The 56642-nt window shown below is 40.8% G+C and overlaps 5 protein-coding genes and 1 pseudogene across 9 annotated transcripts; 3 read left to right on the top strand and 3 right to left on the bottom strand.

The window, feature by feature from the left end:
- Window positions 1-282: 282 nt before the first annotated feature.
- On the bottom strand, window positions 283-4399 carry LOC115052092 (complement component C9-like). Its single transcript, XM_029516008.1, has 11 exons — window positions 4332-4399; window positions 4137-4224; window positions 3496-3646; window positions 3269-3410; window positions 2808-2946; window positions 2452-2673; window positions 2063-2303; window positions 1863-1979; window positions 1607-1782; window positions 539-773; window positions 283-440 (listed from the first exon to the last, which is right to left on the bottom strand). Exons 1-11 carry the CDS (start codon window positions 4397-4399, stop codon window positions 283-285), a joined length of 1737 nt encoding a protein of 578 aa, XP_029371868.1.
- Window positions 4400-6034: 1635 nt separating this feature from the next.
- LOC115052387 (complement component C9-like) lies at window positions 6035-10038 on the bottom strand (annotated as a pseudogene).
- Window positions 10039-11927: 1889 nt separating this feature from the next.
- dab2 (DAB adaptor protein 2) lies at window positions 11928-24347 on the top strand. Of its 3 annotated transcripts, none has more exons than XM_029516367.1 (15): window positions 11928-12042; window positions 18544-18844; window positions 18965-19104; window positions 19363-19461; window positions 19549-19680; window positions 19778-19861; window positions 20152-20178; window positions 20267-20317; window positions 20428-20490; window positions 21300-21920; window positions 22455-22584; window positions 22711-23346; window positions 23456-23649; window positions 23735-23818; window positions 23911-24347. In XM_029516367.1, exons 2-14 carry the CDS (start codon window positions 18712-18714, stop codon window positions 23798-23800), a joined length of 2376 nt encoding a protein of 791 aa, XP_029372227.1. In that variant the 5' UTR covers window positions 11928-12042; window positions 18544-18711; the 3' UTR covers window positions 23801-23818; window positions 23911-24347. The 3 variants fall into 3 exon arrangements, with proteins under 3 accessions (XP_029372227.1, XP_029372226.1, XP_029372229.1); XM_029516366.1 differs by lacking the exon at window positions 11928-12042 and adding an exon at window positions 15692-15917; XM_029516369.1 differs by lacking the exons at window positions 11928-12042; window positions 21300-21920 and adding an exon at window positions 15696-15917.
- A 451-nt stretch (window positions 24348-24798) lies between these two features.
- zgc:162472 (transcription factor TFIIIB component B'' homolog) lies at window positions 24799-37759 on the top strand. Of its 3 annotated transcripts, none has more exons than XM_029516311.1 (29): window positions 24799-24907; window positions 25891-26093; window positions 26183-26831; window positions 26937-27040; window positions 27184-27249; window positions 27337-27489; window positions 27645-27778; window positions 27892-27986; window positions 28081-28135; window positions 28265-28399; window positions 28514-28732; window positions 29007-29070; window positions 29152-29353; window positions 29437-29546; window positions 29687-30065; window positions 30242-30376; window positions 30720-30756; window positions 30981-31094; window positions 31190-33728; window positions 33853-33989; window positions 34085-34323; window positions 34802-34865; window positions 34986-35139; window positions 35254-35356; window positions 35449-35482; window positions 35579-35683; window positions 35792-36065; window positions 36330-36552; window positions 36647-37759. In XM_029516311.1, the coding sequence occupies exons 2-29, from the start codon at window positions 25897-25899 to the stop codon at window positions 36758-36760; spliced, it is 6834 nt and encodes a 2277-aa protein (XP_029372171.1). In that variant the 5' UTR covers window positions 24799-24907; window positions 25891-25896; the 3' UTR covers window positions 36761-37759. The 3 variants fall into 3 exon arrangements, with proteins under 3 accessions (XP_029372171.1, XP_029372170.1, XP_029372172.1); XM_029516310.1 differs by having other exon boundaries at window positions 28514-28753; XM_029516312.1 differs by lacking the exon at window positions 30242-30376 and having other exon boundaries at window positions 28514-28753.
- A 1554-nt stretch (window positions 37760-39313) lies between these two features.
- Window positions 39314-42997, top strand: LOC115052384 (rhotekin-like). Its single transcript, XM_029516455.1, has 9 exons — window positions 39314-39519; window positions 39891-39937; window positions 40023-40076; window positions 40233-40350; window positions 40442-40678; window positions 40778-40872; window positions 40983-41089; window positions 41175-41303; window positions 42821-42997. The coding sequence occupies exons 1-9, from the start codon at window positions 39341-39343 to the stop codon at window positions 42995-42997; spliced, it is 1143 nt and encodes a 380-aa protein (XP_029372315.1). The 5' UTR covers window positions 39314-39340.
- Window positions 42998-52531: 9534 nt separating this feature from the next.
- On the bottom strand, window positions 52532-56174 carry arid6 (AT-rich interaction domain 6). The gene is made up of 6 exons (XM_029516021.1): window positions 56036-56174; window positions 55243-55408; window positions 54728-54780; window positions 54511-54608; window positions 54265-54421; window positions 52532-54140 (listed from the first exon to the last, which is right to left on the bottom strand). Exons 1-6 carry the CDS (start codon window positions 56045-56047, stop codon window positions 52863-52865), a joined length of 1764 nt encoding a protein of 587 aa, XP_029371881.1. The 5' UTR covers window positions 56048-56174; the 3' UTR covers window positions 52532-52862.
- Window positions 56175-56642: the final 468 nt, after the last annotated feature.

Raw genomic sequence — 56642 nt, 5'->3', positions numbered from 1 at the left:
TTTCTCTCTCTGTGTCTCACTTATTTTGGCTATCCAGATGTAGGCCCCCCTAAAATACAAAAGGTATAACACATTAAAAAAGGATTTTATATACATGCATATGTATTTTTATTTATATTGTAAAGCATTATCTCTTATCCTCAAGATGACATTGTTGTTCTAATTAAACAAGTAAAGACATGAATGTTCATGACTTTAAATAATTTGGCCTTTTATTGTGTTGACATAGTTGTTTGGGACAGTCTAACAGAGGTTATGTTTGTTCCATGGTCCTCTCTCAGATTAACAGTATTGGTCATTGATGGTGTCACCGCTGCATTCGGCTCCTGGAAGCCCGCCTCTGTTGCAGAAACGTGCCCTGCTGCGTTTCCCTCCAGAGCAGCTACTCCAGCCGCCCCAGCATGACCAGTTACCCTGGACCCTAACTTCTTCTCTGGCATCTTCGAAAGATATTCAAACATTAGCACGGAAACAAACTGTTGGGATACTGCGCATGTTTCTATCGCTCTTCTTCATCTGCCCAGCTGTTCAGCCTTACCTGGGTGTTTGGCCTTGTCAGGTTTGTAAGTCTGGCAGGCCAGGCCTTCATACAGCTGAGGGCACAGACATATACACTTCCCGTCCACCAGAGCAACCGTGCCTCCATTCTGACAAGGCTTGCACTTGCAAACGTTATACTCTGCTATATAATCGTCTGTGGCACGTTGCAAGTTGGCCACCAGGGTGTTAACATTCGGCATATCCAGTGGAATCAGCATATGGACCGGCTCTGGCTGCCAGGAAGAACACGGTTTGTGCATCAGTTCAGAATATGGTAACAGAAAAACGATGTATTATCAGAGATTTACAAATGACAGCGATGCTAGCAGGTCTGTGAGGCTTATTTAGCTGAATTTTGAACTAAATGCTAACACCATGCTGACATTTCCTAGAATTTTACCCTCCTCACCACCTTTAGCATGCTAACATTTGGTAATTGAGGCAGTTTGACATGTCTTTTCATGGCTCACCTCCCTCAGCAGTTTTCTACCCGTGGACTCTGGGCCCTCTCACTAATCACCTGATCCATTCACCTGTCTGCCACCTGCAATCAGCCCGGTATACAACCCAGCTGATGCCAATCACTTGTTGCCAGATTGTTCTGCTGCAATATGCCTCACCCTGCGGCCTTGTTCCCCATACTGTCTGCCTGGCCAGGTAAACCTGCCTGCCTTCTGTCCTCGACTGCAAATGTTGCCTCTGCCCTTCCTGATTCCCAGCTGCCTGTCCCCAGGGCTGCACTGAGTATGTCTGACTGCCATTGTGGGGGATCCTGAGATCTCTTTGTGTTGCCCCATGAAAAGAATCTTTACGGTTTCTCAATCATGGGCCCCTAGAATCCTTCTCCTTTTTCTCCCCTTTTCGGCGCCTCATCCAGGGTGTACCCCATCCTTGCCCGGAGTGAGCTTTACTGGGAACTGCAGAATCCGTAGTAACCCAGGAAGTGTAAATATTTCCCTTTGAACCAAAATGAATGACTGACAAGATGGACATTTGCATTCCCAAAGAATTTTTCATCATTGCTTGACAGCTTTGATGATGCCGTCCACTTTCACTTCATTCCTACCTCACTGTTGATAAGTGCAGGGGCATTGCTGAGGGTCCGTGCCCAGTTCTCATACGTAGTAACGTCCATCAACCCGTCCTTGTTTAACTTAGCCCTCATTGCAGTAGCAGCGACGGCAGTACCTCCTTTGACTGATGTCAAGACCTGGTCCACCACGGCCTTTCCTTCAACACTCCCTGTGTCCCAACAGCAGAACAACATTTAGTGACGTGATGACACAGCTGGTTCGAGATCAGGAAAAGCAGGAAACACAAACCTCCGTCCTTTGATGTGACGCTGTCACAATTGTTGGGTCGAACGTGTCCTGAGACGGGACCAATATTTCCACCGATGCCTATTTTGACACACTCTTGAACTGTTCTCTCCGTCAGATCTGCCGAAAGAATAAAGGATAAAATGTTGTTACTTCTCAAAAATGTCTTTAAAAATGCGCCCCTTAGAGTGAGGCACACATACTTTTTGCCCTGATGGTGTCCTGGTTGAGAACGTAGATCAGCTCATATTCGCCCCCAGATTTCCCATTTTTGGTGTAGTGGGTTCCATAGTCCTCCAGGAAGGCAAAATATTCACCCTTCTCATACGCCAAAGGCAAAGATCTAACATGATTCAGGAATTCTTCTGCCACTTGGAGTTCACGAGAGCGCATCCTGTAGGTGCTCAGCTGTACTCTGCCCTTCACCCGCATGTAGCTCTTGTTCTGTGTGTATGGGACAGGCGTTATCAATATGGGTTTAGCTCTTATGTTTATTTCTGAGACAAAACTTTGTCTTTTTGCAGTTTAGTTGATGTTGAGTGCTTCATGAATTGCCTTTAAGTTGCCATGAAAACGATTTGGGGATGTTTACCTTAATTTTGGTGTGTTCTGTGATATTTTTGATCATCGATTTCTTATCGAAACCTGCGTCGAAATCAAGACCTCCAGAGATTTTGGACTTGGATTCCTCACTTGGGGTGAATTTGACGGAAAGTCCAACCTCGACATTGGAAGTAACCTCTTTAAGCAATTCCCTCACAAGGCTGTGTGAGTTCTCATACATTTCTCTCGAGACAGTTTCCTCCACCAGAGTCTGGAAGACAGTGAACCAAATGGAAGGGATCGGGTGATGTTTTGTTTTTGTTTTTGTTTTTTACAGAAAATGAGTGTAGTGTAATGTAGTAAATGCTTCCATGGGATAAAACAGGAATAATGGTTGTGGCTAACCTCGTAGTTGAGCACACCAACGTTCCAAGGAAGCCTGTCATTCCGTCCAGTGTTTGGATTCATCACTCGCTCACATCGTCCGTTGAAGTAGTCATTGTTGAACGGGTTTATTCGAGGATCTGCCCCCAAGATGTTGATTCTGGTGCATGAACGTAAAGGTTAATTTCAGGCTTCATACACTACGATGCAGACTTGTAAGCTTGAAGAGTACCCTTAGGTACCAATACTCAATTCAAAAGTATTTCTTGCACCTAAAAATGACCCCTGATAATAATAATAATAAAATGGTTTTGTTGCCAGGTGTGAGTGCTGCTTATGGTCACTGGTCCCATGAATGAGCTGATGTGCTGTCCTGATGTCGGTGCTCTCAACTGCTGTGACAAAACCTCCATTTTACTCATCTGTGCTGGCTCTTTGACACACACTGAGGCCGAGTCAGATCTTAAATGATTTACTCGTACCCATATCCTGCAGTTCTGCCCTGCTCATTAGTGTCCAGGAAAACGGTGCCACAAGGTTTACGCCCTGGCTCACAGTCCTCATCTGATCCGTCTTCGCAGTCATAGTCCCCATTGCAGATCAATCTCTTCTTGACACAAGAACCTGTGCAAAGCTGAGGGTTAAACTAACAGGGCCTAACGCAATTAAAACAGAAGTACTCAAGGAGATTTAAAACACTTTGAGGTACCTGACTCGCATATGAACTCAGAGTCTGAGCACACACGGGGTTGTGGAGCTTCACATGTACTGCCATTTACACAGGCCTCAGCAGCTCCAAGTGATCCCTGACAGCCTTTGCCTCCAAACTGCCCGAAGACTTCTACACCTCGAGACCGTCTCTGCAGATCAGAAAGGATTCATGATTCAGGAATATTCATTTTTCGCATGCCAATGTAAAGCACACTGGGAGTAAAATTAATAGCAACGGCCTGATTGTGCAAGGAAAGAATAAACGTAAAGATAAGAATATAAAATGCATGTCCATATGTCCATATGTGATATTAACTTATATACAGAGGTATAAATATATTCACTTTGTTAAGCTTCTACTCTTCCTCATGAAGACACAGACAAACGTTACAGAAACTGTTTTGGTTTTGAAATTTGACCGTTATTTGACAGTTCTTTGACAAACTGTAAAATAGAAGAGAATTTTGTGTAGATTTAAGTTGATTTTCACAGAAAAAAGAGGGAGAGAATCATGTTCTGGTTCTAATTGACCGTTTTTTTGTTGTGCACTTTTGTTCTTTTAGTCTATCTTCTATTTCTCTCTCTGTGTCTCACTTATTTTGGCTATCCAAATAAATGTCTCACGATGACCTGACTCACTCTGCTTTTGGTGCAAGGATTACAAGGAGTCCACTCAGACCAGCGACTCCAAACGCAGTCCACAGGTGATGGATCAGAAGGCGCTGCCCTGAAATAAAAACATTATACACGTTAACTTTATCCATAGTGAGTGGTTGAACACTAACATCCTCACTTTGTTAAGGCCTGAGTGAATATAATGAAAACAAAACAAACCTTCCTTCTCCAAGAAGAGTCAGAGTTAGACACAGGCCACAGAAGCCCAGCTGGAGCGCAGCCCTCATGATGAAGCTGCGAGAAGCCTGAGACTGAAAGACTGAAAATGTAGTTGCTCTCCTGTCCTAATTAAGTCTTTTGGGCCACATCTCTGTTAATAATTATCCAGCTACAACAGAGGCAAAAGCAAAGTCAATAGTTATTGCATCAAATGTTTTTTATCTATGATGATATTGATTCAGTAGTTGGGAAATCAAAAAAACAGGCTTCAGGATTAATTTAAAGTAATATTTTATCCTTTCAGACTCTTATTATTGAAAAATAAAATATTCAGAGAGAAAAATATAACAATTCATACATTAACTGCAAAATATTACCAATGATGAATAAACCAGATTCACTTCCAAAGAAGGCATTGAACACATATTCACAAAACACTTGTATTTGTATAAAATATGACAGTCCACACAAACTACTAAAGGTTTCCTGAATGTACACTCTGGGTGTCTCTGGGTTTCTTTTCCAGCTTTATATTTAGTTTGATCCACTTTATAATACAATTAGAAGAGAAATAAGCACTTATGCTAATATACAAAGTAAAACTTGGCAGCATGAGTTGTAAACTGCACTGGTGAGATTATAGATGCTTTTCTATCTTTTATGTGGCCTATTATAAGTTTTTGAGATCCATTTAATCCTCAGAGTTGTAGAAAGCTCCAAATGCCCTGCAGGGCGACCCCTTGGCAAAAAGCTGAAAAGCCCTCCAAATCCCTGCATGTCAAAATTATTTTAAGAAGCATGCACCTTTAATTCCTGATGTTTTTCATTTTTAGGATTGCTTCTCCTTTTTCTTTGGTTAGTTTTTTTTTGATTGCAAAGGACTTTGTTTCCGGGACTCCAGCAGTCAGAAAGATTTACAGGAAAGCACAGCAAATATTGAAAGACAGTGTTGACTTTTGGAATGAAGTGGAGACTTTTGATGAGATTGCGTTACTCTGTACTTTGAAAAGTAGGAAGAGAAACACGTGAATCAAAAGATTGATTATTATTATTATTATTTCTCAGTGTAATGAGATGAAAAGAACACAGAATTGAAATCATTCAGTGTCAGGTGAATGATTACTCACTGATAATCTGATAATCTGATCGCATCGGCTGCCAAAGGTCTGTTTTTAAAGTAATGTCACATGGCAGAATATTGAACAAATATCTTTCTACTGATTTAAATACAGTCGGAGTATTCCCTGAAGAAAAAAACTTTTTTTTTTTATAAATTCCTTTTGATTTGACTCAATACAAAGCACCAACTCATGACAGAAGCTGAGCTGACGATTAATCCCATTTGTACTACAGTAATAATTATATCATTTTGGGTTCATCATGTTTTTCAACCAAATTTCTCTAGATAACTATTTACAATCTAGGTAACCTCAGGCCCCCCGAAATAAAAAAGGTATAACACATTAGTAACACAACAGACAACTAACATATTAAAAATTGATTTTATGTAAATTTATATTTATTTAAAATTCTGAATTATCTAATTATCTTGTGCCAACCTAAAGATGACACTGTTGTTCTAATTAAACAAGTAAAGACATGAATGTTCATGACTTTAAATAATTTGGCCTTTTATTGTGTTGACATAGTTGTTTAGGAACAGTCTAACAGAGGTTGTGTTTGTTCTATGGTCCTCTCTCAGATTAACAGTATTGGTCATTGACAGTGTTTCTGCTGCATTCGGCTCCTGGAAGCCCGCCTCTGTTGCAGAAACGTGCCCTGCTGCGTTTCCCTCCAGAGCAGCTACTCCAGCCGCCCCAGCATGACCAGTTACCCTGGACCCTAACTTCTTCTCTGGCATCTTCGAAAGATATTCAAACATTAGCACGGAAACAAACTGTCATGTTGGGATACTGCGCATGTTTCCATCTCTCTTCTTCATCTGCCCAGCTGTTCAGCCTTACCTGGGCATTAAGCTTTGTGAGTCTGGCAGGCCAGGCCTTCATACAGCGGAGAGCACAAACACACACACTTCCCGTCCACCTGAATAACCGTGCCTCCATTCTGACAAGGCTTACACTTGGACACATTATACTCTGCTATATACTCGTCTGTGGCACGTTGCAAGTTGACTATCCTGTTGGTAGCGTGAAGCATATCCAGTGGAATCAGCCTATGGATCGGCTCTGGCTGCCAGGAAGAACACAATTTACACATCAGCTCAGAATACAGTAACATAAAACACTACTGAGTTCAGCTGTCATACATCATTCTGAGGAGGAAAATAAATATGTGTACCATAGACCGAATGTTGCAGAGCCTGCTTTCTACCTAAACACCACCAGGAGGCGATTCCTTGGTTGTAAAAACAAGTCATATTGTATTGAAACTGATCTGAAAACTGATCTACTTCTCTTCACCTGATTGATAAGCTGAGAAATGTTTCTCTATTATACATGGTGTTAACTGATCATCTGAAGTCTGCCTCCAAACAACACAAAGTGAAATTCTTTAAATTGTGCTCCCATTTATGGGAACATAGATGATAAAAGATGGTATGAATTAGAGCAAATATGCTTTATTTTGATTAAAAAAACAACATGGTGAAGGTTAATGTGCAAGTGTCCTACCTTACTGTAAATATGTGTAGGGGACACGTTGATGGTCTGTTTCCAGTTCTCATAGCTTGCGGCATCTATCACGCCAGTCTTTTGCAGCTGAGCATATATAGACGCTGAGAGACTGAGAGACCCTCCTTTGATTGTGGTTAAGATCTGGTCCACCACTGTTTTTCCATCATCACCCAAACGCCAACAGCAGAAAAACATTTAGTCACCGGCTTCAATGATGTCAATTTAAATCTATTGTGTCTCCAAAGAAAACAGGGGTTAGGTTTGGATTTTTACGTCAATCTTAATACAAGTTTCCAAAGTTGCTTTCTTTTGAATCCTAGATTCTCTCTTTGTGTCTGTATCCAATTATCGTTTGTCTTCAAAATTCACAGCTTGGTATCTGATGAATAGACCGTATGCTAGCTTTGGCTAACTGAAGTTTCTGAAACTTCATTCAGACTCCACTTCCGAATGTCCAGGTCATGGAGTGAGAGCTCCTGTGTTGGCAGATATGTTTCAGCAGGAGTCTTCAAATGTTCATCTTGTTTGCATTGTTTTAAGAAAGGCTTAAAAAAATCCAAAGCTATATTTTTAATAACTAATTGGCTTGTGAAAACCAAGAAAAGCAAACCTCCATTCGTGTTTGTCACATCATTACATCTGTTGATTGAAGTTGCTTCTTGTCGGATGCCATTTTTGAGACACTCTTGAACCATGCTCTCTGTCAGACCTGCCAAAGGGATAAAGGATAAAATCTCGTTACTTCTCAAAAATGTCTTTAAAAATGCGCCCCTTAGAGTGAGGCACACATACCTTTGGCCCTGATGGCGTCCTGGTTGAGAACGTAGATCAGCTCATATTCGCCCCCATATTTCCCACTTTTGGTGTAGTGGGTTCCATAGTCCTCCAGGAAGGCAAAATATTCACCCTTCTCATACGCCAAAGGCAAAGCTCTAACATCATTCAGGAATTCTTCTGCCACTTTGAGTTCACTAGAGCGCATTGTGTAGGTGATCAGCTGTAGACGGACCTTCACCCACATGTAGCTCCTGTTCTGCATGAATGGGACAGGCATTATTAGGAATCATCAATATGGACTTAGACGTTGCATTCATTTTTGAGAGATTGTAGATGACAAATTTCAGTTTTTGTGTTTGGGTTTTTTTTTTGTTTTGTTTTGTTTTGTTTAGCTGATGTCATGTGCCTTTAGATTGTCCTGTTTGCTGGTCTTTACCTGACTGTTTCTGCGTCCTAAGAAGTCTCTGATCTTGCCGAGCCGTACTGCCTGGGAAAAAGTTTCGTCAAAACCTGGAAAGGGGTCCTCACTTCGGATGAATTTGTAGGAAAGTCCAGCCTCAACATTGGAAGGTAGCTCGTTCACCAATTTCCTCATAAAGCTTTGTGCATTTGCATAGATTTCTGTCAAGACAGTTTCCTCAATTGGAATCTGAAAGATGGTGAAGGAATGGAGAGACAGAAGTGACATATTCATCATAATTTTACTTAAAATCACATGTGCAGTGAATGAATCCTTGGCATAAAATAAGAAAAAAATGTTGAGGCGGACCTCATAGTTGAGAAAACCAACGTTCCAAGGAAGCCTTTCCTTTATTTTGGTGTTTGGATTCATCACTTCTGCACATTCTCCGTTGAAGTAGTCATTGTTGAATGCGAATTTTGTAGGTGTTTGCCCCAAGATGTTGATTCTGGTGCATGGACATAAAGGTTCGTTTCAGACTAGAGACTAGATTTAATGTATTTTTCGCAACTAAAAGCAACCCAAGATAAAATAAAAGTGCTTCCAGCTGTGTTTGCTGTGATCACTTCCCCATGAACGCACCAATTTGCTGGCCTGATGTCATCACAGTTGAAATCATCTGCTCTTACCCTTGTCCGGCATATCTGCCAGGGTCATTAGTGTTCAAGACACGTGAGCCACAAGGATTATGATTCAGCGGGTCACACTCCTCATCAGATCCATCTTCACAGTCAAAGTCCCCATTGCACTTCAAACTCTTACTGATGCAAAAACCTGTGCAAAGCGGAGGGGTTAAAGTTTTGGGTTCGGATGAATTTAAAAGAGAGGTACTCAAGGAGATGTAAAACACTTTGAGGTACCTGACTCGCATGTGAACTCAGAGTTGGAGCACAGACGGGTCGATGGAGGGGCACATGTCGTGGTGCTTGTACAAGTTTCCACAGCTCCAATGGATCCCAAGCAGGCCTGGCCTCCAAACTGGCCAAACACTTCTATAGACCGAGACTTTCTCTGACGATCAGAAATAATAGGCTCCGTTAAATTCAGCAAAATTAACACTCAAATTGCTCCTTTTCTCTCATGTGTCCTTTTTTTTGTTTGCAACTTTGACAATATAAAATGACACATCCTATTGTTTGTCTTTCCAACAGTGTTCACATTTTCTGTATTGTGTCTATGTGTTATTAAAGGTGAGCTGATAGGTCCAGCGTGCTCAAATCTGAGGACTCGATATCAGACTCTCATCTCCTCTGTTCCTTCTTGAACATTTTATTTCCTTTGAATTCTATAGAGCCACTGTGCTCTGCTTTCTTGTTCGCATTGTTTCTGCTGTCTTTTTGCCAGTTACTGCAGTTTTATAGCAAAAAAATTGTAGTCTCAATTTTCAAGGGCCCAAACCCCCCCAGAACAATGAATCATTTTGAACTAGATCAATCACAAAACATGTCCATGAGATCATGCAGAAACTTCTCAGTCTATTCTGTATTTCTCTCTTAAAATAAATGTCTCACGATGACCTGACTCACTCTGGTTTTGGTACAAGGATTACAAGGAGTCCACTCAGACCAGCGACTCCAAGCGCAGTCCACAGGTGATGGATCAGAAGGCGCTGCCCTGAAATAAAAACATTATACACGTTAACTTTATCCATAGTGAGTGGTTGAACACTAACATCCTCACTTTGTTAAGGCCTGAGTGAATATAATGAAAACAAAACAAACCTTCCTTCTCCAAGAAGAGTCAGAGTTAGACACAGGCCACAGAAGCCCAGCTGGAGCGCAGCCCTCATGATGAAGCTGCGAGAAGCCTGAGACTGAAAGACTGAAAATGTAGTTGCTCTCATGTCCTAATTAAGTCTTTTGGGCCACATCTCTGTTAATAATTATCCAGCTACAACAGAGGCAAAAGCAAAGTCAATAGTTATTGCATCAAATGTTTTTACTTATAATGATATTGATTAATTCATAACACACAATGAGGAGAAATAAGCAGTTGTGCTAATTTACAAAGTAAAACTTGGCAGCATGAGTTGTAAACTGTACTGGTGAGATTATAGATGCTTTTCTATCTTTTATAAGTTTTTGAAATCCATTTAATCCTCAGAGTCATAGAAAGCTCCAAATGCCCTGCAGGGCGTGTCCAATGTCAAAGTTACTTTAAGAAACATGCACCTTTAATGATGTTTTCATTTTTAGGATTGCTTTTTCTTTTTTCTTTTTTTTTTTTTTTGATAGATTTGTTTGGTATCAAAGGACTTTGTTTTGATGGACTCCTGCACTCTGTAAAACATACAGTGAGGCACAGCAAATATTTCAAAATAGTGTTGACTTTTGGAAGAACATGGAGAGCTGTGTCTGTGTTTGTCACTTTTATTTAAAAAGTTGATGATATCACATAATATCACATTGATAATAGACACACACGCTCACCTGCGTTGACTGGCCTATGAACTTGATATCCCATTCTTCACCCACAGGGTTTAAGATGTCAGTCCACCCTTAGCAGTGTGTTCATGGGGATTTGTTAGCCGTTCTTCCAGAAGCACATTTGTGAGGTCACACGCTGATGACGGATGAGAAGGCCTGGCTCTCAGTCTCTCCTCTAATTCATCCCAAAGGTGTTCTGTCGGGTTGAGGTCAGGAATGTGTGCAGGCCAGTCAAGTTCATCCACACCAAACTCTTTGTGGACCTTACTTTGTGCACTGGTGCAAGCAAGGTATGTTGGAACAGGAAGGGGCCATTTCCAAACTGCTCCGACAAAGTTGGGAGCATGTAATTGTCCAAAATGTCTTGGTATGTCACCATGCCATGGTACAGTACGTACAGTACATATCCAAGCACGTTATATGACAGTCCACACACGTAAACGTACAAATCGTGTGTTTGGCCGTTTACCTTTCAAACATGATGTTAGTTTTCATTTTCAGGACTACCTCTTTTACTTGGTTTGGTTTGTTTGGCTGTGAAGCACTGTGTTTCCTGGACTCCTGCACTCAGGAAGGCTTACAGAAAGGCAGAGCAAATATTTCAGGAAGCTTTTGGTATTAAGTGCTGGAACTCATCACATGGGAAGTGAAATGCAGCTTCTTCTCCACAAGATGGAGACATTGAATAGAAATTGCATTATTTAAATTTGCTTGGACAAGTCTTGTTCTCATACGTTGAATATGTATTTATGTTGACTTAACAAATATAGACTCCAACAACATGTGCTGCATATATTTAACTTATCTAATGTGCTTCTGCACCAAAGCAAACACTGTTTCCTTCTATAAACAGATCAAAAGTAACCTTGCACAATGTACAGGAAGTTTTCAACTGTTGCATCTAATGATCTGTCATGTGATCTTGGTGGCTTTTGCTGAGATTGCGTTACTCTGTTCTTCAAAAAGGAGGCAGAGCAGCCTGTATGAACTCAAAAAAAGAGAGCGAAAAGAGATAATTTTTAATTGTAATGAGATGAAAGCGTTTCTGAGTTTGAAAGTAGAAAGGATTTATGAAGCCACTCGTTCATCATCAGGTGAATCAATATCAAGAGAATTAGAAATCTGGTAGCACTGGATGGCAATGTCTGCTTTTAAACTAATGTCACATTACAGAGTTATCAGTATTTTGGCAAAACTATCTTTCTGCTGACTTAAATAAACACAGTCAGACAATTCCCCGATGGCTCCAAAGTCAATGTGGGGGCTGCCCAGTCCCGGTTCCTTCCCTCTATCTGCAAGCAGAGCTGGGGTAGTCGAAGGGCTATGTGGTCATGCTCCGCTGGAGAGGCACAAATATGTGCTGAAGTCACCGCTTTTATGAAGTTCGGCAGTTCTCTCAGGAAACCAGAGGGCAGGTAAGGTGCCTGGCCAATATTTCTCCTGAATAGAAAAACTTCCTGTTTTTTTTGAGGCGGGTGCAGAGAAGTGTACGTTTCACTGTAATTTCCACTCTACACCACATTGGATCTTGCTGTAACGTGCAACAGAACATGTTGACGTCGATTCCTGCGCTGTCACTTGTTCTAAAGTCCCAGCTGCAATGGTAACTGAGACTTAAAAGAACCAACAGGATAAAATCTAAGACTACCTCAATTATGGACTGTAGATAAGTGGCTATCTTAGGTTCTGGCTGCGGTGGAAACTGGTTCCAGGATTCACGCCCTCAAATGCTTGATGTTTGGATTGTGGCCTTCCTGTCATAAACTGACTAAAGGACACTTCCCATTAGATTGTCTCTGTCAGCAGTCTATCATAAAAATAAATCCTCTAATGTCTCACTCTCTGTGCTGACCTATGCCTTCTGTACTCTGTTTCTTGAAAAGGGTTTCCCAAACCTTTCCCTTTCCTGACAGAATCCCTACAGCTCCCATGAGCTTAAATTCCACAAGAGTAAGTAGATAGATGTCCTACATGTACTGTATTGTGTGGTTGCACTGGGTGTGCCACCAAAGAACAAGGAACCGACGTCTGTACCCAACATCTTCACCCAGTGAGGCTGGAGCAGAGAAACATACCGCTAAAAAGAAGTTTAACAATCACAATATGTTTCCTAAATCCTGCTGTTATTGCACTGACTGTATTAATAAAAAGATGGAGGTGAAATTCCAAATAACTTGAGATATTCACATTTCTTTCTCCCTCAGTTGGAGGCTAAAGGAGAAAACAGACACTCATCGAGTAAATTATCTGGTTTCTGTGGGGCTCATCTCCAGAAAACTGGCCTCTGTCAGCAGAATGCAGGATACAAAGCCAGGAAGGACGTCCTTCCTCTGTTCTTTTTCTCTCTCATTTCTTGTCTCTAAACCTTCAACATCGAGTACACTGTACACGTCCTCAACAGTTTTCTTTTGCCGCCCCAAAAAAATAAAATAAATAGAAATCAAATGATCACAGTTTTTCAAAGTAGGTGCAGATGCGATTGTTGCATCTGGCTCTTCTCCTGCTGTGGTTGGAGGGCTTCGTGATAGTTTTGGGCTTTTTTTTATGGCACCAAAAGGTTGGCAAAGAGGTGGCAAAAAAGTAGTTTCCATCTGTGAAACCAAAAAGTCCTCAAACAAACTTTAATCCAACAAAAAAATAAAAAAAAAAAATAAAAAATATGAAAAAAAAAGGCTGCTGATGCACAAAGGGGGTTGAAGTTTATGCAGAAAAAAGAATCAACTGTAACAAAGTAAGTAAACCACCCAGAACAAAAACAAAAAAAAACAAAGGGATCATATCATGTCTCCTGTTGGTAAAAATACCCAACCCCACAAAAGCAGCCTTCACCTCAATAACCTCATGTGACCATAATGTTAGCCAAATAAACAAATTACTAGGTGGCCAGAACTGACCTTGATGAATACATAACGAAACAAGGAAAATTATGACCAATAATAATAAAATATCAGCAAACACTCCCACAGAAGAGAAAAAATAAAATAAAGCAAAATTAAAAATAATAAGGCTCTATATAAGGATCGTGTTGCTCCTTGAAGTCAGTGAAAACATCATGTGGTAGTGTCTGACCAGACAAACATGCAAAACGCAGGTTGAATATAAAAATAATACAGACATGAACGGCTGCCTAAGACCTTCTCAGACACCCGAAGAGATGGAAAACAGCGCAGCGCCCACTGCCACATTTTTGCACACCAATATTGTTGAGTTTTCACCAAACTGAGCTGAGTCGACACCACAGTATCAGCTGTTCCACGTTTTCCACGGGGTTTAAGTTACCATCAGTCTTTTAAAAATTGTAACATGTACTTTCACTGGGAGGCCATGGCTCCCCATAGTAATAAAAACAAATTTAAAGAAGTGAAAGCGACCGGCTCACAGAAGAAAGCCACATTGACTTGACTCACTACTCATGTTAGTGCAGATCACAGTGTTTATTTTTACTCTAGTTTCAAAACTATTACAGATTCCTCTATCTCCACTTTATTTGTATTGCTTTTCATTTTTCTTTCTTTGAATTGCAACCCCCCCCACTCCCGCTGCTTATACTAACTGCCCGGCTCTTCCCTTAATTATCCTAAACAAACAGCCATTGAATGCTCCTGCAAACACGACACAAAACACTTCCTATGTGACGCGAGGATTTCATCCCTGGGAACAGCATTAATTGGCACTGGCAGCAAATATAAAAACTGTCATTACAAGCCTCAATCACTATATGGTATGAAATGCAAAACAGACATTTTCTGAGGAAGTAGATGACCCAGTTTCAGCCATCAGTTTACTGTAATTGCTCTAAGACTGCCTGCTCTTTCAAAAAGAAAAAAGTGCTGCGTCAGCAACAGTGGAGCTTTCCTCCCCAGCTTTGGCTCCTCTTTCCTCTCACTCTGTCTACATGTCACACCACGATGCTCATTGTACATAAATTACACTGATATTTTTCATTATTATCATTATTATTTAAGGAGCAGTGGAGTCACAGTGCTGGTAGAGGAAGTTGGGTTGCCTTTGTGCTTTTCAGATTGCTATTGTTCAAAGAAGGCGAAATGTTGCCACAAATGTTCAGTCAAGCTTTTGTCATTTTCCTACAACTGCAAAAGTAAAATGGATGTTTCCAACTGACATATGCTGCTTTCAGTGGCAGCTAACTGCACTTACATTTCCGTGTACCTATCTTAACTAATACAGTCAAATAATAAATTAACCACAGTTTTGGCCGCTTTGGCCCAAACAACACAACACAGACATGTTTTGTTTTGTTTTTTTCCCACCTGATGTGGCAGCGTTTAACCAGTTCTATTTACACACCAAGCAGATAGCATTCATTGGGCCTAATAATCAGTCTGGAGCTAGCTGAAAGTGATACCATGCCATTAAAGCTGCAGGCCGATGAAACCAAAACAGAAAGCTTTAAGGAGCTACTTCCAAGTTTGACAATTACCACACTGCTAACGTTAGCAGTGACAGTGTCTTCTCTTCGACCAAAGTTAGGATGCTAGCCAGCTGGCAAAGTTTACAAAAGAAGCAATCATACATCTGGAAGGGCAGGTAGCTCCGACCTGCTCTGGGTTTATTAAATGGGACCATAATTTAAAAAAACAAATAACACCATGTGGTATTAAATAAAGCTTTAGACTAATTTGGATGACTTCTACAGAAACAAACTTCTCTCTGCACCCTGATGGTCAATAGATAGAATGCAGGCTTCACTTTTCACAAAAACTCATCGCTTTCTTCAGAGAGTCTTCATGAGTGTCTCCCTGTCGTGGAACCCAAAGCTGTGATTTGAATGCTTCTGATGTTGTTGTTGTTGTTGTTGTTGTTTTGGTGTGTGTGTGTGTGTATGTGTGTCTGGGGGGGGGGGGGGTAAACAAAAACACCTGTTGAACACCTCAGTGACATTGAAGGCATCACCTTTTTTTTTTTTTTGATGAGCCATTTAAAGACACGTGAAGAGCCCGCCCCCTGAGCGGAGAGCTGCGGTGTCGGTCGGTGAAGGGTTAAACTGGGAGTCCGCAGCAGGCTCTCCTTTTCTGTCCGCAGCTTTTTTAGCGGAAAACGTCTCACTTCGACTTTTGCTTCGCTTTTTTTTTTTCCCCCCGCAGCCGTGTTTGATTTCTTACTCACATTTTCAGCACCGGAGCATCGGATGCATCACGGGAGCAGAATATAATAATATTAATAATAATAACAATAATTAAATAAAAACACAGACGAGAAACAGGATTTCTTACTTTACTTTTTTTTTTTGTGTTGTTGTTGTGAGGGGGTCTGCGCCTTTTCCACACAGGTAAGCGGGGTTTGTGTTGTTCAACTTGATTTTTCCATCTGTGCGTTTTGTCCTCCAAACGCTTTGCAGGAAAAGTTAAAGTAAGTTGAAGCGCAGTTTAAGAAAAAGAAAACCAAAACTGAGCATGTAGTCTGTCATTCCACTCTTCAAATTCAAAATTAAAAGCTAGTTTGTGAAAGTGGAGTCTCAAACTCCACCGATGGCGCATCATAGAAGGAGGTAAAACTTCATCCAGTGGTTAGTTTCATTTGTGACTCACTTTGTGGTCCTTTCCTTCCTCACAGATGGAAAAACAAACCGTTTTGTGTCCATGTTAGTTGTCTCCTTTTGGCTTCAACCTCAGTAACACAACAAACTTTTTAATCTTGGCAAAGCTCTGCAATTCATTAATTCATAGTTTTTGATTTGCATCTACCATCCACACACACATCCTGTTTTTTTTTTTTAAACCAGTTTCCATTCTGTATGAAAGTGTTTGCATGCTCTCTGTTCACAGTGGGCCTGTGGTATTTCACCATCTCATTCACTTGCAGACTGAGTCATTCCCTGATTTCCTCCAGATGTGCAGTAGTTTACGTTTCCTGACGGCCTAGGATTGTGACATTTCTCCCTCTGCGCTGCATTTATTCTGCTGACCAATATGAATTTCTCATTCGTGTTTTGCGGCCTAGGGCTCTTTGTGTATTGTGACACTTGTTGGATGCTGTGAAAAGGTTTTTCCTTCTCCCTCATCAGGTAGTTGTGACTGCCCGTTGAGTCACTTGTTAAAATGTAAACCTTTAACTGAAATCTGCAATGAGCAGCTGACATCTTGCCCTTTTTATTAGGCTCTCCTCCATGCAGTGGGACTCTTGACACCAGCGCAGTTACTGGACAAGTGCAATCATGTGTCATGCTTTGTGAGCATCAACGAGTGTTTAGGATCTTGTTTTTCTTCCCATACTTCCTTGCACAGTGGTGAAAACAAGCTCCTTAACCTTACAGGAACTTAAATGCCACAATGGCATAAAGGATTATTGTGTATGTCCCCTTGACTTAAAAGTACAGGCAGAAAAGGTGAAGCTTTTATTGTTTTACAGCTGTATAGTAGCTCCAGTCAAACAGCAGCGAAAAGAAACACTCTCCAGCTCTGAAAAATGAACATCCAGAACCTCAGACATGGTCTGATGTGAATCACACAGAGCTAACTTTTGGCACTAAGGTGGAACGCACTCAGTGACCAAAAAGTTTATGTCTCTTATCTCAGCTCTCATTTCCGTTATAAATCAAACTAATTGCCTGTCTGATTTGTTTCATCATGAGCACTAACTCAGGGCTGGACTGCAATAATCTGAACCAGTCTAAATTTACACGACTGCACAAGTACATTTTGAGTTATTTGTTTAGTTTTTTTTTTAATCCTGTGTTGTTTTTTTTTTTTTTTTTTTTTTTTTTTTTTTGCCTGATAACACACCACCATTTTATCAAGTGTAGTAATGACAGCTTTTATAGTCCACTTGAGAGCATCAGGAGTAAATGATCATTTAAAGGCTCTATTTTCCATTTATAGTTGCTTAGCTGGGCATCACGAGATATTTTGCTTCGCTGGCGTAAGTTTAACTCCAGGTAATTGCTCAACCTTTGCCCACATTCAACCTTTGGCCGGTCCTACTGCACTCACAACTTCTTTACAGTGGTAGTATAGTCAGAGCAGGCTCTGGAAGTGGTCCTAGCGGTATGTATGTCCCTCACAGAGCTGTGTGTGTGCTCGTTGTATTCTACCGGCTGTGCGGCGAAGGAAAACTTTATGGCTTTTTTTTAATTATTATTATTATTATTATTATTATTGGCTGGATGAATGCATGTAATTGTTTTATTCATGATAAAAGGCTAAAGGCTGTGACATTGATGTATTTACAGATGAATGTCACGTTTCCTATGATCCACTGTGATGCCACAGTGCCTTGTGTTTTCTGCACAGTGATTGCCGAGGTGTTCGTGCTCTGATGTCTGCGTGTTGGCACTTAAAATGATGATGATGGTATCATTGATAAGCAGATGTGTATGACAAGTACGCTGTTCGTCTGGTGCACAGCTTGCACAGCTCACTGAATTTTTATGGGCTGGGAGGGGGGTAGAAAATCACATGATGTGACAGCATGATCACAAAATGTGCTTTTCTTTGTTCATGAGCAGATTTACAGAAATATTGAGTCATTCCATCCTGAATAAACAAAAAAGGTCAGTGGCTGTGGTAAATTTTTTAAAAGTGACTGTGAGCAACTGCCTTTCTTTACCTTCAGGACAACTGACCTTTCTGCAGAGCTGGGTTAAAGTTTGTGAGTTTTCTGTGCTCTTATCCATATGAGGCCATGATGTTTTTATGGGTCATGTGTCTCATTACACTTCTCCTTCTGTAGTTGTAAATGTTGACTGTGGACTGTTAAAAGAATATTCTTGTTTATGAGGCACAAAAATTCTTTCAGGTGCTACTTCAGAAGCCTCTGTAGAAGTCGCAGAGCATTTTCATTGTAGCCATTTGCTGTCTCGTATCTTGTTAACATTTTAATCTGGACTGAGTGAGGATTAACTACTCATCTTCCTCTTTTTGTGTCTCCCCACACACACACACACACACACACACCAGACACACTGCCACACTTCACTTCTCCAGACAAATAACGAGAGAAGCATGTGTGGGTGTTAAGAGTCATCTGCTCGGTTGACCTCGCTGCCCCCGAACACGGAGCTGCGCGTCTGCTTTAGCCCCCCCTCCCCCAAGTGTCTGCTTGTCCAGTGAGGCTCGCTCCACACCATGTCTGCAGAGGTGGAGAACAGTGTCCCCGTCCATGCCGATCCCAGCGTTGCTTCCCCAACCACCAACAGTCCTCCGGCCTCCCCTGCAACAGCCACGTCCAAGGTTCCATTCAAGAGAGAGAAGAAGAAAGGTAAACAACAGAAACAGATGCGCTCATGATCGTGCCTATCCCAAAGTCTTTCCATTAGCTATTTATTTTTAAGGTATTTTTCAAAATGAAATGGGCTTTTTTTTTTTTTCCTCTTCACAGTTGCAGAGAAGACAGATGAGTACCTGCTGGGCAGGTTTCAAGGCGATGGCGTGAGGTACAAGGCTAAACTGATCGGCATCGACGATGTCCCAGAGGCCCGGGGAGACAAGATGTGCCAGGACTCCATGATGAAACTCAAGGTACAGCATGAGACCTGAGACTTTGCTCAGTTTGCTTTGTGATCCATGAATGATTGTAGGAGAAATGGCATGCTACAGAGAGAATCTTGAACAAATAGAGCTCATCTGCAATTGGAAAAAAATGGATGTCGTGGATTGTTTGGCGCTATATTTTCCGAAGACAGAGGACGACAGAGACTTCACAGACATTGGCTTTAAATGGCTTCTCATGTTTTGTTTACTTGGATATATATTAAAAAACACGTCTTCCCACTCTAGGGCATGGCGGTAGCCGCTCGGTCCCAGGGCAAGCACAAGCAGAGGATCTGGGTCAACATTTCCATGTCAGGAATCAAGATCATTGATGAGAAATCAGGAGTGAGTTCTGCTGTTTTCGTCTGTTACTGTCGGACCAAAATGGAGTTTTATCTGCGATTCTAGTAAACCTTTGTCCTGTTCACTCAGGTGATCGAACATGAGCATGTGGTGAATAAGATCTCCTTCATCGCCCGAGATGTGACTGATAACAGGGCGTTTGGATATGTATGTGGAGCAGAGGGTCAGCACCAGTTTTTCGCCATTAAGACTGCACAACAGGTAATGGCTAACAAACACACACACTCTGTTGATGCTGACAACAACAAAAGTAATATGAACAATAATGACAATGTGCTGTCTCTATGCCTCCATACAGGCAGAGCCCCTGGTCATTGATCTGAAAGATCTCTTCCAGGTCATCTTCAACATGAGGAAGAAAGAGTGTGAGGCTTCACAGAAGGTAACTGACTCAGAGGTGTATGACTGGAAAAAGCTTTTTTTTTTTTTCCTCCCCCCTTATAAAAAGTCAAACAGTGGGAAAATTTTCTTTCTGAAAGAAAAGCATTTGGTCATCTGGGATATTTGACAGGGTACACACTGTACGTGCCTCATGAATGTCAACACTGCCTCTCTGTGCTCTTTAAAGGAATCGCATCTTAGAGACATTCCATTGAAATGATGCGAAATGAAACGTGCCTCAGGAAATTGAGAAAATAAGTATAATCATTAACAGTCTCCGTCTGTTTACAGGCTGAAAATGGAACAGCCGTAGTTGAGGTAAGCACTTGGAAGCACTTGTTTTCTTCAAATAGTTTCACCTCAGCCTTTCTTCAACCTTTCTTCTTTCTTTTTGTTCTGTTTTCAGAATGGAAACGACGCCTTGCTAAATATGGACAGTGAAGTAAAAACTGCTCAAGTAAGAACTCCTGCTCTGTTTGGAGCCCAACCTTGATAAGTATCCCCTGTTTTAGTTGTTATAGTATCTGCATAAATACAGTATGTTTCTCTTTCTTTTTTGACATCCAGCCAGTGGAACAGCTTGACCTTTTTGGAGACATGTCGACCCCCCCAGACATTCAGTCTCCAAATGTAAGTGTGGTGCCATAGTGTCAAATGCTCCCTTCTTCTGAAGCACATAGAGTAATTATACTTAGTCAATGAAGTGAAGCTGGCTAGTGACACAAAAAATACACAATTTACAGCATAAACATTATTCCTTCATTTAAGTGATGGTAATCTGACTTCCTACATCCTCCCGCTATCAAAAACGTATGCCTAAAATACGATTCTGTGTGTTAATCAGAAAAAAAAAACTTGCTCCTATGAATAACCCCAGAACCTCCCAGATCATTGTTATGTTTGTGTGAACTCAATTCTAAAAGGACTATTGTGTTGTGTTTAATCAAAGTTTATTTGAGCATCAAATATTAGAATTTGTCAATTTTCCTGATAATGTTGAAGAATCTTTTAAGAATTGAGTTCATGCTGTGTGTTTACCAATCCTATTGTTCATCAAACAATTAAAGCTGCTACAAGTAGACTCTGAGAAAGAGAATTTCTTTCTTGTTGACTTTGATGACACCTGGAGGTCAATACTAGGAATGGTCAATGTCAGCTAGGCTGAGATGACCATCAGCTGCAAATGTAGTCTACCTTGCTGTGTTTGAAGGCAAGTGAGAAAGGGTTAGCCCCTAACCGCAACCCTTTTCTTTAATGGGACCATCAACTTTCACATGGTAGATAGTTTGAGGTAAATATTCTACAGGTAGCAGCTTTAAATCTCCATGTCTTTTTGCACCATGTGATTCATTTTGTCTAAACACATGTGTTTATCTCCTGTTGCAGAAGTGATTCATACATCTTTTCTTCTCTCCCACTGTCCCTCTCATGTTAACCAGGACTCTAATGATATTCTCTTGCTGGACTTTTCTGCTGAAGTTGACAGCAATCAGAATTGCATAAAGGGAAACTCTTTTGAAACTTCCTGTGCCCCTGACCGTAGGGCATCTCCCCAGACAGAGAATCCCTTTGCTTCACCATTTGGCTACTTTCCAACACCAGACAGTGACCCTTTCAGGGACGACCCCCTTTCTAAATCTCCCGATCTGTCAACATCCGATAACTCGCAGCTCTTCATCACCACCAGTCACTTAAACAGCACTGTTGGCAGCACTAATGAGACACTCACTAATGGTGGTTTGAATGGAAACTCTGAACACCTTAGACAGCAGATAAACGGGTTAACCAGTCAGACCATGATTCTTGCGCTCAGTAATGGACAATGGCCACTAGGGGGCAAAATTACTCAGGGCAGCACAACGACCATGATGGATGGAAATGAATCTGGACCAGTTCTCTCAAACAAAAACCCATTTTTTGACTCATCTCTGACAACTTCCCCCGTCATGAATGGAGTAAGTCAACATCCACAAGCCCCTGTGACTCATAGCAAGGATTCAGTTGTCATAAACCCGCCTCCGCAGAGCTCTAAGACTGGACGGGGTCGAAGGAGTGCAAAGGTGAAATTCCCAAGCCAGATAACCCGGTGTATAGAGGTGCATGTGTGATGCATAAAAATGGGGTTTTCTGCACATTTTCCGGGGTGGAACTAGTTGCTAATATCTCACTCTCTGAGCATTTGGAATATTCATTGGTGCCTGACAGGATATGCTAGAGGATACACGTGGTTTTCCATAAGATGCACGACCTGTGAATGTGACAAGCATTTAACGGGCTTGTTTTTCTGGATTCACTCTTTCTTTATGCATGCCCATGCTTCTCTAACTGGCTTTGTAAAAGGCACTTTGACTTTGCTGCAGAACAATCAACTTTGTCATCTCTGCTCATAACCAATTTTCTAACATTCATGCTACAGTGATAACAGCACTGGTAAGTGGAGATGCACGCTTCAGTTGTATCAGTGTTCAGATGTTTGATTCTGACATCGATAAGTCTTGTAAATAATTTGTTGCTGTACTTTATTAGTCACGCTGTACAAAATGATGCCAATGTTTGCAAGTTTCTTCACATTATTTATTTATTTCTGTGAATAGTCCACATCAAGTGATCTGTTTGGAGCAGAGCTATTTGCTTCTCCTGGTCAAACTGAAGGATCAGCTGCACCAAATGACTTTTTCAACAGTACCCCTGCCAGCTCTGCTCCCTCCTCCTTAACAGCTTTGGGTAATGCACAAGAGGGAAACATTGTCTACAAGGCACATGCAGGCTTTTTCTTTTTTTGAGTTTTTGTTTCATCCCCTTTAAACTTCCATGCTCTTTTTTTTTATATATATATATATATATATTCAGGGAATCTACAGTTAGGTCCTACCACAAGCATCCCTGCAGCAGGCATGTGGGGAGCCTCCACCACTGCACCCTCCATGTTTCCTATGCCAGGAGCAACAGCTCCAGGCCCTCAGCCCAGGTTTCCACAGCCATCTGCCTTTGGCGGGTTACCCATACCTCCGACAGCTTGGGGCCAGCAGATGCCAGCTCAGTTTGGCGTGCCACCCAACACCTGGGGCCAGCCACCACCAGTTGTGCCAGTTGCTGCTCCAGGTTGGGGTCAGCCTGCAATGACCAATCCTTTCCACGCCAGTGCGTTCCCTGTAATGGGTGATCCACAAGGTCCATCACGACCCCCACCAAGGCCACCTGCTAAAGAGGCCCCTCCAAAGGTAGAGAACAATGCCTTCACCGCTTTAGACCCTCTTGGAGATAAGGAGAAGAAGACTGGAAAGGACATGTTCAAGGACTTCCAGATTGCCAAGCCTCCAGCCATCCCAGCAAGGAAAGGCGAGCTTATGTCCAACTCTACTCCAGCCTCCAGCAACAGCGAAGGGGGAGCATTTGATCAGTACTTTAACAATAAAGTGGGCCTGGCTCAGGATGCCGCAGATCATGATGATTTTGACATCGGTCAAATTTCAACAGTTGCTACCGGTAAACCAGCCGCATTAATCAGTGAGATAAACTTCACAAGTGGGTGTGTATTTTGTATCTCTTGAGATTTTTCCCTCATTTTGTCCTCTGTTGTAATGTGGATGTTTAGATGCCTGCAAACCTGCCCCTGCTCCAGCTGCAGCCCCAGCTCCAAGCTTCAACTCTGACCTCTTTGACGCCGCTTTCTCTTCTGCTCCCATTGCAAACAATTCTTCCCAGGGGGAAGGCCTCAACCAGGACAAGTTTGATGAAGCTTTTGGGTCCCCGGATTCCAGTCTGTTTGGAGTGCCACCTGTAACTATGGTACAGATGTTCATACAAGGACAGAAAGTCCCACCATATCAGTCACTATACACAGTCGTGATTGTAATTTTTATTTTTTTGGTAGACTGCACCTGTTGGTCAGACCTCAACAGCTGCGTTTGGGGATCCTTTTGGAAATCCCTTTGCTTGAACACAACCTTGTCTATATGTAAGTGTTTAATATATTTATTTCTGAACATACCTCTGCACCTTTCACATAAAATGTAATTTCTTTTTTTTCTTTCTCACATTTCTTTGCAGTGGAAATAGTCAGTGGAGAAAATGGAGATCTTCACATCGAATATCATCTTTGGGACAATCTGCTCCAAGAAGTGCAAGACAATCCAAAATCCTCAAGCTCTTATGTTGTACCTGATCCATCTGTCTTTCACACCTCCCATTTGTGATGTTTTTTTTGTTTTTTTTGTCTAATCAGTAGTTTCCTTATTTCTGAAGACCACTGATCGAAGAAGTAAATGTTATGTCATGATCTGCTGAAGCAAGAAACATGGTATGTGAGAGAAGGAACGCCCAAAGAGGTTCTCTGATGATACTTTGTGTATTGAAGAAATAAAAAATAATTCAATCATTCTGCAAAGTGTTGGATAACGTCTAAAAGGAAAAAAAAAAAAAATATATATATATACAATTGAAGTATGACTCTTAAATTTATGGGTTGTTCCGTTGGAAGTCCTCATGTAAGCTCATCATTGATTTAGCATCAACAAAGTAAACTATTTGTCAGATAGAATTTATGGAGCAAAAACTGGAATATCTGCCTTTGACATGTTGTGAAATACACGTATGAATGTGAAATAAACGTGACAAGCACAAGTGTATCAGAATAGTATCAACAATCCCGACACACCTGAATTTACAACATGGATTAAAAGATAAAGTCCATGCATGTATACATTATGAATAAAAAAGTAAAACTTACCAGTTTTTCAGTATTATTTTTATGCACCACTTTACCAACCAGCTATTTATTAAATACTTTTTTTTTTTATTAAAGAGAACACATCTTAAATATGAACGGAGGGCTTTATCTTTTGTATTGATATGACTACCACTCCCCTGTGTCGTTCACTAACTGTGACTACATTTCCCGTCAAGCCTTTCGAACCTCACGAAAAATGCGTCACCAAAAAAAAACATGGCGGAGTAACGTGTGCATGGAGTCCGCTACTTACCCCCCCGTCTTCGGCCGTCGACAGCCAGTTTCTTCCCCTGAAAACCGAAATATCAGGAAAAAGAGGTACGTTGTTTCACAAACAAAAACACGCAGAAGTACTTGCACGACAAAAGGAGCCACAGCGGGACGTTTCCAGCTCTCAGACTGGCAGACTTGTCGTGGGAGGATTGTGTGCTAATCTTTTGGCTAGTTTTCGTCTTGTTGAGTGAATGGAGGGTCGTTTTTCTACGTCTGTAGCTGATTTTTGTGAGGCGTGTCGGTTGCTGCCGTTTTTATGTGATTATTTATTAATTTATTTTAGATTTTCAATCCAAGACCAGACTCAGCGGGTGCCGGTCTGACAGTGTCACTACGGGTCCTGTCAGCTGAGGTCTGCAAAAACAGGACGTTGATCAGTGTGTTCATGTCAATGTAATGTCAGACTTATGGAGAGAAAAGAGTCAGTATGAGGACGAACAGACTGAAAAATAATGTCTCTCCATCAGGATTCAAAACAGCCTGCTGCTGAATACTTCACCACTTCTTGTGCAACATGCACATAAATGTTGTAATTTTAACTGACACTCTTAATTTCGTCGTGTAGTTTCTTGTATGTTGCATGGAGGATTTTTGATTTGATTTGATATTTTGGTGCTAAAATCTCCTTGTATCTTTGAGCTTCCACCTTAAGATGGGCAATATTTGTGTCCGGTAAGGATATGAAACACTGGTGGAAATTTTAGATTCTTACCAATGCCATTATGGATCCCAAATTCAATCCGCTGCATATAAACCATCACAAACACACAGGATTGTGAAGAACAAGCTCAATGATTATCTTGGGGTCAGTCTTGAATTACATGAAGAGCCACAGAGAACTAAATCTGTAGAATAAGAGTGGTGGCATCTTTTCTTCATAAGATCCTTCAAACTGCACCGTTAGAATAGATTTTTTTATTGTGTCATCTTACTTCCCATAATTTATGCATAAGTGCAAATGCATGTGTATTGTATCAGATTTTACCATTGCAATGTTGACGCAGCTTTGACTTTCTGCATGATTTCAGGGGAAAATGTTTCGCCGATCAAGATTTAGCGTTCGGCCGAATGTAGGTACGACAGGGAGAACAGCAGCAGCAACACCTCAGGAAGCTACCTCAGCAAATCAAGAGGCCAGTGAGACCCCCAGAGATGTCAGTGAGAACAGCATTCCTCCTGTGACAGATACCAACTCTGCTGTGACTCCATCAGAAAAACCTTCAGATCCTGGGTGCGTAACACGCAATACATAGCTTGTAAACTACTATTTATTGTATGAAAGCAAAAACTAATATAGCTACTCTTAACTACTGTTTTCAGGGACTGCAATGACCAAAATGGGGAAGGTACCAGTTCTTCAGCTGCAGTCCAGAGAAGGAAACGTTTTTCTGTCAAGCCCAAAGTGGCTCCGGGTCGTCCCTCCACACTTTCTCGGACGCCAAAGTCCCTGGTCAAGGCAGCCTCTGAAACTCCTGTTGAAGTCCCAGGGTCAGACCTTGACAAGCCAACAACATCAAGCCATCCTCGGATTACAGCTACCCCCCTAGGACTCCAGTCCCCAAAGAGAGGAAGGCCTTCATTAGAGAGCAGGCGGCCCAATGTACAATCTCCACCCACCTCCATTTCTTCTGACTCCCTTGGACCTTCAGCTGTCCCTCTATCCAAGGCCTCACCACAGCTACCTGATATTCCAAAAGACAGTGTCAAGCAATTAGAAAGCAAGAAAGATGGTCAAGTAAAAGACATTCCTCCCAGACCGCCAGATAAAGTGCCACTCTCCCTACCTGACAGAGAGTCTGTTGAATTATCAGAAAAGGCCAAGACGCTGGTGTCATTAAAGAGTGGACATTCCCTGTCACGATCAGCGTTCTGCCTGAGTAGACTTCTGAATGACCCATCAGACTTACAGAGGCTGGCAAAGGCCCAAAAGCTCAGAGACTTGCTCAGACAGGAGAGACACAAAGAAAAGGTGAGCTTGGATTATTCCTAATTCTGAATGCTTTCAGTGTAATACCAAACAAGTTAAATGTATCCCATTTGTTCAGTGAAGGAGTCATATATTTTGACATTGCAGAAACTCAAGAAAGCAAAGGCACGTCCCAAGGAAATTACTTTAGATCCTTCAAAAATGACCATGAGGGACCTTATCCGTTATCTGCCGGAGTCCAACCCCATGTCGTAAGTGGATCTTCAGCAGTTTTGTCAAGATTTTGCAACACTTAAAACTCTACCTACACAGAAAATGTTTTCTGCTGACTCAAGTCCATTTTTTCCAGTTTGAGTTTTTTTGTCTTACGTCGCTGTAATTTGCACATTTCCAGAACTAGTTTAGAAGAGTCAGCACAGGAGAATGAGACTGTGGTTCCACCTTCACCAACAAGAGAAGAGTAAGTTTATCACATCATCAAATTAAAATCTCAGTTCAATTAACTTCATATCCGTATTGCTGGATGTTTGCAATGCAATCCCGACAGATCTCCGGAGAGAGCAACAGAACCTGAAGTTCACCCTAAACCGGTGACCGGTGGGGAGGATGAGGAGGCGGCTGAAGAAGAGGAGGAAGAATCACTCATGGTTCCTCAGGTCAAGGTAGCAGAGGATGGCTCGCTGATCATTGATGAAGAGAGGTCAGTGGGTTTTTTCATTGTATTTTGATTGACAATGTCTCCAAGAACCATCTAACTGATGCAGTTTTTTCCCTCTGAAAATAAAATTAAATGTGATATTGAAGGTGATGGAACCAGCTGGTAGTTTAATAACATTTTTCCAACTTGCGTCTCAGCTTGACAGTGGAAGTCCAGCGAGCGAAAGGGCCAAACCCTGCCCAGGATCGAGACCCTATCTTTGAGCGTGGGTCCACTACAACGTATTCAAGCTTCAGGAAAGGGAACCGTGCTAAACCCTGGTCTAGTGAAGGTTTGCTAACTAGATTCTGAATTACAATATCTTTATAAAAAAAGGCTCTACTTTGCTCTGATGCTTGTTGATAGTCAACTTCAATTCCTTGGTTGTTTGCTGGTCTTCATCAGAGACGGACATGTTCTTCTTGGCAATCAGCATGGTGGGGACGGACTTTTCCATGATCTGTCAACTCTTTCCTCACAGAGCTCGATCAGAGATAAAGGCAAGTGGTTACGACATATATATAGTCTTTATAGTACTTGAATAAAAATGTCAAAATATCTACTTGTGTTTATTGCATTGATTTAAACTTCTAGAACAAATTCAAAAAAGAAGAACGAGAGAATTCCTGGAGGATTGATAAAGCTTTCAGTAAGTATTTAGTGGGCCTGTTTAGCTGGTTAAATATTCACACTTTATTTGTTTGAATGCATATATATACAGTACATATAATCATAAATATGTATTTTGTCATAACACTAACTGGTGATTCTTTTGTAGGAGAGAGACGCAAGCTTGACATAGAGTATTTTTCTAAGCTGTTAGAAAAAGTTCTTGAATTTCAGAAGAACAGGAAGAAACTAAAAAAACTTTCTGCAGAGAATGCCCCTAAGAAGCAAAAGAAAAAGTCAAAGGGTAACTATCTTACATACTCAATTGGAAGAGTGTATGAATTCTTTATAATTTCAGGTCTGCAATAAATGTTTATATGAACTCAGTATTCCCTATGTGTTCTTGTTCCCCCCACAGGCAAAAAAGCTGCAAAGAAACTGAGTGACGTGGAGGAGGAAGATGAGGAAGATGACAATGAAGTCCTTGACTTGGCAGATGAAAATGAGGGAGAGAAAGAGAACGAGGATCTCTGTAACGAAGGAGGAATCCTTGTTTCAAAGCCCAAGCAACAATGCAAAAAGAAGACGAGACAGGCTGCTCCGATAGATGAACCAAATGGGAAGAAAAATCAAACAGGTGAACAGAGCAGTGAACAAGGTACAGGAGCGTTCATTTATGTCATTAAAAGTTTCTTTACTGTTAAAAAATATGGTCGATTTAGCCTGTGTAGGTATGTAGATCCATGTGAGTTGTGGTTTTCCTAATTTCATAAAATTCCTAGAAAAATAACAGACAACAATTACAGTTTTTAAGATTGTTCATTTTGTCTCTTACCACTCTTTGTCCATATGTAGTGTGTCCTTGTTTATTGTTGCTTGCATTTTAAATTTGCTTTGCTTTTTATGCTCAGGTGAGGCCTGTACACCTGAAGAGACTGAGGCAGCACTTCCTGAAGTCCATACAAGTTCAGACATGTGAGAAAACGCTTGTTTAAAAAAATAGTGCATATTACATCGCACATTGGAATTATTTTAATTTTATTTTTTTATAATTAGGTCTACAAAGACTGAGAATGCAAAAGAATTAACGGACACCGCAATCAAGCCAGCCAAGCTCTCACGAGGCAGAGCACCAAAACCTTTACTGCCTTTGGGCAGGAAATGGGGTAAAAAGGCTCCAGCACCCTCCACACAGGCAAAAGACACTGCATCAGATAAAGGGGATGAGAATATGAGTGATGGAGCCACTAAGGAACAGGTCATTTATTTAGTCTTAGTTTAGAATAATCAAAGCTTTCTATGCATTATTATTTTACCTTGGTAAAACTGCTAACATTTTAGGTGAATGAAGATTCATCACCAACAAGGCAAGGCAATAAGAGGAAGTCACCAATTGCAGATTCTTCCTCTGAAGAAGAGGATGCTGCTGTTCAACCTCCGAAACCAACAAGGTGCAAACAATTTCTTCATTAAAAGGCTCCCATTGTGACATTTTAATTAGAAACATTCTCAATTCCCAGAAACTACATTATGGAGAATACTATGTGATCATTTATGACTGTTTCATCAGTGTGTGATTTCTCTTTTGTAGGTATGGGAGAATGCCCAAACCTACCAATCCCCTGAATTACCCAGCAAAAGAGGATCCACACACCACTGCCTCTGACCGCACTCCTACTTCACCAATGAGCTCCACTCTCTCTGATGCCAAGCCTAAACCAAAAAGCTCCACTAAGAGGGGAAGATCATCTAAGCAAAAATCAACCCAAGAGCCAAAAAAGCCCAAACTGGTGACCCTGAGGGCCACAGAATACACTGATGAGGAAGATGAACAGGATCATGAAGAGATTGAGGAGGAGGAGATCCCTGCATGTAGCCCCAGTAAGGATGGTGTTGCTCCTGTGTTTGTGCCTGCCAGCTTGCGCTCTCCACAGCCTGTGATTTCAGAGGTCGAAGAGACTATGGAGGAGGTATGAGAAACAGTCTGTCGGCATGTCTTGCCCACACGCACAAAATCCATTAACATTTATTTTTACTTGATTTGTATAACGTGCGTTGTTTCCGTTCGTTTTTTCTTTCGTGCATGGTTTTCCATTCCATAATTCACACCCTCCATTCTGACGCCCCCTACCCTCCAAACCCTTAGCTTGATATCTTGGCCAATATGCCTGATGTGTTGGGCATTTCCCAAGATGCACTGTGTCCTGATGCCTCTTGCGAGCAGGCACTAAATGAGAGAGGCACAGCTGAACCATGTGAACACCAATTGGACCTGCTGGTAGTAAGTGTCCTATTTTTAAAATGTAGCAGCAGTGACATTAAAATGCTAGCTCTAGTTACACAATTAATATGATCTCAGATCTTAACAACAATGATCCTCAAAGCTTCAATCTTGATCAATATAATAGTCCAACATGTCGTTCTTATAGAGTCTCCTTTCATCAGTTTTAGTGCATGCATTTTTTTTATGGTTGGATTGCAGCGTAGAAAGCAAACTACTAATGAAGTGTAACTGGGACGACTATGATACACGTTTTCCATTTACATCGCATCTTTTCACCTCTAGTCTGGCTTATCTGTAGAGTTGTTAATGTGAGTAAGAATGATATGTGTTTCCCTTCCAGGATGTCATAGACTTTCTCTCTTCAGAACACACAGAAGGTATGTTGAAGAGGTAGTTTGAGTAACCCGTAGCAGATTTTTCATATTTAGGGTTAGTTTCATTTCATGTGTATATATATATATATATATATATATATATATATATATATATATATATATATATATATATATATATATATATATATATATATATATATATATATATATATATATATATTTTTTTTTTTTTTTTTTTATTTTTTTTTTTTATATTTTTGTTTCAGTATCTGAGGACAAGAGCTACAATGAGGCTGCTCAAACCCTGTTGGCCATCGGCAATCCAACTCATCTCCCTCAGTCTGTACAGAATCAAATAGAAACACAAGATTACGTTACAGGTTAGAGGCACACTAAAAGAAGTTTAATGGCATTTGTCTCGTGTTTCAGATTAAATTACACTCAATTTAAAATGCGATATTTGGTTAAATTGCAGGAACAACATCAGTCAGTGTGATAGAAATCGCACAACACTTAGAGGAAGAATGTGAACCAAAACCTGCTGAGCAAGAGGAAAACACTGCTAATGGGGTCACAGAAACACCACAGACCATTTCTACTATGGAGCCACAAAGCACCACAACAGACCATATGTGTGGTGAGCAGAAGAATATTTCTGATGTGGGCCCTAATCCTCCATTACAGCCAGAATACCAGAGCCACTGCTCTTATGATGCCCAGTTTGAACCCTGTGGTGAACAAGCCAGCAGAGACGCACAATCAAAATCTGAGTCTTCTGCTGAAAAAGTGATCTGTCACACGGAAATAATTACAAGTTGCTCTAATAATTCAACCAAATCTGGCACATTTATCACAGAGGCCCAAGTTGAACAAGTGTTAAACACGGATTCAGTCCCAGATGTTGGTGTTTCTGCTTCTTTTGTAACAACTGTAGATTTACCTGTCAGTCAGAAAGCAGCAAGCAAGGTTACAGCTACCTGCCAGCCTAGAAGGAGTCGATTACAGAAAGTCAAACCCAAACCAAACCTGTCACAGACCTCCAGAACTGCTCGGTCAACAGCTCAGACCATGAAAGACTCTGTAGAGATATGCCAGGACCATGAAAAATCAGTTACAGAGGTTGAATCAGAAGCGACTTGTAGTACTTATCTTCCAAGAACAAGTGAAAACATCAGTGCTGCTTCAGTTTTAGGCTCTGCTCTTGGACCCACGGCTGAACCCTCTACAGCTGAGGAGAAAAGGACAGGTGTTGACCTTGGGCAGGTGTACGCAGCATCCAAAGATAACATCCATTTTGAACCTTCAAGCAGAGGAACAGGGTCATTATCTGAGTCCACAGATGAAAAGGAGACAGCTAGTGATGCAATCATTGAAAGTCATCCTAACCTTGTGACCTCTGACACAGCTGCAGTCAGAGAGAGCAGTGGCCGACCTGCTCTGTGTGTCAACCCTGTAGATATAGCTGTCAGTCAGGAAGAAGAGAGTGAAGCTGCATCTATAAGCAGGTCTAGAAGGAGTCGATTGCCAAAAGTCAAACCCAAGCCCAACATATCACAGACATCAAGAGCTGCTCGGTCAACAACTCAAAACATAAAAGACTCTGTAGAGAAAGACTGTAGCTCAACCCCAGTCTCCCAAGAGAATGAAAAACCAATTACAGCAGTTGAACCAGAAGCAACTTGTTGTACATCTCCTCAAAAAACAAGTGAAAACATTTGTGCTGCTTCAGCTTTCATGATTGGATCCGCTCTGACACCCACAAGGGAACCATCTGCAACTGAGGAGAAAAAAACAGATGTAGGATTTGTTGGTGAGGTTAACTCCATTACAGCAACATCAGATCAGAGTGCCTCAGAAAATCAGAGCCTCTCCAAAGACCTTTTCGAACGGTGTAACAGAGACACAGAGTCGATATCTGAGTCCAGAGATGAAAAAGAGACAGCTAATAATGGAACCACTGACAGAAGAAATAACCTGGTGGCATCTGATTCAGCTGTCACAGTTTCACAGGCTGGACAAACCACTGCTGTAATCCACGAGAGTGGCAACCAACCTGCTACATGTGGGCAGAAAACGGAGAGCAAAGCAGCATCTGCTCATCAGGTGAAAAGAGGGAGGTTACAAAAAGTCAAACCTAAACCAAACCTGGCACAGACATCAAGAGGTGCACAGTCTAAACCTCAAACCGCAAATACCTCAAGCCCCAAATCAAAGCCCCAATCCACGGACAATAGAACTGCAGAGGCTGAGCCAATTTACAGTGTCATCCTTCCTACAAAATCGGGTCAAAGTACTGGCACTGTTTCAGGTTTTCCATCATTGGAAACTTGCACTTCTGAATCCACAGCAGAATTGCCCTCATCTGTAGAGCAGAAGACCGATGCTGGACTAGATTCAAGCTCACAGAGTTCAGAACCAACTGTACCGAAATTAAGACGCAGTTTTTCCAAGGTCAAGCCTAACTTAGGGTCATCCACCAGAACAGCACAGACAAAATTACAGCTGAAGAGTAAACCCTCGAACATGCACATGAACCCTTCACATGTAACTTCAGAACCACAACCTATTGAAGATTCGCAAACAGAACTGAAACTTGCAGAGGAAGACGGTGAGCATTCAACAGCAACACACTGTGAGAACAGAAGCAATGAAGAGTCCACAGTTGTGATGGATTCTTCAGTGGACAAAATGTCAAATAACGACACTGTGGAGGCTGAACCTTCTTCACAAGAGGATTTAAAGCTGGATATGCCCACCAAAGAGGCAAATACCCTATCACCAGATGGCCACACTTCAGTTTCAGATGTTCTGTCTGCAGAAGAGGGCTCCACAGAGTCAAAGATCAATCCTGCATTGGCTGCTGATGCTGACTCAATATCAGATCCAAAGGGAAGCAGCCCCACACTAGGTTCCGAAACTGGCTCAGAGTTAAAAAGCAAGGATGCAGCTCAACAATGTTCAGAAACCAGGGAAATGGATCAAACATCAAAAACCAAAGCTCAATCTGACCAAAGGTAAGGCGTTTCCCTCAAGTTTTGGGAGCATGTGATGATGAATACTCTGTCTTATTTAAGACCTTATGCCTGAAAGGCATTATTATTAGGACATTCTTGTAACTGCTCATTTGCTGTCTTAAAGCTCTGATGACGGAGACCTGTCTTCAAAAAAAGCCCCTCAAACTCGTAGAGGAAGGCTCATTAAACCCAAGCCCAACCTGGGACGCAGCAGTCGACCTCCTCAAACCCAACAAGCCCAGAAGACAAAAGTAGAAACAGGTGTGACATCTTAAAGTGAGAATTACTTTATTGCCTTTAAAAAAAAAATGCCACTAATGGTACTTATTTTTGCACCATTTCTGGTGGCCACTCAGGAGATGGGAATGAACCAGCTTCCCACAAACCTAAGACTGAACGCCGACCTGGCAATCTGGAGCCAGCAGAGGGAGCTATTGAACCACATAGCAGCCAAGAAGCTTCTCTACATGAAGATGGATCCTTGCTGGGCTGTTTGACAGAAATTATTGAACATCTGAGTCAACCTGACTCTTCAACAAATGATGCTGGATCCTCTCTGGGTTGTGTGAAACAAGTACAGGATGATTCCTTTCAGGTAATATGTTAATTATATTAATCAGTACAGGCAGGAGCTATATAAATATGAATGTGTGTCTTAATGGAGTACATTTTGGCCAAATATGTAAGAGCAAACTATTATCATGGAGCAATATATCTTTATAATGGGTCCACAAACTCGGCCAATTTTCTGTTGTACGACTCTGATTTGTGACCAGGCTAACTTGTGCACTCCATATTGTACCTCTGCAGTTGAGGTAGTTAGATGTAATTGAGTGAAAGTGTCATCATCAGCCAACAACATCCACTCGCACAATTAATAAGCATCTAGTTCATACTGACTCATACTTATACATACTTTACTCATTACATTATGGGGCGTGTAACAGGGTAGGGTGCTTATCTAAAGGCATTGCACTGATTAATACAATTTTGAACAACCATAAATGTAACCTTTGTCAAGAGCCTTTTACCACAAGAATTAATCTGCTTTTCTCCGATTCCTTGAATCCTAGAATATGTCAACATTAAGTACAGAGGGGACCCAAACTCATCCGACTCTTGCAATGTTTCCAGGCAGTAAGTCAAATAAACATCGCATTCTACTTTCATCAGATCATTTTCATTATGAGTGATACTCATAATAGACATCATGGCTTTTGTTCTCTCTCTCTCTCTCTCTCTCTCTCTCTCTCTCAGTGCTCTCGGAGCAGGTGCCTTCAGATCCAGATGAGCCATTTTTCATCCTCTCACTGACGGAGATCCCAGTCTGCTCATCAGGGCAGGTGGTGGACAGTGCGGCTGAGCCCCTCCCTTATCTTCATGCAGCAGATGCATCAATACAGCAACACAGGTTTGTGCCTGCTTATATCAGCTCATCGTACCAGAGCAGCACAGTGCTGCTTTTATTTTTTATTTTTATTTTTTTTTTTAAACTCATTCTGGAACCTTTTTTTCCCATCCGCAGTGAGAGTTTGACGTCGGCGGGAGATGGGTCTCCTCTTCATGTCTCTGTGCCCGTGTCCATGGAGGAGAGGGGCGACACTGGGCTGGACCCAGCTGCACATACAGTGAGTAAAGTTGTAAAGAGCCACTCGTCTCTGCAGTGGGATAAAAATATTTTCAGTTCTCACACCCATTTCATTTTTTCAACCCACACCAGGATTCAGTCATGGCCAATCCAGTAGATCCACATGGTAGGGTGATGATTACGTTATTTTTTACTTTTTAAACTATTGGTTCATGTTGTATAACTAATAATTAATGTTGATTTTTGTGGGCCTGTGGAACAGAGGGTACATCAGTCCAGCCACCCAAATTTCCAGAGACCTTAGAGAAAAATGATGAGACTGAAATTCCCCCCTCAAAGCAAAAATCTAAAGAAACTGGAAGAAGAGGTATGCTGAGGATAAACACATACTCACAGCATGCACTTTTGGCAAACTTTATTTATTTTCATCATGCTCACATCTCTCTCTCTCTTTCACTCACTTTGGCCTAACCAGCGAAATTGCAGGTTAGGCCCAATACTACGAGGAAGAAACAGGCCAGCAAAATCCCTGCTAAAAAGACCAACCGGGACTCTGAACTTCCTGGAGCTTCATCGCAGCCAGAAGCTGCTGATGCAACAACAATAGGAGATAATGAGGTGGTCAGTGAGCCACAGAAAAGAAGTGGTGACACCGAGGAAGAAAGTCTGGTGGGTGGGGATGGTCCTGAGGATCACAGCTCAGGAGCACACCCTCAGACAAAGTCCAAGACCACCAGCGTTAGGAAAAGGTATGAAAAAGCATTTAAAAATCAGTGATATTCAAGTCCTGAAGCATGTTGCTATCGGTCATGCTAGCAGCTTTATATGCATTCCATGCTAACATGATTTCAATAACATCCATAAGAGGCTGATGGTCAGCAGTTGATGTTCACTATTTTAATTTATCGCAATAAAATGCTGACCTCATTGTGGGTGAGAAAGATGAACAGCAGATCAATAATTATTTTTCTGAAGGAAAACTGAGATTTCCTTTTTCTCTCTGACACACACAGAACTGCTTCTTCGAGTGATCCTTCACCAGGCAAAGCGTCTTCTAAGAGCGGTGAGCCTAAAACTCCCCATGCAACAAGAAATCTCTCTAATCAGTCAACATCGCGCTGTGTTGTTCCCACACCTAATGTGACACAACTGCCACATTACACCCCCTCAACATCATCCACCGCGACATTGGCGCTAACAGAGGTGGCGATTGCTTATTCCCACTCTACAGCTGAGGTAAGGAGAACACACACACAGGCTACAGAGATGGATGGAAAGTTTTCCAGTAGAATCATCTGATTCACATTTTGTTTTGTTATATTTTTTGTAGGTTTCAGCGTCTCACCAAAGTGATCATTTGGAGAGCAATTCTACAGAGGAAGAGCCCACCAGTGTGTCTCAGTACTTTCTAAGTGATATTTTTACAGAAGTGGATGAGGGTTAAAAAAGCATAGAGATATTAAGGGAGAGGAGGAACCTGCCAGCTTACCTTTATTTAATTTTATTTTATTGTGAAGATGTCTCTGTAAGCATTAATTTATTACCAGAAGGCCTTTTTTTGTTTGTTTTTACTGTGTTTCATTGAAAGTAAAAGGAAGGTTAATTTTCCATACTGACAATCTCACTTTGATTTTCAGAATGGCTTATCTGAACAAAAATGTAACGTTGCGTTAATAACAAAAGGAGGTTAATCACTAGTTCGACTGAAGGAGGTGGCAGCTTTTTACAGTTCTCTATTTTTCAAAACCTCATTTTGGATTTGTTTATTAACAAGCTGTTAAAATGTAAATATTGTACAATAGTAAATTGGTTCTTGATTTTTTTTTCTTCTTATATTGTTATTTTAACACAACGGGTGGATTAGTTGCAATGTACACTTGTACAATTAAATATTTTTTTGTAAATGTACTCTTCTGGGAATTACATTTTTTATATTGCGTTCTGAGAATAGTTTTTTATATCTGATAGAAATTAAGTCTAAAAATTGGATGTTCATTCATAGATCAAAGAAATACGTTATTGAATATGCATTAGTCTAATTGCATCAATATGTTCTGCAACTTCACACAGTTGTAGAGCAGAGATAGTCAGAAGTTACTCAAGTAAAACGACGACTTGCTTGTCACACATGAGGTATGACATTTTAGTTGAAGTGCATAAAGTGTAGTATTCACATTCTTTCGTTTTGTACTTGAAACAAAATCACATCAGGGGTCCTTAAATGTTTCATGAACTAATTGTAACTAAACCATAGAATTCCACAAGCTGTAAATAGAAATTACTCCTCCACCATCACGGCATTTAGTCTTTATTATGGCAGCGACTGGACACTAACACAGTCTCTCTGACCCGGTCACTGAAAACGGTACATTTCCATTTGCTGTATGTGTAATTATTTTCGAAACGCTGTGTTCTTTTTATGTAATAAACAATAGAAACCAACCCACAATGTGTTGCTGTGTGAATTGCTGTATATTTAAGCATTCATAAGCACAACTCCTGAAGCTCCTGGAATAAAAGACTACAAGGTTTGATATTCCTCTAATCCCTCATGCTGCAACCTCTTGTCGTGAGGCTTAAGACTGTTTTGATCTCTGTTGAGTAACTAACTGCTCTGTCTGCAGGTCCACTGCAACACTCTTTCAGTCAGCCGTAGGATTAGAGGGCCCCCCTTGCTGCACTACACCTGCTGACTGCACAGCGACTGGAGCAGACCTCTGAGACGCTGCAGAAAATCAACATGAATGATAACACCCAGGTTAGTGAAAAGAAATCACGTTTGCATTCCTGAACAATGTTAATATTCTGGTTTGGTGTATATGTATTAGGATTATTTTGTTTGGATCATTAGTCGGTCTGAAATATAAATGTAACTAATTTTTCATGTTAGAAAAATGGATCAACATTTCATCTAACTCATTAGTAATTTATGGGTCCTATTTAAATGCGTAGCCTGATTCTGTGGGAAAACTAACCTTACAAAAACTAGAAAATATACAAATGGCGAGTTATTAATCTGTCACCATTAATCTTTAGTGTAAGAAAAATATGAAACAAATTAAGCTTACATTTAAATCTGTAGAGCAAACTATCAGCTATGTTATAATTTAGAAACTGTACATGATAAATGTACAGCATACCAGCAAGGCTTAGGCTCTGAAAGCATGACTGAATTATGTAACAACTTTCTGATCCCTACAGCTGTACTTTTCCTGACATGTACTGTTCAGCTTATCGATTACGGAGCCCCAGAACACTGGCCACATATAATCAACATTACACAATGATGTCCATTGTGAAACAAGCCTTGAAAAAACTATAATATTCATTTTAAGGCTGTTTGGTGTTTCATTCACCTACTGGACTACGGTCTAATGAAAAAAATTAAACGTGTTACAATCTCCATCCTGCAAAAGATTTCAATCACCCTTACAATGTCCACTTCACAGTACACAGTAAAATTATGAATGAAATTACACTCTCGGCTGTAGAGTCTGGAGAAAAACGCGTTAGGAAACATGTAAGTGGATTGACGGTAAAGAACTCTATCAAAAAAGTTTCAAATATTGCATATGGACTGTGGAAGAGTTTTCAAAGTGAAACTCTAATTATTTATCAACCATAATTAGAGGAGATAAAGGGGGCCAAGTTTGTGGTGGCGCTGTAAGAAAGTCACTGAAGACCATAAAGGCACCATCATCTGGGGACCATGAATGGCCCTTCTTGTCTGTATGTTTCTTCCGTAGCTGGGGAGACATTTTAAATCCTGGCCAGTGGCAGACAGGCAGTGGGGACCATCCCCAGAGCTATCTTAGCCAAAAATGAGCCGTACTTATGCTTAAACTGTTGGACTCTGTTGGTTCCAATTCTCAAAATGCTCAGAGCTATTTGTCCTCCCTTCTGTTTGATCGATTGAAACCGCATATTGGCAGTGTTTTGATTAAAATAATCAATTTCCCTCCATCGGTTGCTCCCTCCGGGGCAGGACAAAGAGTTGCTGAAGCAGATTGAGCGGGAAGTGCGAATGCAGGAGGGGGCCAGGAAGCTCCTGGCAGCCTGTTCCCAGAGGGAGCAGGCCCTGGAGGCGTCGAAGAGCCTGCGAACCTGCAATGCCCGAATTCTGGCCTTACTCAGCCAACTCCAGAGGATGAGGAGAGCTCAAATCTTGCAGCGAGTGGGACGCAGGTCAGATGGATGGCGAGGGTATTTTTTATGTATGAATGAATAGATAATAGATCAGTGCATAAGGATACAAAGGATTTTTATAAAGTTACACATCAAAAAGTTGGTGCAAGTGAACTGTGTGCTACTAGCAGAGGTTAGACAAGAAAACCTTTTTCCATCCTTGACTCCTGTAATTCAACTCAGGTATCTGCTCAGATATGAGGGTTTAGCCACATTTACATCTAATTTACACACATTATATATGCAAAGACAGACGCTTTATAGTTTGACATGATACAAAACAATATGTTTTTGTTTTTGTTTTGTTTTTTTTATTTGCAAAACACAAATTATGAAGTTTTGTATTTAAAGTCTTAAGGTTGACAAAGATTCTGCATGTTTAACTGCAGACCGTCTGAAGATATAGTGCCATGTACGGGAAAAGTAGCCCTTTCAGGTGAGTATCAACAAAACATTTCGAAATTTATGGAAATGTTGGCAACAGGCTTTCACATCTCCTCACTACAATTTGCACTCTGTAGACTTGCGCATCCCACTCATGTGGAAAGACTCAGAGTACTTCAAAAACAAAGGAGGTAAGTGAGAAGAACCAAGAAAACAGATACATGTGAATTTCTCAATTTAAATTATGCTGATCAAGTTTGGCAGCACAAACTTTTTATTGCACATCATAACTTTTTTTTTTTTTGTAACCAATCCATTCCAGGCTGTGTTCTTGTTTGTCCTTGCAGAGCTGCATCGCTGTGCTGTTTTCTGTCTGCTTCAGTGTGGCAGAGAGCTCTATGACACTGATCTGATGATGGTAGACAGGACTTTAACAGACATCTGTTTTGAAGATACGATTATATTGTATGTCACCTCCATTTTAAATTTAAATTTAAATGCTGTCCATTCTGACGTTAATGATATTTTGTACAAATGTTTGTGTGTGTCTGAGCAGCAGCGAGGTTGGCCCGGAGTTTCAGCTTCGTGTTGAGCTCTACAGTTGTGTGGTTGGAGATTTCTCTCTAGGGCCTCTGGGAACCAGAAGAGTGAGTTGTCTTGGGGGGTCTGTGGGATGCTCCTCTGGGAAAAAGATCCGTGCTGCCTTTGAGTTAGCAGCAGTTTGTGGATCTCTTCCCAGCGGAGGAGCTGTCAGGCCTGCGCCCCCGCCTTTCTGCCCTGACCTCTCGATACTGTAAGTATGACAGTTCTCCCTCAAACGCACAATGACTTAGCTTCAAACTTCAAATTGATATTGGCCGTTGTTTTATTTTTTGGTTGTTTTTTTCTGAAGGGGCCCAAAATATGACCTGCTGGCTCACACTACACTGACGATTGAAGATGTGCAAGAAGGTTTCAAGACACATGATTTGTCGCTATCAGCAGCAGGTGAGTTATAAAACCTTTGTCGCCTTTTCTGCCCATCCTTCATGTCTCCTTCAATTCAAATTTTTACCTCTCCTCTCAAAAACGAATCCTTAATCTCCTTTATCTTACAGAGAATAGCCCATTCTGGTTGCCTCTGTATGGTAATATGTGCTGTCGCTTAGTTGCTCAGCCTCTCTGCATGATCCAGCCAGCCATAAGTGGTCAACTCAAGGTGAAGGTGACCAGATTTTCATATATTTTCCTCGTGATGTTTTTATCACATTTAGATTCATAGTATTACTTCCATTCCTGCTCTCTTTCAGCTTGGAGAGAATCTTAATTGCTCGGAAAGTGTCTATGGCATCCTCAGGGGCCAAGGTCTTCTCTGCTATCAGAATCGAGAGGGCCTGGAGTCTGAGGACAAGCCGGTACTTGTAGTCCCCATCAAAAAGGTTGGTTCTGATGCAAAACATCAGGAAAAGTGCAAAGTGCTGGGTTCAATTACATTTTTTTGTCCATGTTGATTACAATAACATGCCAAGTCCACCGGAGTGCACAGGTAAATTAATGAAAGATTTCCCAAGAGAGGAAGCCATCTGAAGATTGGAACTTTTTTAATGCACTTCACTTCAATACATCACTCTTCCCCTCTGTTAAATAGTATGTTAAAGTAATACCTCAGACAAAATTATACCTTTTGCATTTGAGCCATTTTTTTTTTTTTTTTTTTAAATCTAGGTACTTAAATGAAAAAATCCTGAAACAGCTATACTCAAATGAAATTACTACAGTGACTTGAGAACTGAAATTAAAGGTCCCATATGTCACAATTTTGCAGTGTTTTGCTTGAATGTTTGATATCTACAAGAACATATATTAGTGGTTTTAAGGACCAGAAACCATCTGAAATTAGATGTTCATCTCTCTCGTGTCTCTGGAGCTGCAGTATGAACAGAGATTTCTGTGCCATCTGATTGGCTGAAAATGCAAATGCCAATATAGCTCCCTTATTTTTGAGCTAAAAGCAAATTCGCTTGTCCTTTAGTCGAGTATTCACTTAATTCTTCTACCAGATGACTGATAACTTTTCACAGAAAGATTCTCCTTCAAGAACATTTGATAAGCTTGTGAAACACACTGAAAATGAAAAGAAAATGTCCTACACTGTTAATTACCTTAAGACTTTTAGATGTGATTTGTTTCAAGTAGGAGTTGTTCATTAAAATAACCTAATTGAGATCCTCATATATATTCAACTGATAGCGTGTATTAGAACAAACATAAAATCCTTGTTTTTAAATGAATTTGAATTTCAAATGAAAAGTAATTTCAGTGGCAGGATCAAGCAGGTAAATCCTTTTGATTGGCCTGTTTGTTTTGTATTGGCAATAAAATGTGATCTGATCTCCATGTAAGTACAAACGAAATTAACATAATGACGCAACTATAATTATTATCCACACCCATTGAAAGCTCACATTGCTGCTGGGAAAACTGAGAGAACCCTCCAGGCTGTCGAATTAGTTTGTCACTGTAACTGTGACTCACTATATTTGAAGAGAGATTTATGCAGAACAGTGAGTGTAGTTTTGAGTTTGGCGCTTTTTCCAGACTCACTTTCTGTGCGAGCAGCGGTCATTGAAAGTTAGAGGTCGATCGCACATTTAACTTTTTTAATATTTTAATTTTTTTAAACAGCTGAATTGTACATGGTGTAGTTAAAATGTAAAATAAAAAACTCACAGGTTCATATTCCAATGTACTCCTGCGGCTGATATATTTGTGAGCAGCAGAAACAGATCTACTGTGATGATCTGTTGAAGATGTGAATTAATTTGTTCATGGACACACAATCTCATTAGGCCAACAACAGCTTTGATGCCACAATGTTAATGTCTAAGCTATGTGGAGATTACTAGAACAACGATCGCAACATTTTGATGCTTTGTACATGTTCGTATGTTTTCAGGATACCGTTGTGTGTGTGGTTGAGAGAGATGCAGTAAACCCGCGGAGTGTATACATCAGCACACAGTGTGAAGGACAGGATTTAGCGTACACGCTGACCACGCAGGAACCTGAAGACGCCCGACGCTGGACTGAGGCCCTCCGGCAACACGTCTTCAACATGAGTATGCTTGCATGAACCGCCCGCTTTTGTTTTATTTAACAGCCGACAGCTCTTTCGTGGTTTCTGTGCTCAGACTACATTTAAAGAGGGCAAGTTTGAAATGAAATATTACAAGGTAGTTTTTTTTTTTTTTGCCCTATATTTCTGTCTATTAAATTATGCGTGAATTTAGGCCACAAGCCCGAGGAAGGAGTTATTGCTTTGGTGCCATCATTAATTAGAAAGTGCTTTAGAAAACCTGAATCTGAGTTGTACAAGTTCAAGGTCTGCATGAAGGAAGCACCATTAGTAGTTTGGACTCCTGCCAAAGTTAGTTATTTTGTTAAGACAGTTTTATTTTAACAAAAGGATATAAATCATGATTCCCATCTGCAACCTGATTTAATTTCAGATTTACATTGAATCACACTGATAATTACCAAAAAAAAAAAAAAAAAAAGACAAAAGGAACTGATAAATTACACTTGTGAAAATGTTGTGTTCTATGTTCTGTAACTACAGACAGGCAGCACACATTCTTTTCTTATCACATGTTACAGTGTCCTCCACCCAACTATGGGTGATGGAAATATTTTTAACAGGCTTTTTGCATTTAAAAAAAAAAAAAAAAAAAATCTCCTGCCAATACCTGCAAGACGACATGTTTAATGACGCAATTGCTACATCAGGGAAATCTGCGTATCAGGTGAAATACAGCACCTGAAAGAAAAATATTTCTAGAATGTGATCTGTTCTTTGTGTACTGAACAAAATGCAATTATCTATTCAACTATGAACAGGTGCCAAATGAAAGGTATTTATCTCGTCCCCCTGACACAGGCACCTCCAAGTGTCGCATAGTATTGTAGCATAACATTGTGTTCACATAAACATATAAAATATTGACTATGTGCTTTGAGGGATGCATTTACAAATTATGACACTTGCTGCCAAGTGATGAAAAAGTAAAAGGAGTACTAAAAGGAGTAAAAGGAGGTTAAGAGAGGGGCTTTGTCCAACTCTATCTCTATATCAACACCCCATTATTGTCTTAATTTTAACCAGTGGCAATTTTCAACAGCCTCATTTTACAGCAATCTCACATTTCTGCACATTTTGCAACAAAAGCTGCAAAGCCACTTTACAGCAGAAGATTTAGTTGTTCTCTCAAGCGCATAGAAAAAATACACGTGCCATAAAATCTAACACTTGCTCAATTCTAAACACAACTATGATACAAAATGGCAGTCCTTTCTTTGTCTGCTAGCAACTCCCACTGCATTCTGCAAAAAATTGTATTTGGCAGATGTATATGGCAAATCTCCCTCATTATTGTTGAAAAAAGGGACACATGCTAAAAAAAAAATGGAATCATAGCAAGGCAGCTTCATATCTTGCCAAATAATTCTGCTTTTAACTGATATAATATCTCTCTTGATTCCCAGCACTTGTGTTTGTGGAAACTTTGGTAACATAATCTGCAGTAAAGAACTGATTTATTTGGGTCTGGCAGGAAATATCTGCTCATTTTTGGTCACTTCAGGGAAACGGACAACAACAACATTGATGCGTCACTTTTTTTCCCGAGTTGATAGAGTTTCAAAACTTGACTCCTAAGTCCAGTTTCCTTTTAGCCCCCTTCCAACTAGTGATCTGCTTTTGGCTCCGTTCTGCTCACCAGCTAACTTTGCCAACATGACTGATCTGACACCATTGTGCTTATCATAGCACTGAGGCATGTTTCGTCCTGTACCTTAGTACCACGATTATAGTTTTTTTTTTTTTAATTGACGTGCATATCATCCGCCAGAGATAATACCATGCAACAATCACCTGTCTGGCTGCTGGCAACGGCTGAAATGAAGTGAGAGCAGACAATTTGGCGTGGCTTTTAAGACTTAAGGATTTATTAAAAGGGGCATTTCTCTTAGTACGTATTTGTAAAAATTAAAAAAAAAAACTCAACTATTATATTCTCAAGTGCTGCTGCAGTGCAACAATAATTAATTTTGCATGTCCAGGTTTTTTACAGATAACAATAACTTGAGGAAACTGTCAAGCTGCCACATTAAATCAGACAGTCTTGTCGTCTCTTAAATGGGAAAAATGTGAGGTGCCTCTTATGCTGCCTTGGTATGTAATTAAAGTAACTTATTGGCATTTTTTTTTATATAGTCCATATATTAAACATGAGACTAATTCTCAGAGGAGACAGCAGGTCAATGCTCTAATAAAATACATTTATTTCATTCAGTACTGCAACCCGAAGCCCTCTCTCGCCGTACTGTTCATGCAACAAATTTCACAGCATATTCCCTGGCTCTATCATCTGTATTTTAACTCTTCCTTCTCTGTAGGAAATTGAAAAGATCAGCGAAAAAGAGTTGGTGTGACACCAGTTTGTGAAATTTAAGAAGCAACATAAGCTGAATGTGTGGTATATCTTAACTTTTATAATTGTTTTCTGTTTGCGGCTCGTATGCCTAATCGTTGCACAATGGAACAAATGTTTTAATCCGCTTTACCTTTTGACTGAGTGAGCCAGAGCAGACAGTTTGCATTCTTTTCATTCACCTGTTCACGTCCTTTCGGTACCTGCATTAAAGGTGTGTCTCAGTCTGAAACTGCATAATGAATTAAATATGGTGCACCTTGGGGCTATTATTGTAACTTGTTTACGCCACATTTATTCACAGCTAATATTAACATTTGGTGTTTGAAGGGATCTTTTGTAGTACCCGCAGAAATAACAGAATTACTGAAATGAGTGAATGACCTGTTGAACTGATAACAACACAGTCACCCTCTTCTGGCCTTTAAAAATGCATGTTTACAAATTAAAATATGTGCGGGTTCATTCTGCTTCAGTTAATCTCCTGCAAAGATGACTTATCTCTGAATGCACTTCCAATCACAGGGTTCCTGAACTTGATTGGAACATTAAATAATTCGGGGGGGGGGTTGTGGCTTTACTTTGATTCGCTTACAGCTTTCTGCAGTGTTTTCTTTTCGGGGGGAAGGAGGGGAGTTGAAGAAAGTAATCAATGCTCAGCCAGATTTCAGACTGCAGGGCTGTTAATTTTACTAGAAGACACAAGCACAAGACAAATACAGAAGACAACTGCTGTGATACTGAGGTCATTAAGAGTTATGTGTGAATACATGGAAGCACGAAAGCTGTGATTTTTTTTTTTTTCCTCACACAGAATTTCAGCTGATGCCGTCTTATAAATTTTGACTGCTCATTCTCAAAAAGACAGGAGATTTTGTAATTCATCAGAAATCTCTGCTTTGTACTGCTTGTTACAGGCCAGTGGAAGCACTGCAGCGATCACCTTATGAAGATTGAAACGCCGAGCCCCAGGAAATCCATCGCAGGGAACCAGGGATCACTATACCATGAAATAGGTAGTTTAACACGAGCGAGACACCTGCATTAAACACTCCCACTGATAGCTCCCAGTGCTGTCAGTTGAATGAGGACGTAAAAGACTTAGATTCTGTGATAACTGATTTTTAGTTCTTGCAGGGGCAACTCCGCTCATCAGCTAAATCAAGCTAGCGGTATTTACCGGCAAGTCCTCCAACATGAACAATCACATTCTTTCACAATCTACATATCTAGACATAGTATATACAAAGCCTATACAAATATCCATCCTTTATGTGTACTGCTTATTCAAAAAACCAATCCCAGCTGACATTGGGCGAGGTCAGGGACAGGGCGAGGCTGGGGAGGGCTGAATATCACAGGCCTGATAAATACCTGCAATGCATATATATATATATTATGTTTATTATGTTATAATTATGTGAATTAGGCTACAGCCACAAGGCTGTTGGAAATTTACACAGATGTATAAGAATTCTACACTCAGTTGACACCTGCCATTTCCAGCCATCCTGACAATATCATGAAACATCAAGTGTAACGCATCTTTTGTACAGGCTTTGTCGTCATTTGCAAATCATAAGATCTAAAGGTGATAAATAATAATGCTCAACAATGTCCCAACAAGCCAGACACTGTTGACGTGAACACCTGAGAATAAAAACATGTCTATCATTCTGATCTGAAAATATGCAGCTATGCTCTTTAGCTGCAACCGAGGAGAACAATTATGTGAAAAACTAAGGCTTGGGCACGTTGTTTGAATAACTTTTTTTTTTTTTCCTTGAAGAACACGTCAGCTATTTAGACCACTAAAGGAAGTAAAAACAAAATAAGACAACAAGAATGATTCTCCAAATTCACCCACACACTTCTTGGAAAAAAAAAAACTGCAGTCACAAAGGAATGTTTCACAGATGTGATTTGAAGTTTGATATGTTTTTTTATTTTTTACAATAAATTCAAGTCACCCTCTTTGTCCTTTTCCTTCTTGGAAGTAACCCCCCCAACTCCGAGGGACAGTCTGTTGGTGCCGGATTTATCTGCAGAGATTCGCACTCTTCTCTCTTCCTACTACAAGGAAAGGTAGGCCTTCTGTCACCAACCACATTCCTCTTATCACATACTTTATCTTAAATCTGGACGTGAATATGACAGCTTATGTATTACATGTAGAACTCAAATATTTGTAATGCTCATTGTGACATAGATAATGTCACAATGAGCATTTTTTATGAGAAATTTGTTTGTTATGACAGTGCAACAAATCAGCCATAGTAAATGGAGGCTGTGCACCCCTAAATAGGACATTGCTCTGGCTCTGAGGAATGAACACCTGCTTGTTCGGATAAACAAGAACGTCACAGAATTTCACCCCTGTGCAAAAAACCAAAAAACAAAGTGTCGAATGAGGAAGAAATTCTCACCTACATTATTCTTCAGATAAACAACCTAGTGCAAGCTGTTTCAGTCTGTTTTATATTGGTTAGTTGTATTAGGTGTTAACGGCTTGGTGAAACTGCAGCACAACTTCCTGTGGGAGTTCTATTTTTTTCTACATAGCAAAGTTCCAGGTCAAACTTTATCTACCAAGTTGTAGTTATACATTAAGGCAGAAATTCTTGTTTTGTCAGTTTTGTTGTTGTGGAAAACATGATAGTGAACAATGAAACAGAGGACATTCTATTCCGTCGTGCAGCCATCTAGGCCAGCAGGGACATAACTTAACAGGTGACATCAAAGCTAAGCAAGACAAATAGAGCTTTGACAACACATAATGGTCCTCTCATTCTGTGTGGACTGTGTCATCAAACAGTCACGGCCCAAGTCGATGCATAATGCAACTGTGGGTGAAACGCAACAGATATTCTTCAGGAGTGTGATGGTTTGTGGGCAGAGTCTTTGGTCCAAAGGTGTCCCAGAAAACAGGTTTTGCTGGAGATTCTGATAGTTGATATATGTGAAGAAACAGACGAAGAAGACAGCCTGTAACAGACTGTTACAATGCTGCCTTTGTATAAACTCGAATCCTTCTTGTGTGCTTTTAGTAGTAGGGACTGTTTTTTTTTTTAAATCCATTATTCAAGCAATCAATCACCCTCTCTTTTGTATATTTATCTATATATTATAAGCAGCTCTAGCTTGGACACCTCACTGTCATTTTCCATAGCTATTATACCACTAATAATATTAACAGTCGATTCATTTTAGCATAGCAGCTGAATTTGGTACCAGCTGGAACCATTTCATTCTGTTTACACCCTTTAAAAGATCCTTTAAGAGATCATTGTACTAATACAAGAATTAAATAAATAAATAAATAAATTCTCCATCTTTAAAATGTATCGAAAAGCGAGTCGGACAGATTTCTTCAAAACTGGGATGGGAATCAAAGAATACACCTGAGGTGTGTGTGATTTATGGCTCAAAGTGCTCTTGCAGCCATTTTGGACAGTGATTTAGTGAGTTTAACTCTCACACTCTCACTTTGGTAAAAGGGGAAGTTATCTGGCATCAACACATGTATTCATTAGGAGTTTGTTTGTGACTCAGAAAGTTGCAGTTTCTGTGCTGTGATTTTTCTGAAAACCTTTTTAAGCAATGTTGTCTGACAAGCTGGGCTTTTAGAAGCTGTAATGAGACTGACTTTTCTAAGACTTTGGCAGAAAACGGAGGCGTGGAGGCTGCATTGAAGACGTAGGCAGAAGAGTGGAGGCCAATTTTTAGAGAACGTGGTTGGACGCTGGTCGTCAGGGACACATGCGTTACAAATCAAGAAAAGTTTATTTATATAGCACTTCTCACAGACTCTAGTCAAAAAGTGCATCACATTGAAAAACATTAAATCAAATGAAGGTGTTAGAAGCACAATTCCTTCATAGCAAAAATAAAAAATACCAGATATAAAAGAAGAAAATCAGAATAGAAGTCATTGGTTGTCTGGTTTTGAGCTGAAAATGGGGCGACTGGGGCAGGAGATTTAATACCATCAATGGAAGGCGCTTAAAATTTTTAAAATGGCACGACGCTTGTTAGCCGTTTTTCCCTTTCACAGTCTGAACAAGCTCATTACGGGGTGCCCCAGTGGCACACATGTTAAAGCAGATACCATAAAGACTAAGTCCTAACCTCAGAGGGGGGTTAAGCCATGCCAGGCATGTCATTTTCTCTCACCCTGTCCTCAGATTTTCTGTCTTTCTCACTGCCACTTACAGTACGAACAAAACAAACGTTTTTCTCTGGTATTCCTCCCTCTCCCAGTGTCTATAAGGGCAGATAAATAAGTGCTGATTTTATAACTATCTGTGATCTGGACTCAAAGTTTGACATAATGCTAAATATCTAAGATAAAACTCATTTGCTACTTTTAATGATGATGCAAAATCATGTTTAAATTGGTTATTGAACTTCTAATAATCATGGAACGAATGTACCCAAACCTTAATTTTGCCACATGACTGGTTCATCAAGCTGTAATACCAGAGTATGACATGCAGTAATAAACTCCACACCAGCACGTTTTTACAGTTAGAAACGGGCATTAAAAAACTCCTGTCCCAGGAGTGTCTTTGCGTCCTCATCACGGTAATCATACAAATAATGCTTTGGATGGGGCCGGATAAGTCAAGGGAAACTGTTTAAAAAAAAAAAAAAAAAAGAAAGAAAGTGCGAGGTGTGGTTAAAATGGAATTTTAATTTGGGCGTATAAATCAAATTAAACCTGTGTTGCAGATAATTTCTCACGCATCACTACATACCCAAAATAGAAAGAGTAACACCAGCGTCTTTTTGAATAACTGCGTACTGTTTTCCTGTTTTGTTTTTCTGTTTTATTCACAGTTATTGATGACCCTGCCACAGTTGCAATGGAGGAGTGAGAGACTCTCACCGTGCCTGGTCAAGGAAACAAACATGGACATGATAAATGGTGCTATTTAAAAATCTGCACAGGACGCATCGAAACTTACTGGAACATCACATGTTTTATTTTATTTTATTCCTCTACCTCAACTCCATGAATCTGAACCATGTACCCACACCGTAATCTTAGCTGGAAAAGGAAGGAAAAATTAGAACTGATGGGCGTACTGTGTACCATTTTATTTCTTAATAATATTCTGTAATTGTAAACGGATGTATGCATGCAGCCTCAATCACATCAGCATAGCGCCCTGTAATTAGTGTGTATTGATATTTAATGGGTTGTTCTTTTCCCACACTAAAAGCCTCCCTTCTTGACTGTGTAATGAAACCACCAAAACACACCAGCTGACGCCTGTCAACATGCTTATTACCATTATCATACCTTTATTGACGAACACTTTGGACACGCTACTTTTTGGACTCAAGCTCACCGCCAAGGTTACGTCATGGTGACTAAAGTTTTTCCAATGATAAAAGCTCATAAACAACTGCCCAAGTGCTAAAACTGACTCTGGTAGACAAGCACAACACAAATACACACACACTCACACAAGAAGTAACTAGAACCGGCCACACCAATGCAGAAGGGAATCAACCCGCCTTAGCTGTCAGATAAATTAGCAGCTCATTGAATCCTAAATGTTATATGTACATAACGTTTCCTGATGCAATTTGTTCAGATTAGTAATGAAGTCCAGTGAGGATTTCCTTCTACGTTGACGCTCCGCACACAGAGGCAGTTTGACATCAGCAGCCCATTAAATTTCTCCCCCTGGTGACATCAGCCTCCAGGAAGCCATTCACACTTTGAACAGCATGGTATGAAACTTGGTGGTGTTTACTTTGTAACGTCAACAGATACCGCCCTGCAATTTAAGGCAAGGTGGAGAAATTAAAAGATAATGGCTGACTTTTCAGCAGAAATGTATGAATTTCCTAAAACTTTGGCTGGTTCAGCTCAACAACGAAAAACTTCCTGGGTTCAGTTATCTTGTCTTTAGATTAATGGCAAAAAAAGCGAATAAAGTAAAATAGTTTCAACATAATACAGTTTGAGGGCATTTTAATTTTTTTACTTTAACTTTAGTGTGAATAATTTCAATGTGTTTTACAACTCAAAATATCTATATAGTTAACTTTAACTATAGTCAGTTTTACTGTATCTTTTTTTAAACTGATGTGCCAGCTAAAATTGATGATAAATCTGATTTATACATATATACATAAAAGTATATAAAAAAATTTTTACTTGCATTGAACTCTGTTACCAATGTCTGAAATGTAGGCCTGGCCCATTCAATATAATGCCTTTGCTCTGATATATGCACTGAGCCAGTAAATCCCTCCCTCTGAAAGGAAATGTTTGTTACTGTTGATAACAGAAACGCTTCAGGAAAGAAAACTTGATGATCCACACAAAGATGCCTGTGAGTTGCGTAACAAACTGCTCTGGAACAACAGTAATATTCTTGTTCCAACACATTCATATTCAAATACTTTTCCATCAGCTTTTGGAAGCCTCAACGATGGATTTAATGCTTCCATGAAAAGGTGAAGTAAATGACAAAGGAAAGGTTAAATAAGCCTCCGAGCTGATGGTTTAACCAGTTTCCTCCCTCAGCTAATGGTTTTAAGTCCTATCGCATTAAATTTATTTTAAGACAGGGGAATATAGTAGATATCATTATGATGAAAATTGCTGAATTCCAGGCAATCTCTAATCACCGTCTTCAGTTACAATGCTGGGCGTCTTGACTTTTTTTCCATGTCACACCTAAAGATTCCAGAAATCACACGTGTGAGTCAGTGAGAAGCTGCGTAGGGTTGCAATTACAATAAAAACTGTGTAATTGTGGTTGGCAAAAGTAAGCAGAATGAAATGTCCATGTCAGTTACGATTCACAAATAAGCACAAAGCATATTTGTCACGTTGTTTTTCACTCAACGCATATTCTGGTTTTTGAATACAGCATCCAGTAGCACAAAGTCTACATGCTTCTTGAGCTGAGAAGAGATAAAAAGCACTCGGCGCTCCCCTCCTTTGGGAAACTGGATATTTGCCCATAGTTTCCTGCATGCAAGAAGCTATTAAGGTCATATAATTTTGTGCAGGTGTGCACAATCCACAAAAAAAGATCCAGGTGGTGGACAGAGACTCTCAAATGGGGACATCTGATGAGCTTCACCAAAAAAGTGATCAATTGTTTGAATGGATTCATGTGAATAGTAAAAAGTGAAGTCAGCAGGGCGGCAGATGAGTTTGGGCAACGTTTATTTTCTCAGGCAAGTTTTCTTGAGAGTTGCATCATTATCAGGATAAAAAGTTCAAAATGTACATTTACACCTTAAGACATTTCTGCACAAAAATAAAAAGGTTGATTGCACATTGTAGTTAAATCAAGTTCAGCTTCTGATGATGTCATTATTAAATAATTATTTTTGATGATTTAACAGCTCTTTGGGATTATATATATATATACACATATATTACAGAATATACAGGACTGTGTTCATGAATAAGTAAAATAGGATGAGTCAGCTTTTACATGGTGTTGGAGTGCCATAGTTAACTATGTGAACTGGCCTTCAGAATGAGCTGGAGATGATTTTCTTCAGCTTCATAACCTCTTCAGTGGTGAGCTGCAGCAGTGAAGTGGAGGCAGAATTCAACATCAGGACAGTGGGGGGTCCCGGCTCTGACTGCTCCTTCCCTCCCCTGGATGCGTCTTCATCGTAGGAATTAGCAGCGGTGGCGTCTTGCTGGAGAGCGCCGGGAATCGAGTCATTTTTCACCGGGATGTGGGAAACATGGCTCTCTTTGTTGTGGCCGTCCCAGCAGTTTGACGGTTTGCAGCTGTAATTCCTGATAAAATCCTGCTGATCCCGGTCACCTGAAGTCAAGGACTTGTAGCTGGTGAAATGATCCTGGCCTGTGTTGTGGGGATTGCCGCTCGTCTCGGTGGTTCTTGGTGGGCTTGGCCGGCTCCTGGGCCTCAGCCTGAGGTCCTCGGCAGCCGGGCTGCTGTGGATCAACTGGCCAGCAAAGTGGGCATCTGCGTCCCTTTGCCTGGAGGGTTCCTCCTCATCAGTGATATGCTGCTGCTTAGCTCTGTGCAGCATGGCCGGGGCCCCGTACAGCCGGAGCCAGCTGTGAAGCACAGACAGCGGTATCTGAATTTCCATCTTGCCTTGGTTGTCTCGAGGCAGGCCGGGCGGACTGTGACTGATATTTAGGCCTGCTCTGTCTTCTCTGGGCCAGTTTGTAAAGTCTGTTTTTGGAGAGCTGGGTTTTTGTGCCCTCGCTGCGGGGCCTTCGTCTGCTCTCGGTGTTGGGCTGCCTGATGCTGCTGTGGTTTTGACATCAGTGACATATGCTTCCCTCACTTTTTCAGGATATGAAAAGGACGAGGTTCCAACATCTGCCTTGTCGTCTTGTGCCTCACGTCCTTCGTTTCTCGCCGCCTCCGGGTGATTAGAGGTGTACAGAGGGAAGGGCTTGTTCAAAAACTTTGGGGTCTTGCTGGATGAAGGTGGGGAAAAAGATGAGACGGGGTTTCTGTGGGTCTCCTGGCTCAGCGCTTTAACACTGAGGTTGAGCGGCTCCGTCAGTCCAGATGAGCTCTTGTACTTTTCTGCCAGGTGGCGCAAGTGCTCCAGTGGCTCCGAAACCCGGTCTGTCGGGCTGAGATGAGGTGGATGGAAAGCAAAATAGGGCTCAGGAGCTGGGAGCCTGGGGGATGTCAGCACTGGGGAGAATTGGACATACGGGGGCAGGATTTTATGGTCACGGTGATAGTAGTGACGGTAGTGGAGTGGTGGTTGGAAGAGGCTCCCTTGTGGATCTGACAGCAGGCTGTGAGGGCTCTGTAGGAAAGATATGTGTTCTGTCAGAGCCTGAAGGGATAGTTTGACATTTATGTTAACAGGGTTTCAATTGGAAGTACGTATTTCTGCAGAGGTGCAGCGCGGCCTGCGAAATGAAACAAACCTGGTGCATCCGTATGGACAGCAGCTTGCGTTTGGCTGGCCTCTGGCCATCGTCGTCGTCTTTGCCGTAGTTCGCATAGAGGAAGTGCTTGGGTGGATGTTGAGGCAGAGCATCTATTGATCTGCCTTTCAGATGGCATTCATACGGCAGAAGGAGCCTGCAGAAGACCCACAGCAATATGATTTAAACTGTAAGGAAACCAACGGCCCACTCTCGTCTTGACTAATGTACTTTATTACAACTCACTTTTCATAGTGTCTCCGAGTGCAGGTGGCTGCACTGGTGCTCCGAGGGTTTCCTCCGAGTCTGTTGTAAACCTGCTTCCACATCTGCTGAGCAGTCACCTGGAGGACAGCAATATATATATTATTTCTAGGTGAATAATCATGAATTATGTGTTGTAATTTATTTTATGTTTGTTTTGTTTGTAAGGGGACAAAGACTGATCGTCCCACTGCGTTACCTGATGGTATCCACCCAAGTCGCTGACAGTCTTGAACATCACAAATAAATCAACTGCAAAGTAAGAAAAAATATATGTAATGAAATCATTAGAAATTCAATTCAATGAAAAACTTGTTCAAAAAATTATACAAATCTGTAAATTTGAAACAGATTAGAGAAATTCTAGCTTTAAAAATTGAGTTATTGGAGAAAGAGATTATTAGAAAAGGGTGGATTTACTTTCTGTCAGTGAAATAGTGAATTATAAGTCCAATATCTTGGAGCCATGTAGCTATACATTGTCTGAGCAGACAAGCTGTCGGTTTGATTCCCCACCAGGCAGACTCTTCCTTACATCTCATTCCCCTCCTCTCTGTCTCTCTACACTGTCCTGTCTGATTAGTGAGGCATAAAGGGCCTAAAACGATAAAAATGAAATCCAAAATCCCATTTTTTCCCCTTTGTGTGTGACCTGTTCGACCCAGAATATGTCTTTTGAATTGTGATAAAATGTGTAATAGTTCATCTGCGTACTTTGCTTGAAGCCCAGATGTGGGATTCTCTCTATTGGTGTATCTCTCTTCTTCATGAAAAGGTAGAGCTCTTTTAGAAAGCGGTCCTCTGTGACCTCCTCCGCCGGATCTTCACTCCTCTCCTCTCGGGCCTCTTCGTACACCATTTCCATGTCTGTCTGCGAACGCTGACAACAGAAAAGAAAACCATTTTCACCTGGATACTGTCGCAAATGTTTCGTATGCAGGCTTCTCAGAATGATCCTGTTGCAGTTAGTCAGTCACTGTCATGATATGAACGGTAGTAATCCTCAGCTATTTGGACACTGCCTCACTGTTTTAATGTCCCGTCATCTTGATTAATGACTGTCAAGCATGTCCAGGTTTAGTTCATACATACAAGTTTACACACGTGTGCACTTAGCTTAGTTCATACCAAACTCAAAAATGTTGTCAATGCATTATAGCATGAGTAGGATGTAAAGGAATTCATCAGAGCATTAAAAGTAAAGTAAGCCTAAAATATGGGTTTAATGCAAAATACATTGAAATATTTCATTCTGACTTTTCATAACTATCATCCGACCGCCATAAGTAAACACTTCAGCCCGCTGATTTTTCTTCTCACTTACACAAAAAGAGCTGGGAGCAATAAGTGCAGGTCGAACAAACAGTTCCCAGAAATAACCAAAGTGACCTGATACCAATGTAAAATACTAGGCCGTGAATTAATATTATAATTTTTTTTTTGCTTGTTTTTATTCTGTGTAATGAAAAATCACATTCTGGGATGTATCTGAAAGATTGTTCCTCACCTGCGTTTCCATTGAGAGAATAAGAGTGAATCATATATCTCATTGCCCTGTTGATCGGAGAGCAGGCCACTTCGTTCTGCACGTTAGTCGCTCCCTCCAGTGAAGTAAAAGAGACTGGAAATCAGTGGTGCCAATCACCCAACCTGTCCTGACAGAGTAAGGGGGGGGGGGGGTGTTTTCTTCAACGTCTTCCTGCTGAGATTCATCAGACCAGTTCAACCTGCTCTCGAGCATGTCCCGAAAGGATGGTGCTGAAAAAGTTGACAGAAATTGGCAGAATAACAAGGAAACTGACAGAAATGTGTCTGGGATAACGAGAAAGATTTTACAGTTTAGAAAAATAACATGAACGGCATATTATGGCGTTAACTTCATGCAAGGTTTTAATAGATTCTGTTCAAATTCTACGCAGCGGCTGGGAAATGTGACACAAAGGTGACTGGCCTCTTTTTGGATCTCACTTCTCATAAATGTTCAATTTTCATCACCTGTTTTCATCAAGCTGTCGGGACAGCTGACTTGAGAGCAATAATTAAACTTAATTGATTGGGTTTGAGCAAGAAATAAGCACATCACACAAGACAAGTTTAAAATAAACCCCCCCAAA

Source organism: Echeneis naucrates, chromosome 12, assembly GCF_900963305.1.
Source record: "Echeneis naucrates chromosome 12, fEcheNa1.1, whole genome shotgun sequence".
In the NCBI taxonomy this organism is placed as follows: domain Eukaryota; kingdom Metazoa; phylum Chordata; class Actinopteri; order Carangiformes; family Echeneidae; genus Echeneis; species Echeneis naucrates.
Note: the sequence above shows the minus strand (reverse complement) of the source record. Positions and strands in the feature narration are given on the sequence as shown.

Excerpts from the sequence above, each read along its gene's own strand:
- LOC115052092 (XM_029516008.1), bottom strand. The coding sequence starts at position 4,399 with ATGAGGGCTGCGCTCCAGCTGGGCTTCTGTGGCCTGTGTCTAACTCTG. Across the intron at positions 2,674-2,807 it reads TTGGTGTGCTCAACTACGAG|ACTCTGGTGGAGGAAACTGT; the intron begins GTTAGCCACAAC and ends ACTGTCTTCCAG. Across the intron at positions 774-1,606 it reads CTGCACTTATCAACAGTGAG|CCAGAGCCGGTCCATATGCT; the intron begins GTAGGAATGAAG and ends TCTTCCTGGCAG.
- dab2 (XM_029516367.1), top strand. The coding sequence starts at position 18,712 with ATGTCTGCAGAGGTGGAGAACAGTGTCCCCGTCCATGCCGATCCCAGC. Across the intron at positions 20,179-20,266 it reads ATGGAACAGCCGTAGTTGAG|AATGGAAACGACGCCTTGCT; the intron begins GTAAGCACTTGG and ends TTCTGTTTTCAG. Across the intron at positions 23,650-23,734 it reads GAGTGCCACCTGTAACTATG|ACTGCACCTGTTGGTCAGAC; the intron begins GTACAGATGTTC and ends TTTTTTTGGTAG.
- zgc:162472 (XM_029516310.1), top strand. The coding sequence starts at position 25,897 with ATGTTTCGCCGATCAAGATTTAGCGTTCGGCCGAATGTAGGTACGACA. Across the intron at positions 28,754-29,006 it reads TGAACAGAGCAGTGAACAAG|GTGAGGCCTGTACACCTGAA; the intron begins GTACAGGAGCGT and ends TTTTATGCTCAG. Across the intron at positions 29,354-29,436 it reads ATGGAGCCACTAAGGAACAG|GTGAATGAAGATTCATCACC; the intron begins GTCATTTATTTA and ends CTAACATTTTAG.
- LOC115052384 (XM_029516455.1), top strand. The coding sequence starts at position 39,341 with ATGCAGGAGGGGGCCAGGAAGCTCCTGGCAGCCTGTTCCCAGAGGGAG. Across the intron at positions 39,938-40,022 it reads GGGAAAAGTAGCCCTTTCAG|ACTTGCGCATCCCACTCATG; the intron begins GTGAGTATCAAC and ends TGCACTCTGTAG. Across the intron at positions 41,090-41,174 it reads GTGGTCAACTCAAGGTGAAG|CTTGGAGAGAATCTTAATTG; the intron begins GTGACCAGATTT and ends GCTCTCTTTCAG.
- arid6 (XM_029516021.1), bottom strand. Across the intron at positions 54,609-54,727 it reads ACTTGGGTGGATACCATCAG|GTGACTGCTCAGCAGATGTG; the intron begins GTAACGCAGTGG and ends GCTGTCCTCCAG. Across the intron at positions 54,422-54,510 it reads ACTCGGAGACACTATGAAAA|GCTCCTTCTGCCGTATGAAT; the intron begins GTGAGTTGTAAT and ends GGTCTTCTGCAG.